Below are 72089 nucleotides of genomic sequence, written 5' to 3'. Positions count from 1 at the left end.
ACGCCGTCCTTATATCGGGTTGGGTTAGGTTATCGTCGGGTTAGAAATCAAAAATGTACTATTGCCAAAATACTGATTTTTCAGGAGAAGCAATTTTCTGCATCTTAACATTTCCAACAAAAACAAAGCATTAATAAGCAGACAAATAATTTTGAATTAAAAACTATTTTATAATTTATTATTAAACGATTCAAACGTGTTAAATATTCTAGAGTAATATTTTTATATTTAATTTAAACTTTATTAAAATGTTAAAAATTAAATTTTAGTACGTTTTGTATTACAAACGGGTACAACTACAACATGGGTAAAAGAACTTTTTGGAAATAGTTCGTTTTGCTATAGTTAATGATTGGTGCCTATTTTTTTAATACGGGCAATAGTAAGTTTTGGGTTAAAACGTGAAAAATGTATGGAATAGGTTCGTTTTGGACTAACCACTCATTTTGAATGGCAGATTTTACCAGGAAATAGTACGTTTTTATCTATTCTGACGACGCCAATCGATGTATCGTTGTTTTTTCCATAAGAATCGATATCTAACTCGATTTCGTCAATTTTGGCAATAGAACGTTTTGGAATGCCCCCCTCAATTATGTATAACTGTATTAGCCATTAGGTGTACAATTGCTTTTTAGATTCTGAGCGGAGCGATGAATGTATTGATTTTACAATGATGTGTTTTATTTTTTTATTTTTGTGTCTGTCACTACCTTTTATACACGCCATAACATTTTGAAAATATTTTGACTCTTTTTGAGTTGTTTACGGACATTGTCCGTTCTCAATTTGTTTAGTTTTTTTTTCTATAATTGTCAATAAAATTTTATTTGTTGGGTAAAAATGCGTGACAATTTAATGCAAGGCTCCTGATATATTGTTACAATAGCAAATGTAAAATTTTAAAATTGAGGGGGATGACGGCCTTGTTCTCCGGACACCGTGACTTGCCCGAAGAAAAATTCCGCCCGTGACCAAGGAATCGTGCAGGCTTCAGCTGCGTCGCAACCGACGCATTAGTCCGCTCGGCCACTCCGTCCCCCAATAAGGAATATTATAAATTATTGTACCTCATTATTGAGTAATACACTAATACAGTACCTACAGTTGTGTTGAGATTTTTTAAACATCTAAATTAATCAAACATGTGACAATAAATTAATTTTTATTGTAATAATTTTGCTTAATTAAATTACCAACAGAAGTATACATTTATACAGTTAATTATAATTAATTGAACACTCAATTTCCTGAGAAGATTTACCTTACTTTTAATTGTTTGTACTTAGAGAAGGACGAAGATTATATAAAAATCTGATTCTATTTTTAGCAAAAAAGCCCCTTTATGACCGGCAGGGCGCAGGCACAGCGATTGTTCCGGTCATCGTTATTCATTAATCGTAATCACCATTAATTAATAATCGTACGTCTTTTACGACTATTTTTGTGTTTAGTTTATTGACAACTTCTAAGTAGTATTTATGTATTAAAAATTCACGACATGATCATTCCTAAGGCTAGGATTTATATGCATTTGCATGTTTTTTTTTCCTAAGTCCAAATTGTTTGGTAGTCAATTTGTCCTCGATTTGGTTTATTCTCGTTTAAATAGAACCAATTTTTTTTTGCATATTTTTGCATATTTTTGCATATTTTGAACATATAATGCATATAATTGCATATTCATAGATTATTGAGAATTTGATTTTTTTAACTTTAATTTTTTAATTTTTATAAGTTATTGTTAATTTTAAATGGTGTTTATTTCACGAAATCGATAGTTTTTGGTATCCGTTGAATTGTCGTAAATATATAGTATAAATACTAACTATCTAATCTTGGTCGCCGATAGAATTACTTACACATTGTTATACAGAGAGACAGTATAGAATTATTTCATTAGTACCTACGTCGTGTGATGCGTAAATGTGCGGATATTTTAACTTAATAATTCGAGCGGATCATCGACTTAATTCTATTTCTCTACCATATCTCTTATAAACCGTACCCCGTAAAACTATACTTTGCTATATTTTTATTCTACTACTGCAGTAAGCAGTTAAGTTAAACAGATCCCGATTTTATAAAAACAATTTTAAATATAAATTATTTTTAACTAACATAATTTTTTCGTAAGAACGATAATATTATGTATCTTACTGTATCACCCGTGCTCCTGATATTCTTGATGCAACAATGTCGGACCAAGATTTAAATTAATATATTTTCTGAATAAAAATCTATTTGTGTGTATATAGTACGTGCATATTATTAACATAATCATTCGTGTGGATTCAAGACATTTATATATTATGTAAAAAATTTATAAAAATTTGTTTTTGCATATTTTTGCATACTTTGGTAAATAAAATGCATATTTTATTACATATAAATCCTAGCCGTAGTCATTACATACATTAACATAGTATGATAACCAAAACAAATACATTTTTTCCAAGATATTAATAAAAAAATAAAACAATATTCTAAATTCAAGTTTAAAAAAGTGGAATTTTGACAGGGGGCTAAAATACATGTTGGGGGGCTTCGCCACCACAAGCCCAGCACTAGTTACGCCTATGTCGACGAGTTAGGTTAGGCTTACGTAATAAAACATATAATATATTATTATGGATGAACATAATGTGTTTACTCGTTCTGGTTTTATTTATTATATGTACATAATATATATATATATATTAATACATATCTTATAATTTATAAGTATGTATATTTACAATTTATATAATATTATGAAATATTATAACTCATTTACTTGAGCTCAAGTAGTTACATTCGTGTATACGGGGTTGAGTTCAATGCTCGAAGTCACTGCGGCGTAAATACGTATATATTAGGTGTTTTGATTTGTATATTTTTTAACACTTGGTATATTAAGAGATAATTTTCTCCTTAGTTGTATGTATGATATCCATGTGATTCAAACACAAATATTATATGAATTTGTTATCTATGATTTTGGACGTGACTAAATTATCGTTTGCTCTCAAAATTCCTACATTCCCGTAGCAAGAGTACATATTATAGTCAATATTTGAAAACGAATGTAATCTACGTTAATGAGCATTTATTATTACACATATATTCTAAATAGACAATTGTATAACTGTGTAATAAGTAATAACACTAATAACTAATAATACTATAACTGGCCTATAATACGATGATAGTAATATAATAGTAGGTATAGAACCTTATATATTGCAAAAAGTGAATAGATTAATAGATAGTGAATGAATAATTAACAAGGTGAATTCGATGATACGAGATAATTAATTTAGACAGTCATACACTCATACGGAATGCTGGAATAACTCAATGTACATACATAATATAGGTATGAACGCACTCGCTTTGAATCACAAAAATATTGTCAAAGTGCATATTATACTGGCATGGACGTTGTGCATCGGATATCCCCTTGTGTAAAAGATAGTCTGACACGACGATTGTGTATGACCTGTCGTATATTGCAGACAGTCGTCAAAACAGTATTATTTAATATATATATGTATTATAGGTGGGAATATTTTAAATTGTATATTATTGACATAGGTCAGGCCAGCGAAGCAATATGTGCTGAGGTGACAATAATAATATTTCCTATATAACACCACCGTACGCGCAGGCACGGGGGCCCCTGTAGTCGCTGAGTGATTCGACGAGGACATAGGTACGAAGTGCGTGTGAAACGCCGATCGTAGAACGGGCTAGGCGATAAGAATTTGCTAACTGTTTTATTTATGTTTATTTTAACACAATAAAAGTATACATTATTATACATTTTATAATAATTTTATATTATAGCAATCGTTTATATTAACGAACGCGGAGAAAAAAAGAATTATTTGTGTGGTCATCAAATTCCGGGGTGTGGCATAGTACGGACAAATGGCGTCGTCACGCACGAGCCGTCACCCGTAACAGAAACTGCTTTTGAATACGTCCTGGCGAGGCTTACACAATAGATTGGACACGAATTAACGCATCGTGCATGCATTTATCAGCTGGTCATCGGCCGTTTAAGTGGGCGTGTTGAATACATATAGATAGGTAATAAAAGAATGGACAGACCACTCATATACATTCCATGTTATACATTCAAGTTATAAAAATTATGGTGTACTATACAATAGAAATCCATTCTTCTTTTACTATTTACAAATAAATCTTTAGGTATTGTGACAACATTTCATTAACTATATAAAATAAAATAGCATCAATCATTTATGCATAAAACAGTGAATTCTAAATATCTCTCATGGGTCGATTTCCACGACTTATATTGGTACGTACAACTCAAAACAGTGTAGATAGATTGTTACTAGTTATATGCACTCCATTATAACTAAAAGTGTTTGTTTTAAATGGTGGTATTCAAACTTTCTTCGATTTGGATCCAATAAGTATAAAAACCAAAGTAAAATTTGCTGAACTAAATTGAAAAATTGCACTTGATTATTACCGACTAATTTGTTATGTTTGTGATTGTTTTAAAAAATATTTAATTATGTTTCAACATACTGCTCTTATAAATACCTACCAAATGTATAACTATAATATTATAGATATAACCGCTCTGCTGAACTAAGAAGGTACCTACTACAGTAGGAGTGGAATGTACCTCCTAATTCAATAAGTAACTGTTATGTATGTATTAATAGTGAATTCAATAGTAAATAATTGCTCAGGAGCAACGATATTGAGCGATTTGTCTGAATGAATTCAAATCACCACCAAATTATTGCAAATTAATTGCAAATAAATAAACAAATAAATAAATCGAGTTCGTTAATATTGCAAATCATCCAGTTTTGAGTAAACTCAAATTCAAAATTGGAGGGGCCCCTCCCTTCCACTTTGTCCCACCAACTTCGAAATACCACTAATCAATTGCAAACTAATTGCAACCAATTGCAAATCGAATTTTGCTGATTGCTGATTTTTTATATTTTTTACACACCATACATTTTCAAAATATTTTGAGTTATGTACGAATATTTTCACTTTCCGTTTTTTTTTAGTTTTTTTTCCTATAAATATTAATCTAATTCTATTTGTTGGTTAAAAAAGCTTGTAAATGTAATAGAAAATTCCTCATAAGTTTGCCTATCGTTAAAAAAAATGTCTACAAGAAAGTCTAATTAAATTTTTATGAGCGTTTGAAATTCATATTTTTACAACATTTGATATTTACTCGATTTCTCATGTAACGATTTTCCTATTTTGTTGTAATTAAAAACGAATTACTGTAGATACTTGAAAATTTCACTGAGCGTTTATATTAACATTTTCTATATACGATAAAATTTTCAAAATATTTTGATTTGTTTTGAACTGTTTAGGAACATTTTCAGTTTCCAATTTTATTAGTCTTTTTTTCTATGAATGACAATTAAACTTTATTAATTGCGTAAAAATGCTTGAAAATTAAATAGAAGGCTCCTAGGTTATTGTTTCAAAGGCAGATGAAAAATATTAAAATTCCTTATTTACAGTTTTTTTATAAGCATATAAATTTTGAATTTTGACAAAATTGATCAAGCCTATAATTTAATAATCATTTTGTAGTTAAAAATTTATAAAATATTCAAATTTTATAGCTAAGAATTCAAAATTTAAAACAAGGTTCTACGTAAATAGGTTATATATAAATAACTTTATTCACAATAATATCATCAAATATATTTAGTAAAATCATAGGCGCACTAAGTGACTGAATGTCATCGCTCAGAATCGTTTTTTTATACAATGATATTATAATAAGATAGTTTGAATACGACCATTTAAAACAAACGCTTTTAGTCCAATTCAATCACGTTTCAGGTAGGAAGTACTCAGTATAGTAATTACTAATTACTAATTAGTAGTTTTCAGATTGTTATATAACTTGTAAAATTTTTATTTATTTTCTATTTCTAATTAGGTAAACAAATTATTAGTAACTATGTAATATAATGAGTATGTATAGTTATTTACCAAAATATTTTATATCATTTAGATTTTTCTAAATTTAAATACTTTAAGTTACAACTAATTATTAATTAACTATTCGTTAGAAATTCAATTTACGTAACTAACTTTTTTCAAATGAATAGTAGGTAATGATGTGATATAAATGTAATTCAATAATTAATCATTGCAACTTTCATGTCTTTACGAATAAAACTCAGTAGGTGCCATATAAATAATAATAATAATACAAAAAAACTAATAATAATATTATGTTATAAGTTATAATAGCTAGGTACTATATAAATCTTATATTATTTACACAATAACATTTTAAAAATATTTACGTTGAATCAATTTATTCCGAAAATATTGTATTTATAATATTATGTTATATAATATATTATAATATGGTTATTCATTTTAATAGTAAATATTTATATCATGTACCTACTTACCTAATGACCGTAGTATTTTAGATTCTGAGTGGATGTACATGTACCTATTGATTTTACAATGATGTGTGTTTATTTTATTTTATTTCATTTTTTTTTTGTGTGTCTGTCATCACCTTTTAGGACAGTAAAAGTGCTTAGATTTTCTTCAACGGTATCTTTTCTGATAGGGAAGCGAATCTAGCAGTACTTTTAGGGTACTCAACGGTTCCCAGTAGTTTTCAAAAGTGCCGTGAAAAACAAAAGAAAAATTAAGGAAAAACGGGAATTTTTACACAAAATCAATTTTCGACTTAATCGACTTTGGTTCTTGGTGTAACTCTAAAACAAATGGCCGTAGACACATCCAACTTTGACTGAACATTTATATTAGTATTTTCTATACACCATGACATTTTAAAAATATTTTTTTTTGTTTTTATTCTATAAATATCAATAACATTTTATTTGTTGGGTAAAAAAGCTTGAAAATATAATAGAATGCACCTCATATATTGTTTCTAAGACAGATAAAAAATATTAAAAATCCAGGGTCACAATTTTTTTTATAAGCATTTATAGTTCATACATTGACAAAATACATAAAATTCTCGATAATATGTAAATAATTTTGGGTTAGAAATTCCTAAAAACTTTTCTTTTTAAATCTCAGATTTGAAAATTTAATACAAGCTTTCTTATCAGTTAGTTTACCTTTATAAATAAAAAAATCCATTCTATAAGTGACACTTTCATAATAAACGACAAAAGTTATATAGTATAGTGGAAGAGTGGAGGACGCTCTATTGAGTCAATACTTAGTATTAATTTTCTAATGCCATTATTTTATAACACATTATCTGCAATGAACACACTCAGTGCTGTAAATGATAGTTTTTCAGCTGTTTCCACATTCACAGTTGTAAAAATTACGTATACCTGATATATTATAGTTGTCCAATAATATTTGAAAAATATTAAAAATTCATCGTCACATTTTTTTTTATAAGCATTTAATGTTCAAATCTTGACAAAACTCGTAAAATTCACAATAATGTGCAAATTATATTAAGTTACAAATTCATAACAATTTTTTTTTTGAAATCTAAGATTTAATATTGAATACAAGATTTCATATAAGTTTGTTCAACATTTATCAAAAAAAAAAAATCCCTATCAAAAAGTCAAAGTAAATTTTTATGAGCGTTTGAATTTCATATATCGGTTTTGTTATTTTATTGTTATTCAAAAACGAATAACTGTAAATACATGATAATTTTACTGAATGTTTATATTTTCATTTTTTATATACCATAAGATATTTACGTACATTGAGATAAATTGCGTGAAAATTTAATATAAGGCTCCTAATTTATTATTAGAATAGCAGATGAAAAATATTAAAAATACAAAGACACAATTTTTTTATAAGCATTTAAAGTTCGAATTTTGACAACATTTATTAAAATTAAAATTTAATAATTATTTAATAGTTAAAAATGTATAAAATGTTCAAATTTTATAGCTAAGGTTTGAAAATTTAAAACAAGGCTCTTAGACTCCATGTAAATAGGTTATATATAAATTACTTTATTCTCAATAATGTTTTAAACTAGCAATTGGGTTAATTGCTTAGCTTATAATTTGCAGGTATTGATACCGTCGGTAAAGGATTTCTTGGTAGGTTGACAAAATAATTAGACTTGTTGAAAAGTTAAGTTGTATATTTAGGCCGTTTCTTCGCTAATCTTTATGTTAACTAATATATCCTAAGGCAAAACGATCACAATAATATACTATGCGTATTATTGAGTTTGTTACAATAATATCATCAAATATACTTGGTAATATCATAGGCTGACTGACCGTTTCGCTCAGAATCGTTTTTCTTATACAATGATATTATTTCATTGAATTCGAATTTAACACCAACCATTACAGTGACCCACTTATCACTTACTGTACAGCAGAACAACATCTACTTACTCACCTTATTTATAAATATATATAAAATTGTATTTGTTGGGCCAAAAAACGTGAAAAATTAATACAATATTCCTGATATATAAACACAATAACAGTTGAAAAATATTAAAAATACATAGGCACAATTTTTTTTGTAAGCATTTAAAGTGGGAATTTTAACAAAATACGTCAATCTTAAAATTTAATAATTATTTTGAAGTTAAAAATTTATAAAATATTCAACTTTTATATCTAAGGATTGATAATTTAAAACAAGCTTCCACGTACATGTTATATTATATAAATTACTTTATTCACAATAATATCATAATTTGTTATATCATAGTCTTCGCTCAGAATCTTTTTTTTATACAATTATAATGTATCATTGAATTCAAATTTAACACAATCCATAGCAGTGACCCACTTGTAATCTACTGTATAGCAGATTAATACCCACTTGACCACTGTTTTAAGATTGCTAGTTGTTAACTTTACTCATTTATGCGTTTATGACAGTTAAATTCAAAAGTAGATTACTAATTGATTCAGCCTGTTAATTTGTAAGTATAAACATTAAATAGGATTTGATTTAGCTTCAATAGAGTGTTCCTTTTAGCTATTTTTGGTAAACGACATCAATAATAAATGTTTTCAGAACAACACGTAAATATAAAATAATGTTAGAAAAACAGTAAACAGCTAAAAAGATCATTAAAAATAATATTCTTTATTTAAAACGAAATCTAGTGTTGTTTTAACTCCAATAAGAGATTACATTAAAATTACAATGTGAACGATATGATAATGTTTATAATATATAAACCAACTGCCAAACCGCAGTAAGCGAAAATCGACATGATAAATGTGTCTGGCATTGAGAATATTTGAAGTTAATACAACTCCAAATTTCTATGTGCGATAGTGTACCTATAATTCTTTCACCGTATATTTTGAAAAGATTGAATATACCTAATATTTCTATACTGTTTTATGACGTGTTATATGTGTATAGATTATATAATGGCTATTTATTTCCAATAGTTACCTATTACTAAGTAATATTGTGCCTGTGAATTTTTATTAAATACCTACCTATTATCGTATTATATTTTATATTTTTATTTTTATTTTTTGACCAAAATCGATTTCTCATTGTTTTCCGTTGATATTATGTAAGAAATTACCACATCAATATTATTATTATTATTATTGTTTTTGTTGTTGTTTATTTTTAATTTCGACTAGTGTCAGAGGAGCTGCCCATGGAAGTCCACCAACAACAATAAATGTTGTGCGAGTGGTCGCCAAGGCCTTCGAGTCATGTTGCTTTGCCATTTGGCGTTATTATAACATTTTGTGGTTTTTATGTAAAAATACAGTGACTGCTTCCAACTTAACCTAACCTAACCTAACCTGGGCCCTGGGGTCTTGGAAGTTCCAAGACCCCAGGGCCCAGGGTCTACACAAAACCAAACATCATCTAAGCTGCACCCGAGTTCTTGTCAAGTGAAAAAAGAATATTTGTAAACTGCGCCCGTGTAAAATTTTAAAACCAATATTTAACAAATGGATTTTCCCCAAGTTAAATCATAGTAGTGACTAAAATTAATATTTATTTCACTAAGGTAAAAGTAGTGTTCCACATTTTTTAAGATTTAACCATTATTTATAAGTACTTTAATTTATGACACCCGTAGAGGAAAATTGGTTTTTCCCGGGGAAATCTTTTGATACAAATTATGAAATTAGTGGTAACAATCGGTACAAATTATGGTACAATTAATGGTGTAGGAAAAATGTGGATTTCTAAACATTGTGGTACCAGGGAAACTCACCTCATTTAATTTCATTCACCCTAATAATCATTTACAATTAACACATAGATCCTGAGTGGCTATGACAAAATAAGAAATTGCCTAAATTTTGTCCCTTAAATAATGACCATATCGAGGCCCCTTAAAATTGGTTTGTATCGGCTTAAAGAGCGTTTCACGTCAACCGAGGTTAATTTCAGCTCGTTATTTTGTATAATATCTTTTGCTTTTCCATAGAAATTGCATTATCCGAATCAAGATTTGAAATTACGTCTTAAGATATTTTGAACATGATACTGTGGTGAATGGTGAATGGTGATAGCGTATATTCCGTTATAAGCATGTGCTATTATAGATAGTAGGTACCTACCTATTTATCTATAATATAAACATATTATTATATGTTATGCCATATACTATTGCAGCGATCCATAATATTATTAGTTATTACCTATCTTCAATTCAGGGTTTTCATAGATATCGCATTTAGTTGTCATATTTTGTCACAGATTTTTTTCATTTAGACAAAACGCGTTTACGCACTTTGAGTATAACAAGCTCAATATTTCGGTGTTATAATAAAATTAAAATATGACAAATTTAAATTTTGAAAAGTCAAAGGTATTTTAAAAATGTTGAAATTTTTTCTTTTTCTTAACGATATAATGAACGTTATATTAGGTAAAATGGAAAAAAATTAACGATTCGCCCTCAGAAATATTGTCACAATTTAATTTTATTATAGGTATTTTCACTCTATTTTACAACTCGTCATGCGGGTGTGACGTCCTCTTGAGATAAATGAAATATGTTTTAATTTAGAAACACTTGCTAAAGAAGGTGATATATCAGGTATCTATATTATGGTATATTATAATGATTTATCAGGCAATTTATGAGGATTTTTTTTCGGATTAACATAATTACGAGTAAGAATAAAATAATAATTGAAAAAAAATAACGTAATGGTATGTGTTAGGGCCGAGAGCATACAATTTTAGTATGCGCGCTCGGACATCAAGTTCTTTGCAAGCACCACTAACACCTTAAGAACTTAAAAAAATAGTATAGAACAGTTGGATATGTAATGGTGTAGACTAATAGGCCAAAATTGGGGATGCTTGAGGGGCTAAGCCCCCCCCCTCCCCAGAAGTTCAAAGTACAGGTCTTATCCCCATGGCCATCAAAATTTCAAAGTGACTAAATATACAATAATATTGTTATAAATTATAATATTGTAAAATGCATTTTTGATAACTGAAATAAAAAATTAATTATAAAAAAATATTCTGTGATAAAAATTAAGTAAATTAAACTCGTAAGCTTTTACAAACTTACTATCATAACTTGGAACGATCGTGATTAATGTAATGTCAACAATAAAAACAGTATATTAACAGTAAAAAAAACACTGACGATTCTCGCCTGATATTTATAATAAAAACACTGTTTACACCGGTTGTACACTACACTAATATGTATATAACACAGTCAGAAACAGAAAAATAACGATTGCGTATCAAAGATATCGAATGTGGGGCAAAGCATAAATGTAGGTTAAATTAATAGAATATCGAAGGAACATGACATTGACAATGATTTAAACGAATTTGGAAACATAAAAAATAACAACAATGACATTAACCGCGTGAAAAAAATAAAAAGTTAGATTAAGAGGAGCATTTAGACATCGAAGAAAATAAATCGATATTACAAATTGTATTTTAAAAACAATTGATGACAATCCAGGGTAAATTAGAAAAAAAAGTATATACATGTAATATAATATGTGTAAGGTGAAGAGTAGTAATATTTACAACGATAATAATATTAAATGGTATAACAAAGTATTAGGTATAATTAGTAAAATAAATACATATGAAAAAAAAAATGTTTAACATTTTGTGATACATTTTACTAGATAAAACTATAACAGAATAAAACTCGTGGATAAATAAATAATACTATAATTAATGGAATTAAATAAATGAAAATAAAAAAATAGATATATATGATTGAAGATCACATACATAGAAATAAGTTAAGTCCAATTGGAAGGGACCATACAAATTTTGGAGGTATTAAATTCAAAAAACGTAGTGATATCCCGAAATCGAAAAAAAGAAACGATGCATAACAATGACGTGAAAGAATATTACGACAACGGAGTAGATAAGATAATTATAAATAATTGTAAGATAAGGTATGCAGGGTGATACAGTTTCCTTATAGATTAATAGCATACTAATATAGCATATCGGTTAATTACTCCTAAAATCGACTCTTTCGTAAAATTATTACTTTCAACGTTTGAACTATCTGAATCCTTATTCAAAGATAACTCTCTTTGATTAATATCATAAAAAACAAATACTTTTCTGTTTCTGACTGTGTTAAATACATATTAGTGTAGTGTACAACCGGTGATAACTCCTGCCTGTTTAAAATATTTTTATTATATATATTGCCTTATATGCAATGTCAATGTGATTATTGTTTCCGTGCATGGTTTCCTAAAGCATATATTATTTTAGTTTGTAATTTGTAATTTTTATTTACTCTTAATTTACTATTTGCAATATCAATAACCGCGTGACTAATCAATTAATATTTAATTCCTAATATAAGAAAATCCCTATAATATCCCTATTATAATAAAACGTTCGCATTCGATTTTTCGTTTTCACGTGTAGACTTAATTTCTCAGTTGTATTATCGTCTATATTATTGTCTGTAGAACTATTTCCTTCAACTTGTGAGTCCTTTGATGCTTTATTCATCAATAAAATACTTTTTACTTTTTATCATACACGTTTTCAAAATAAAATTTAAAATTGTTATTAGGTATCTTTGTTTATTTAACTTTATTGTATTTATCTATTCTTTAAAAAGAAAAATGTTTTTACTTCCTCTATCACGTATTTTTATAAATTCATTTGTATCTTAATATTTACAAAAAAAAATTTTATTTTGGTATTTACGTATTTATGTATGCTGACGAACAACGCGGCTTATACTAGCGTACAGCGTGTATATTTACGTAATTTTAAGACTGCGTCAATTATTACGCTATTGAATATTACTAGGTATTTATTATTTTCGGTTAATGACTCCTAAAATCGACTCTTTCGTAAAATTATTACTTTCAACGTTTGAACTATCTGAATCCTTATTCAAAAATAACTCTCTTTAATTAATATAATAAAAAACAAATATTTTTCCCTATTTCCATTCACTTTAATTTATCTATCTATTTTTTTTCAAGACTAAATGTACTCACTTATTCTGTATTCCTATAATTACATACTTCAATATTTAAATAATCAAATTTTTACACTTCTATATTATTATATATATTTATTTACGTACGTCGCGGCGTATGCACGTAGTTTTACGTAATTTCCAAGTATGCGTAATTATTATCACTATGTCATGAAATAACACGCTTTTTAATATTATTATTTATCATTATTGGGTAGCTACTCCAAACAATCATTTATAATCAATATTCAATATCAATTTTTTTTCTGTTTATTTTTATCCAACTTATAGTACCTATTATCATTCTATCAATTAATTTATTTTATACGCTATCAGTAGTATACTTTTTTTTCTATATTTTAAATTTAATATTTAAATTAAAAATGTATCACTAATTATTTTATTCTAATTTACAAACATACACTTATTCTAGGCACCCTTAAATTATTTTCATTACTATTATTCCTACTGTCAATACGACTACTGCCTACTATTACTTCAATTCCGGAATATCAAATTCTTTAAACAAATTAAATCACTTTTAAGACTTCTTTAAATATTTTATTTTCATACAACTCAAATAATTTAAAATCACTTTTAAGATTTTCCCAAACATTTTCATCTTCATATATCCCTTATAACATTTATTTAATCAACACGTAAGGACTTATTCTTTGCCTACACCAAAATTTACTTATTACTCAATTTTTTCATTTAATATAATATATTATATAAGGTCATATACTGCCTTTTAAACACAAAATTATCTTTATAATTTATTCAATATTCGACTTATTTCTCTTTATAATTCAACAAATGTTCATCTTTAATTTAATATTTCTTTATTCAAAATTATTCATCAATTCATTTCATTTCCTCAATTGCTACGTGTGCATTAATATATATTCTTTTCTATTTATTTTTCACAATTAATATAATATTTTCTTACTATGTATTTCATTTGTTGATTTCTATTTAATTCAACTACTTATTTCAACACAGATCAGTCTACTGCTGTCTATTTTACTACAATTTCTATATATATTTATTTTTCAACAACCTATATACTTTGTCCAATTTAACTTATAATAAAACAAATATTATACGCACCTTCACCAAAAATAAAATGTATTTATCGATGGATTTATATAATCAAAACGGAGATGTGATTCCCTAAGCTTACAATTTTCGTACTCAATAAAATCAACTTAATATTACTTAATTAATCCAACTTACATAACACCAGTACTTTCTGCTTGATTCATTCTTTTGCCTGACTTCAAATGTTCGTTGTCTTGGAGTTGTTGAAAAGTGAATTACCCTCCAACGATGATTCGTATTGAACTGCCTCCGTGGAGTTCATAAGGTCGAATGGAACCGCTGTCTCCCAAACCAATTTCCTAGTTTGCTTTTGATTAACTTGCCTATTTGACTCGCCTTGAACTCCAATAGCCTCCGTACTCGCCTGCGCCAGTGTTATAAACTAGCAATTGGGTTAATTGCTTAGCTTATAATATGCAGATAGCAAGACCGTTGGTAAAGGATTTATTGGTAGGTTGACAAAATAATTAGACTTGTTGAAAAGTTAAGTTGTATATTTTAAAATTCTTCTTCATAAAATACTCTAAGTCCAAATTGACAAAATTGTTATACTGTCTCTCCCGAAGGTGCTCGCATGTACGATGGTAAATCACGTCTAATCTACAGGCCGTTTCGGGTCTGGTTTTAAAGGGCCTCCTGCTCTCCTACTTCCCCCTAGTCTTTCGACATATCCGTGGACTTCACAGGACGTTGTTTAATTTATTATCGATACATTCCCACGCCTGGTTATTCCAAGAATTGTATCCTGTTATCGTATTTTCAATATATGCTATACTCCATCCGTTAGTATTTGATACTGTGCATTATATATAAATATATATGTTACGGGCAAAGTATACAATTTGGTCATTTTATTATTCGGCCATTATTATTTATTATGAACTGTGAAACAGCAAAGGAAATGTGGGACAAATTGCTCAGCATATATGAACAGAAGTCTGCAACAAGCATTTCTTTGTTACAAGAAAAATTCTATAGTTATGTTAAGGACCCCGTAGAGAGTATGGCTGGTCACATATCAAAACTAGAAAATTTAAGTTAGCAATTGGCACAATCAGGAGAATTTATACAGGTGTAGCGTCCTCTTAACGTTTTAACTTAATTTTAAATTTTATCGCCTAGCCTATCATAGGATATATAAAAATATGGCTCACACGCGATCAACCGGTGGTTGTGTTAAAAGTCACGCACCTGCAAGCCGATAAGTGATAACACGTCGTTCATAATCTTCCTTATAAAAGTAATAATTAATATAGCTGTATACAACCATATTATTGTTATATAATTCAAATGACACGAACTAAAACTACGAGAATATAAAAATAACAATAATAAATTGTCGTCGTGTTTATGTGAACAGTTGTTCCATCAAATATAGTATTATAATTATATTATATGATTTGAGGTAATGAAACACAAAAAAAAATAAAACGAAAAATCGAACAGATTTATTACTTTTATTTATGAGAAATAATGTCTTCTCATAAATAATAAAGTCTGATAGCAGTAAATGGGTTTTGGAAAATACGGCATTGTCAATAAATCTAAACGCGTGTATACGACCATACTAATATCTTTTAAATATAATACATACAAATATATACAGTAAACATACATTTTTATCTTAGATTTGTATCCTCATAATTAGGTGTAACGAGGTCGGGGGAACGACCAGTTAAATATAAGATATCCAGGGAGAATCATAGGATCCTATAGCCATAAATACCGTAGCCAGGTATTGATGTACCTGATATGTAGATATCAGGATCTTAAATATATTTAAGTTACTATGATTCCTTTTCAGTTATAATTATGTTTTATTGTCTACTAAACACTTACAAATATTAATACTCACAAATATATCAACTATGTTCTATTATACTATGTAACTGTATCGTAGTCATACGGAGTCTGGTAATCGTATAGTGTATTGAGGTCTAAGGTGCACAGCGAACTAACTTACTAATACATTGTGTGTGTTAGCCTATGGCCTTACAATTATGTGTGTGTTTTAATATTATTGTATTGGTCAGCAGTTAATCGTTCATACGGTAGAGTTTGTATTATACCCATAGATGACATGATAAGTCATTTTGTACAAGAAAAAACAAATTGCTGGAATCAATACTTAAATACGTACTTTTCGGATATAACACATCGGTCAATGAAACTACGAATCAGTCTCCATTTTATTTATCGCACGGTTATCATCCAAAATCAATTTTTGATTATAATATAATTAGCACAGATACAGCACCAGAAATTTTAAACGAATTGGATAAATTAAATAACATAAGAGCTGACGGGTTACCAAAATTACAGGAAGAAAAGTTTCTAAAAAATAAAAAACATTATGATTTACTCAAAACACAAATCCGATTTGTAGTAGGAGAAAAAGTATTAGTAAAGATAGAAAATAAAGGGTCAAAATTTGCATACAGATATGGGGGGCCATTCTAAATTGTACGACAAATATCAGATGTTACATATATAGTGGAAATAACTAAGAATGGACAGTTAATTAACGACTATAAACACGTTAGGCAACTAAAAAAACTTTTAAAAATCGAGAAAATAAATAAATAATAGGTAAGAAAACGGTTAAGCGCATTATATTTCTATTTCAATTTGTATTTATTGCATGTTTATATAAATATAAATTTTATATGTGTAGTAACTAATATAAGATATATAATATATAACCACACGAGTAAATATAAGGAGATTGCACTTATTACATAAATGATATTTTTTTTTTAGTATTTTTTTTTGTTACCTGAAATTTATTAATAATAATATGAAAACTTTTTTCTATAAATATTAATAAAATTCTATTTTTTTTTTTTTTTTTTTTTATTGATCTTAAAAACAACTCGGCAGCAAAGGCCATTAGTTCACAATTTTTAATAACAATTTAGATAATGTATAGATACAGGGTTCATAGATACAATTATATTTTGTTAATTAAATTAGTTAGCTTAAGAAATTTAAGCGTTTTTTTGTTCTGATCAGGTTGTGGTCCGAGAGTTGAGTCGAGGGTTTCGGTTAAGTTGAGGTCCATTCGCTCCTGGTCGTAAACATGACATTCAGTCAAGATGTGTTTTACGGTGAGATGTTGGCCGCAGGCTTCACAGAAGGGGGGTTCGTCATTGGACATGAGATATCCATGGGTAAGTCTAGTATGTCCTATTCTTAAACGATTTAAGGCGGTTTCTTCTTTTCGATTGAGGTTGGCATTATCCCATCTGAAAGTTGTTGACTTGATCTGTTTTAATTTAGTATTCTGGCTATTCCAGGATATGTGCCATTTTTTTCTAATATATGTTTTCAGTGAGTTTTTAAAGTCGTCATATGTTATGACGTCTAGTAATGGCGTGTTCATGTCGGAGATGGCCATATTAGCATATGTATCCGCAGTTTCGTTACCTGAGATACCAGTATGCCCTGGAATCCATGTTAGTATAATTTGTTTTTTTTTTTGTTTAGCTTCGTCAATTTTATTTTGGATGAGGATGGCAATGTCACCAGGGTGGGTTTTGTTTTTAACACTGTTTATGGCGCTGAGGGAATCACTGAGAATTAAAAAATTGGAGTGTGGTGAGGTGTTTATTACTTCTATGGCTTTTAGACAGTGGGTCACTGTAATGGATGGTGTTAAATTCGAATTCAATGATATAATATCATTGTATAAGAAAAACGATTCTGAGCGAAAACGGTCAGTCAGCCTATGATATTACCAAGTATAGTTGATGATATTATTGTAACGAACCCAATAATACGCATACTATATTATTGTGATCGTTTCGCCTTAGGATATATTAGGCAACATAAAGATTAGCACATAGTATAATTCGACTAGATAAATCAAAGTCATAAATCCTATTAGAATACCTGTGGGAATATAACGAGAGGGCGATCTTGAACCCGCATTTCAATAGGTCCTACAACCTTGCCTGAATCATAAATCATAAATATATGAATATGATATATAGATATTACTTATAACACATATATATATATATAATGCACAGTATCTAAATATTAACGGATGGCGTATAGCACATATTGAAAATACAATAACAGGATACGATTCTTGGAATAACCAGGCGTGGGAATGTATAGATAATAAATTAAACAACGTCCTGTGAAGTCCATGGATAGTCTAGGGGGAAGTAGGAGAGCAGGAGGCCCTATAAAACCAGATCCAAAACGTCCTGTAGATTAGACGTGATTTACCATCGTACATGCGAGCACCTTCGGGAGAGAAAATATACAACTTAACTTTTCAACAAGTCTAATTATTTTGTCGACCTACCAAGAAATTGTTACGGAACAAACCAAACAGCAATAAATGTAAAAGGTTTTTCTCAAGACCAACAAAAAACGATTGGGAAAAGTAATCAGTTTGACAGATGAAAACGACACCGAGTAAAGGCAAACAGCGAGACAACGGTGTGATGTTCATCGGTCATAACAGGATACACGGAACAATCAGCGATGGACTAGGTTGTCGAAAAGGGTATAAATACCGGACACTTTCGACAACCTAGTCAGTCATCAGTCCAAGCCAAGCCAACAGTTATCCTGTTAAGACGTCCTCTGCCAACTATACTCTGCAGCCAGCCGTTCTCACTGCTTCAACAGGGCAACAGCGCCCACGGTTCACACCACGAACCTACAACCTCAAAACAGCCGTTCTCACTGCTTCAACAGGGCACCAGCGCCCACAAATAAGCCGCCGCGAAAGCGACGTGTCCCTCCGCAACCAGCTGTCGTGGGGCCGCGCCCTCACATAGCCACAGCATCCCCTCCCTAAACACACCCACGCCCATCACACATGGGCAAAAAACGCAAAGGTGGTAACCCCCCTACCAACCACCTACTCAACGTTCTGCCCCTCCCTCTCCAACACCATCAAAAACTTCTGACTCCGAAACATTAGACTCCTTCTCTGACTCAAGCGCCTCGACACAACACTCTCGATACTCACTAACTTCCGTACAATCTACAGATACATTAACTTCCGTACCTAAACCAAACCAAACAAATAGCTCCGCACAAAATCAGACCACCTCCGTACAAAACCAAACCTTCTCCACACTAAACCAAATAACCTCAACACTAAATCAAACCACCTCCGCATCTAAACAATCTACTTCCGCACCAAACACACCAAAAACTCCGACTAAACCTACATCGCCAGACCACCACCAATCATGCTAAGCTCCGGCTCCTGGTGGAAGATCGCTCCCGTGATCTACGCCCTCCCAAACCTTGCCCCTACCTCTCTAACCGCCAAATCGTCCTCCAACAACCAAGTCATCATCTAAACTTCTGATTCGTCCCAATTCCGTCTGATCCAAAACACGATAATGTCCAAAGGAACGGAATTCCACACATTTTCGCTCCCCGAAGAACGTTCCCTCAAAGTCGTGGTGAAGGGCATCCCAAATGATATCCCGGTCGACGAAATCCAAGGGGAGCTGGAAACCCTTGGATTCTCCGTTAAATTCATCCGCCGTTTCGGCACCCCGGAAAAACCGATGCCAATTTGTGTGGTACACATCGCATCAAATCCAAATTCCAAAGACATTTTCCTGTTAAACAATCTTTTCTATACACAAATTTCCGTCGAACCCCTTAAATCCACCGGCCCTGCCCAATGCTTTTCGTGCCAACGTTTCGGCCACGGTTCACGCAACTGCGGTCACTCACCTAGATGTGTGAAATGTGCAGGTAACCACTTGGCTAGTGACTGCCAAAAAACCCGCGAACAAGCCCCAACATGCTGCAACTGCGGCGGATCGCATACCGCAAATTTCCGAGGTTGCCCCCACCTACTGGCTCAAAACCAAACAAAACCCTTCCTATTCAAAAAACACCACCTCCCCCACCTGCACCTAGGCCCACCCTGTCCTACGCTACTGCAACTGCCGGAGCAGCTCCCCCACTCCCCAAGCACCACAAATCAACCTGTCCCTGATTCTAAACCTCCTGACCAACCTACTGACTGCCCTTAAAATTGTTCTATTAAGTATGATATTTGTTACTATTGTATAATTATTTTTAAGGTATAACTTAAAAATATGTTCAATTTATAAAGCTAAGGATTGGAAAATCAAAACAAGATTTCTCATAAGTAGTTTATACTGTTACCAACAAATTAAAAAATTATACATAAACACAGTTTATTTGTAGATATTTTAAATTCAAATTTGGATAAAATGATATAATTAAATGAAAATAACAATTTTGGTTATTTTGTTGTAAATAATTCTTTTTTATTCACACAAATATACACAATGACATTTTAAAAATTAATTCAACCGTCTGTGTTACTAATAAGTAATAGAAGTAATAGGGATAGTAGAATAAATTACTTTTATAGTATTATATCACAAAATACAGGTACTTGATTATGGCTGATAGACCGTCCACGCTCTGAACCTTTTTTCATAATTATCATTGAACTCATATTTGACATATTCATTACAGTGACCCACTGGCTACCGCCCACACAACACCAGTTATAAGTAGATTGGTACCCACTTATTCATGTTTTTAATTATAAATTAACCAAGTAAATATAAATATAAAAGGTTGACAAGTACTCAAGTGGATACCTTTCTGCTGTATAGTAGTTATAATTGTTGTGTTAGATTTAAAACCAAATTGTATTGTTTACAAAAATAATTCTGAACAGAGACTGTGTTCCTAGCATACTTGTATAAATAACTAAATTTAAGAGTTTACCTACTAAAAATCTAAATGATTTCATAGCTATAAATTGTGTTTCTTTCCGGTTAGTTTTTTTTTGTTTAACATAGAAAAACTTATGAGGAATCTTCTATTACAATTTTAAATGTTAGCTATAAAAATAAAATTGTTTATTTACTTATTCTTAACTGAAAAATAATTTGCAAATTTTTGTAATTTTGACGAATTCCATTAAAATTATAATTTCAACCAATCATAACAATTTATTGTGGATTTAATCTCAATTTTTTTTTATATTACAGTATATAAACAACTTATAAGGAACTTAGGATCACAATTTCAAGTTTTATGATCGAGTGAAAAATTATTTATCGACAATAATTGAAAAAAAACTTTAAAAAAAGGATAATGTCTCATGGCTCTAAATAGTTTTAAAAGTGTCAAATGTTATTAAGTATAGAAAATAGTCATATTAACATCTGAGGGAAATTTAAAGTATCTACGGTCATTGGTTTTTACGTTACACCAATAAAACAAAATCGATTTTGTCAAAAATTGGTATTGCATAAAAATTCCCATTTTTTCTAAATTTTTTTTTATTTTTTCTGACGTTTTTGAAAACTATTGGGAGTTTTAAATGTTGACCTCCTGAATGCACCAACTAGATTCTCTTTTCTATCAGGAAATATGTTTCTTATTTCCTAAGAAGAAAATTGAACCATTTTTACTAGGTAACTACACAAAATTGGCAAATGTTGATGACAGACAAAAAAAAACACACATCATTGTAAAATTAAATTAATTTCTTTCGTTGCTCTCAGAATCTAAAATAGCAAGAATCGAAGTCCACTCATGCTGTAGGTATTTGTTTGGTTATAATTTACTAAATATAAATAACATTATAAATGCTACATTTTCTTCTGAAAATTATATATATTTCAAAACTTGTATTTAGTATTGTTTTGTTTTTTAATAATTAAAAACATCGATGGCTTAGTTCAAAAATGTTATAAGTAAATTTTTTAACGAAATGAGTCAAGTGCATAATAGTATAAGAATAGTAATAATTGTATGTTTGCAAATATGTGGTAAGTGATATTGTACATATTATGTAAGTCAATAGATAGCGGACTATTACGTGATAAGTACTATAAATAAATATTGTTATTTCTAAGATGTGTTAAGTTTTATAATTGTGTACTAATAACAGTTTCGCAATAATGTGTTAAGTGAGCACTTACAATATTTCTACCGTCCACAAAATTTTTCACGCCATATTGAGTGTGTGTTAAATAAATGTGGTAAGTACAGTTTTAATTTATTTATCTTTAAAATGTCTTCTACTCATAAATAGTTCTCATATACTATTGATAGGGTAAATAAGCAGTGCATCATAACTATTCAATTTGGTTTAATTATTGCATAATCTCTTCAGTGATACATACAAAATTAAAAATATGAATTGGCTCTACTGTAAAATTCATTATTTTTTACATACAACATTTTTGAATTAAGCCATCGAGTCATGTTATGTTACACTAATTAGTCATAGTATAATAAATAATCACCTAACATCTAACCACCCATTCAGGTACCCACCAAGTTACATTTTTATTATTTTCCTATTTAACACAAATTCTTGAAGTTTTCAAAATTTAGACTTTTTTTATTTCAATTACCATACTTACTTGATTAAAAACCAAGAAAGTAATATATTATCAATTCACAAAGAGAGTGGTCTACTCATTATAAACTCAATTAGTAATGGTTAATTTATATCAAATAATTATAATAGATGTTAAGTACATTAAATATATAATTATTAATTGTTATTTTTTTAGGCAGCATCTAATGGCCAAGTCAGAAGCATCACAAACGGTGTCGTATGTTACACATGATTCTATACAGTATCTCTGTGGGATTGAATACATTTCTGATATGCCAGCTAAACAATATTACAGAATTATTGCTGAAAAATTTGCAAAAGAATATGAGTATGAAACTAGATAAGTCTTCAATATTAAATTCCATTAATGATTTGGTTGTGGACGATTTGTTTATATTTATTTTTATTTATAATATGATTGATTAAGTATACAGAAATCATACTGTTATGTGTTAATAACTAAAGTATTAAAGGTATTTTCTGTCAATTGTATATATAATTTTTAAATGCGAACTAATAATTAATACATTTTACTATTTGAAAAAATACAAATTCGCAATATAACAAAATCATTAGAAATGAGTTTACCTGTGTACAAACACACGGTGCAGTGGCGTAGCCACAATACTGAAATGGGGTGGGAAGGAGGGATGAAACTCACATACCCCCTAGCTACACCATTGAGTTTTAAATTTAGCTTTTAAATCCTTTTTAACAAATTTAGGTGGTCGTTTACATCTCTATCTGTTTGGCAATATCGTCATATTAACGTTATTCAATTTTTCTTGTACATAATTAGCCAGAACAAATTGTTTAGCTTCTTTTACATTTAAAAATATGATATTTGAATAATAGTGAATTACTTGACATTATGAGTACATATAATATAATATAAAGTTATCTCCTTATTTTTTTTTTTTTTATTGGGTAACCCGCGGCAACATAGGCCATTGTGTGTGGGGGAGGGCACTGTAGGTTTTTAAATTGAGTAGGTTGGTATAAGTGTATGTTGTGTTTTGGCAGAATTTCTAATGGGGCACCCGTAGGTTTCTGCCATGCCCTAGGTGGGGGAATGGCGGCACTTGTTCTCCGGACACCGTGACTTTCCCGAAGAAAAATGCCACCCACGGCCAAGGTATCGAACTCGAGTCAGCTGCGTCGCAGCCAACGCCTTAGTCCGCTCGGCCACTACATCCCCCCTATCTCCTTATTATAAAGTCCTTAAATATGTATTTTTTTCAAATTACAAAATGTATGACACAAATTGTTTAACTATTAAAGATTCAAATATTGTTTGCCCTTTTAATGATATTTATTGGGGATTTAAGTTTCATGCTTCCATTGAGGATAGCAATCATATCACCAATGTATTTTAGAAAAAGGAATTATTTGAACTTAAGACATGTGCCTCAACAAAATAATTCATGAAGGAAATAATATTCTGCTTTTATAACATGAAAATATTAAGATGAATATTATAATATAAATTAACAAAAGTTGTTCTGTCGTGTGAATTTTTTTAGATTATAATGTGGAGAAGGGCTCCAAATATATACAGTAAATATAAACTCAATTCCCATTTATATTTTGAAAATATTTTTCAATGATCATTTAATTAATTTAATTGTTAATGAAACTAATGTTTATGATAATCAAGTAATCCAAAAAATTTAATTATTTGACTATTGAAAGAATTGAAAAAAAAATATATGATGATCAGTCAAAAATAACTGACTTGGCCTCAATCTGAATTTCCATGTCAGTCACAAATGACTGACAAGGCGCGAGGGGACAAATCAGAAAAATATATGAAAACCTGAAAGTAATAACTAAGAGTCAGTCCTATATGATTGACATGGTAGTTAGAGTGTTCACTTTCTCAATTTGTGTTTTTTTCATTTTCTTACGACAAATTACTATCAGTGAAGCTGCTTGAATTTCATTATAATCATCAACCAATGGAAGGGATATGTTGGTCAAGGATTCTTAGAGGAATACAAAGATTTGGCTTGTCTGTAATTTTTTTTTGTTATTATAGTTGGAAGTTTAATAGAAATAGGTTATATAGGTGAACCCAAAGGCAGCTGATTTAAAGATCAGGTAGATCCTATTGTTGAATGTACATGATGTCTCTCAGTAGCTATAGTAACTAAAAATAAATTTAATTGTAGATAAATTAATAATAATAAAATTAATAAATTATCAGTTGATATTGATAAAGTTTGTATAACTATTATTTTTTGTGGCCACTTGCCACTCTAAGTAACATATTCTGTGAAATAAATATGAAAAAAAATAAATGATGGAAAACCTAAAATCCATTTCTTCTGGTGATATATACTATATAGGTACATCAAATACCAAATATGATAATTAAGTACGAAAAATAAATATCAAACATAATTATTGAACTATTTCGAGTTCTAACTGATACAAGTAAATGGAATCAAGAAAAAACAAGCTATAATAAATTGTTTTACTGTAAATAGTACAAATAAAAAAAAACACTTCATTTTAAAACCAATACATTTATCGCTCCGCTCAGAATCTAAAACACAACCTAAAAGTATATAACAAGTACAGTATACTTTGTTAAAATATTATAATGTTATATTATTCCAACGTAATTGTGTATCAATAACGATGGTCTTTGGGTTATAGGTATATGCAAAGCTGGGCATTAACGAGTTAAAAAATTAAAGGTAAGTTAAAAAGTTAATTTAATTTAAATTGTTTAACTTAACTAGTTACTTTTGGCTTTTCATTAACTTAAATGTTCACTTACTACATTTCTTTCTTAATTAACGTGAAATTAACGAGTTAATTTTTCATTTTAAGAAGTAAGTTAAGTTAATTTTATGATATTTCACTATTTCAGTCAATTTCGTTTTCAAGTCAAAAAATATGTATCGTAAATTGTTTAAAGTTAAAAATATATATCATTTGAATCTAACTTATATACACTGTATGAAGTATAAACACTATAATATCCTATAATTTAGTTTTGAGTTGGGAAAAAATTAAGTACCCTATTGTTGTTTAAACAAATTAACTTTTTTTTAACTAATAGAAAGTTAACAAAAAGTGTGTATTAACTTTTAACTTATTTGAATTAACCTATAGTTAAATTAACTTTTAACTTTTTGTTATTGGTGCATATTAACTTAACTTAAATGAGTTAAAAAAATCATTAATTTGCCCAGCATTGGGTATATGTGATATAATATACAGTTTAATTCCCCATCCACCACAGTGGATAACCTCTTACCGGTGGTGATGAAGTACTAATGCAATGATTGAATTCGATAAAAAACAATTCTGAGCGGACGAAAGAAAATTTATGAATCATAAATATGTACTAATAAGTAACCGTTAATTGTATATAATGTACCTAGGCAGAATTTTGTAATTTTTAAATTTTATTCTTTTCTATGTTGATAAACAAAGCATTAGAAAATTATAGGTTAGAAAAATAAACTTTGGTCGTTTTTCCCGTGGTGTTAAAAAACTATTGAGAAAATCAAAAAATGACTTCTTTAAAGTACCATCTTCATCCAACTGTCTAAAAGATAAGATATTTAAAGTACTATACTATGTTGAGATCAAAACACTCCAGATAGAAATTTTGTTTACATGATAAAAAAATAATAAACATTGTAAAACCACTAGCTTCTTTGCTCCGCTTGGAATATAAAATAGTAATAATAATTATATTATTATAGTGAAATCTGAAAAGTATTAGGTTTCAATGTAAATAAATAAATAGATAATATAAATTAAGTAATGATTAAAATGACTAGGTGCGTCCATGGACCAAAGTGAGGTAGAGCAATAACTAGTCAATTTAATTTTTTCATTAGCTTCTAGTGCAAAACAATAATTGTTAATTATTATAGCTCAGCTCAGGGGCGGACTTAGAAGGGCCGGGCTTACTATTCTAAGTTGATTAGCTATATATATAAAGGGGTATTTATTCCTATATTTTTTCTCTAAATAATTATGCTTATTGACCTATACAAAGTGAATAATAGAAACACCAGACAAATTAAATAACTTCTGTTATAATCATTTAAATATTTATTTAATTTATTTTTTAACAATATATAGATCTTTGTACAATATAATATTCCTTTGACACCAATCATAAAAAATTTTATTAAATTTTTTATTGGAAAAATTCAAAAAAGCCAATTTATAAATCTAATTTTTAGACATATTTTGATGATAAAAACGTTTATTTAATTCAAGTAATTTATTTTTTAGTATTTAAAGTTTTGTTTTGGGAATTTCCTGACAAGTATATTTTGAGTGTTTTATGGCCGACATAATATATTAAATTAAAATTATTTTGAAATATAAAATAATACTAAAATAATTATTAGAAATACTACATTGGCTAACGAACAGTATACTCTTAAGTCATAATGTATTATTTTATTATTTTCCGGCAGTGTTGCCGTGGTATACAAATAATAATCACCTTACAAAATTTAGTATTTATAACAATAATACGATTATGGAATATAATAAAAAATATTTTATACATATAGGATTATAGGCATAATATGTAAATTGTATTTAATTTCTTTATATAATCCCTCCCATTGAAAATAGCTGTGTACACCTCTATCAATATTGTATAATATCAATATAAAAAAATCAAGAACTTAGAAACCAATTGATATTATAATATTTAATATTTAATTATAATTAAAACTGTTATTTATCTTTACAACTATACTGTACGATAGTGGTATATAGAAAAAATAACCAAATTCTGTATAGTTCATTTTTCATTCTATTTGATATTAATAAATAATAATTAAGTAAAATTAAATGTAGTTTTATATTATGATTCTTACAAAGGTTATGTTACTTTTCAATAATTTATTTTGTATTGTATTCCAAAACAAAATAGGTAATAATTCCTTAGTCAATTTATGTGTCACATAAGACTTGTTAAAAAACATGTTAAGACATGTCTTATGTGACACACAAATTGAATATGCATACGGACATTACTGTGGTCAAAATTGTGACTAAATGTATATATATACTTTCTATCAAAAACAACCAATATAATGCACCAGGAATTAAATTAGCTCATAAAAATAAAATTTGAAACTCTTCTATTTAAATACTTTATTAAGTACTATGTAAATTATAATAATCAGTCGTTATATATAATTCATAAGTCAAATGTATAAAATAAAACTACCTAAATTAATACCAAACACTGTTTACCTGTTTGTCATTGCATATCTTTGCGAAGTTAAATTTAACAAAATTCTAAAAAAGTATACATAATTATTAGTGTTTATAGTACTTGGTAAATAGTAAACTAGCATCCAAATTTAAAGCCACTGGTCAATTGTGAATTTATAATACTGTTGGGGTATTGGTATTTATTAAATACAAATTATTAATGGATTTTTTAAGTAGAATTTTGTATACAATACATACATATTGACCATGTGAATTGATTATCTTTATAGTGTATAGGATAAACTTTATACTAATAAAAAATATTGACAAAATAATATAAAATTTGAACATATTATGTAAAAGTGAATTTTATTCACTTGATTGTTTATTGTTTTAAGTTCTAGATGACCAGATTTTAAATTTAAATGAATAACAATAAAATAATTCATAAATTAAAATCATGAAGTAAACCTCAAAACTGTAGTTACAACAAACTGTCAAACAGGAATATTGACAAACACAACAAACTCTAAACGTAGCATATATCATCACAAAGTGAGGCACAAACCATAGAATATAATTGATTTCTTATTATCTATAGCAATATTTTTGTGTATACCACAGTTCCATAATCTGTATTTAAATTTGAACAGAATGGATGTCTATTAACTATGTCTAAGCCTATCATTGGTAATAAGGCAATGATAAAAAAATCCAATATGAGTTAATTACAAAAATTATTCCATGTAAATATTTTATTATCTGTAAGACTCGTAAACACCTTATACAACTAGAATATTCCAAGCAAAGTGTACATTGAATATTAAATGATTATACAAATCTACCAGATTTAAATAAATTGCCATGTAGTAGTTAATTTTGAAAAAAAATTGAAATACAATGTAAAAAAAAAATGGGCAAACCAGTCTCAAAAAAATTTTTAAATAGAAAAAATAAAAAATGGTTTTAAAAATAAATTTACTTTGTAATAATTTAATCAATCTCTTCCATAAGAGAAGAATATTCAGCATCAGTTTCGAAACCTGGTTCGGAGGCTTCAACTTCAGCATATTTTTCTTCGGCTACTGGCAAGTCCTCGTCAATGTCCAAACCTAATTTGATCATTCTGTGGATTCTCGAAGCATGAACTTGTGGGTCGTCAAGTCCAAAACCAGATGACATCAAGCTTGTATCAAACAAAAGGATGACCAAGTCTCTGACAGTTTTGTCATTAGGATCAGCTTCAGCCATTTGTCTGAGTGTCTCAATTATTGGGTGATCTGGGTTAATTTCCAAATGTTTTTTGGCAGACAAATAACCCATGGTAGATGAATCTTTGAGTGCTTGTGCCTTCATGATACGTTCCATGTTTGCAGTCCAACCATATTGTGATGTGACAACACAACAAGGAGACTCAACAAGTCTGTTACTGATGATAACATTTTGAACCTTCTTTTCCAAAATATCCTTAATAACTTTGCATAACTTTTCTAATCTGGATTGATCATCCTCGCGTTTCTTCTTTTCTACAACAGTTTCGGGCAAGTCTAAACCTTCTTTTGTGACAGATACCAATTTCATACCATCATATTCTTTCAACGGTTGGACGACATATTCATCAATGGGTTCTGTCATGTAAATAACCTCAAAACCCCGTTTCTTAACACGTTCAACGAATGATGAGTTGGATACTTGTTCGTGGCTTTCACCTGTGATGTAGTAAATGTGTTTTTGATTTTGCTTCATACGTGCAACATATTCCTTTAGGGAGCATGATTCGTCATGACTGGCTGAGGAATGGAATCTCAACAAGTCTGAGAGTTTCTTTTTATTTTGGCTATCTTCGTGGATTCCAAGTTTCAAGTTCTTGCCGAACTGTTCATACCATTTCTTGTAATTGTCCTTGTCTTCTGCCAATTCTTCAAACAATTCCAAACATTTCTTAACCAAGTTCTTCCTGATAACCTTTAAGATCTTGTTTTGTTGTAGCATTTCACGGGATATGTTCAACGGTAAATCTTCACTATCAACAACACCCTTGATGAATTTTAAGTATTCTGGCATGAGGTCTTCACAGTTATCCATAATGAAGACACGACGAACGTACAATTTAATGTTGTTCTTCTTCTTCTTGTTCTCAAACATATCATAAGGCGCACGCTTGGGAATGAATAACAATGCTCTGAACTCAAGTTGCCCCTCCACAGAAAAGTGTTTGACAGCTAAATGATCTTCCCAGTCATTGGTCAAGGATTTGTAGAATTCACTATATTCATCTTGGCTGATATCATCTGGGTTGCGTGTCCAGATTGGTTTTGTCTTGTTTAAGACCTCTTCATCAAAGTACTTTTCTTTAATAGTCTTCTTCTTTTTCTTGTCATTGTCCTTATCTTTTTTGTCTTCATTTTCATCTTTACCCATATCCTCAATTTTTGTTTTTTTGTTTTCTTCTGTTTCACCATTAACCTCTTCCTCATTATCTTCTTCAGCGTCATCTTCACTGACTTCCTTGGTACGTTCATTTTCAATGATTAATTTTATCGGATAGCCTATGAATTGGGAGTGCTTCTTGATGATGCTGGTAATTTTTTCTTGTTGAAGGAACTCAGCTTGGTCTTCTTTGACCTGAAGGACAATCTTGGTACCACGGCCCAATGGTTCTCCAGGATCGGTACGGATGATGAATGAACCTCCGGCAGAAGATTCCCACAAGAATTGTTCATCATCATTGTGTTTGGAAACAACAGTAACCTTGTCAGCTACCAAATAGGAAGAATAGAAACCCACACCAAATTGACCAATCATGGAAATGTCAGCTCCGACTTGTAAGGCTTCCATGAAAGCCTTGGTACCAGATTTTGCAATGGTTCCCAAGTTGTTGACTAGATCAGCTTTGGTCATACCGATACCACTAAAATAACAATATTATGGTCAGGAAAGTTATTTATATTTAAACCTATTCATTTATATAGATAATAAAAATACTTACGTGTCAATAATGGTCAAAGTTTTTTCTTCTGCATTGGGGATAATTTTAATGTGTAAGTCTTTGCCAGATTCCAATTTGGATGGATCAGTCAACGACTCATAACGAATTTTGTCCAATGCATCAGAAGAGTTGGATACTAATTCTCTCAAAAAGATTTCTTTGTTGGAGTAGAATGTGTTGATGATGAGAGACATAAGCTGAGCAATCTCGGCTTGGAAAGCGAAGGTTTCAACATTTTCAGTTGTAGTCATGGTAACGTCTTCAGGCATCTAAAATTAGTAATATAAAATTAAACACTATCAATATTAGAAAACACTTTTAACCAGGTAGGTAAATCTAATATGAATCTAACAATGCGTATGCATTTTTTGTTGATTAATTATTGTAGACTCCTAAGTATTGTAGATAATGTAGATGAAAATATGTTATGTACATAATTAAATTAATATGAAAATAAATAGGTACCTAATAAATATAATATATTTGTTACCTAAGAGTTAAAAGTGCAAATTTAAAATCTTAATTAAATACTTGATTCAATAAACTACGTTCCACTAAATTAAAAATGAATTACGTAGATTAATGATATAAAACTAAACACTATCAATATTAGAAAACACTTTTAACCAGGTAGGTAAATCTAATATGAATCTAACAATGCGTATACATTTTTTGTTGATTAATTATTGTAGACTCCTAAGTATTGTAGATAATGTAGATGAAAATATGTTATGTACATAATTAAATTAATCTGAAAATAAATAGGTACCTAATAAATATAATATATTTGTTACCTAAGAGTTAAAAGTGTAAATTTAAAATCTTAATTAAATACTTGATTCAATAAACTACGTTCCAATAAATTAAAAATGAATTGTGTAGATTAATGATATAAAACTAAACACTATCAATATTATAAAACACTTTTTAACCAGGTATATGAATCTAACAATGCGTATGCAATTTTTGTTAATTAATAAGGGTTAATTCCAAAGAACTGTAAATAATGGAGATGGAAATATGTTATGTACAAAATTAAGTTAAGTTGAAAATAAATAGGTACCTAATAAATATAGTAAGTTAATAATCTATGAGTTAAGTATCAATTTAAAATCATAATTAAATACTTTATTAAACTTAATTCAATAAAATACCTTCCTATGAATTAAAAATGAATTAAGTACCTAGTTTAATAATATAAAATAAATAGTGATGGCAATTTTCATTCCTTTTGTGGATTTATTCCAATCAGTAAAGTTACACAATAAAGTAACGATTCCAAAAAACTTGTTACATAAGTACAATATTTTTTAGTAACACAATATGTAATCGGATTAGTCAAACACTACTTGTAAAGCACAGAACGATCGATTGATCAAGACGTGTAGGTTCTCGTTTCTCCAATCTCCATTAGAACAAATACATTGCGCCTAACATTTTAGCAGTACAGTGTACACGGACTTCACAAACCAAACTATTTGCACCGTTTAAGTAACTGCAGGTCACACTAATTTTACAATTTATTACAATATAAAATGATTAATAATTTTATTTTCAGCAGAAATAATTATAAAAATATAAATGTAAAAAAATCACTTTACTTTAGCTTTAAAAAAAATAATAATTATTATTATAAAATAAATAAACTGAAACTTCCAACACTAACTTAGGTACTTTCCTAAGTCTTAAATAGGTAGTTATAAAATATTATATATTTATATTATTAAGTATTTGTACCGTCTACTGATGGAACATAGGAACGAATCATGAACTTCACCCATTTTTCTATGGTAGGGGACCATTTTGTACTTTGATGATAATGTACCGATGGAATGTTCAGATGTATTCGTTCCTACTCGTTACACCAGTGTACTCGTTACTCTGGAACGAACACTGAAGTATCAACCCATCACTAATATAAAATTAAACACTGTAAATATTAGAAAACTCTTTTTAAGCAGGTAGGTATATAAATCTAACAATGCGTATGCAGTTTTCGTTAATTAATGAGTGACATTAAGTGTAGACACTGAGTATTGTGGTTAATGGAATGTTAGGTACATAATTAAATGAAGTTTAAAATAAATACCTAATGATTAATATACTAAGTTAAGGTATTATCTAATAGGTAAAAATGAATTAAGTAGTTTAGCAAACGAATTAATAATTGGAAAAAATGTAATGAACAGGCGCAGTGTGTAGCGCGAACACGTAATTAATTAATTCGAACGCAAGAAAAAATAGAATGAATTCCCATAATTTGTATTGTTAAAATCAAGAGCTGAACAGTACTTACGATTTATTGATGATCGCAAATGAAATGACGCGAAAAAATCAGCAAGCAACAATCGGAAAACAGCGCAATTAGAAGCGCAGGCGTCAGGCGTACGTGCTCAAAGAGTCAATGGTGACGATCCACAAACGACGGCGTCGGGTACTCCGTAATTAATACTTCCCCTAACGTTCTATGGGCTAGATGGAGAGCGTTGGTCAAGACCGGCGACCGGTCTGATGGTGTATGCGTTACGGCAAACGGCGAACGGCGCCGGGCCGTATTCGGACACTGGCCGCCCGGTGCGAAACGACCAAGCGATGCGCAGCGGACGCCCCCAAACAATGGCGCAGCTGTCGCAAGAATACGGTTTGACCAACGTCACATTTACTTTCGTTTTTCGTCGGGTGGAGGACGTCGAGAATCTTCTAGAACATTCGATGAGCCGCCAGCCGTATACAGAGTGATGCGGTGACCGATCATTTTCCCTCGTACGTGGCTGATTTGTTTTACGCGTTAAATTTTCGGAACTCTTTCCTCCACCATTCCCGACGGATCTTTCGACAGTTTCAGCGATTTTAAGTCGGGGATCGTAGCGATAAACTCAAACCGTCAACTTATAGATATTTATTTATTATTTCCAGGCCACATCGTCTGCAGTATGCACATGTCATATTTACGGAAGTGGTTTCCGAATGGGTTTTTTTTTATCGTTTAACAACATTTTCAAATGTTTTGATCGACTAAATATTTAAGCGCATCCCCCTGGCTTGCTGATAAATATTTCAAACGACATAATATAATAATTTTGTACTTAGTACTAATTTTTCGCCGGGACGTGGCGTTCTCCTGGCTTATCGTATAAAATGTCTACTATTTCAAATCGAATTTTATGAATTTTTTTTTCGATCAGAGACGTGAAAAATCCTCCGCAAAACTCGAATCTAGGAAAAAAATCACCAAAATCCTCTAACCCAAATGTTGGATATAACTGCTGTCAAAAATAATAATTAATAATAATAATAATAATAATAGTTAAATTATAATATTTGAATGATAATTTATAATTATTATTATATAAACTTGGCAAACAGGTTTGCTTGCGAATAAAATAAAAATTATAATAATAAATATAATATATTTTATGTATAGTTTTTAGTCAGTCAGTTTATTATAAAAAAAAGTTTCTCAGCCCTCGGTTCGCTTGAGCATTAAATAAAATAATTTTAATAGGATATAATTATAAAATAAAAATGTTCTTAATTTTATATCACGAAACATTCCTCAATGATTAAAATTTATAAATATAAAATTGATGAACCTACTAATAATTATTGATAAGTGATAACAATATGATTAAGTTTATAAAATGGGAGTTGTGATTTATATTTATTTTACACAGATAACATTTAATTGATATGAGATACATATTTATGTTATACAGAGATAATAATATATTACATATTGTAAAAATTAATTTCCTCCACTGAGAGTTGAGACTACAATATTATGCGATTGGAATTTATTATATTGTTAAATTTGGTACCTGTATTGTGATTTACGTTATATGTATTAGTTTTTGTATTAAAATTAAAATTTTTTTCTATATTTTAATTGTGATTTCCGAATAGATATACGATACCATTTATTTATGCATATAATTGTATAGTAGGGTACTCCAAGAACCTATATAGAATTAATAAGACTAAAAATATGCATCATAACTTGGACATGCAAAATATGAGATAAGCAACTTATTTTCTTATAGTGAACGTTATTATGATGTTCAAATGTCTAGGAAATATAATATTTTGGTATTCAAGGATCAATTGCTTGAACTGTAGTACCACCTATTGTATATGTGGGTACTATTAATATTAGGACTAAATTATGAAAGTCAAATAAGATATTGAGAAAAAAACTATTTCCTAAAATAATTAATAATTTGGGAATGAGGTCCAAACATAATAATCAATGATTCAAGATATTTAAAATTTAGATTTTACCTATTATCAGACGGTAGTTTAATAAAGATGATAATATGAGAAACACGGTTTCTTATTAAACCCAAACAACGAGTAATTTACCAATACATTGTCTTTAAACATACGACCAACTACCCTGCAAACACTATTTCCTAAATCATTGCTGTCATTTAAAACAAATAATTTCATTATATGTAAAAGAAAAACATCTGCTATTAATATAGTAAAATAATAAACAAAACTACATTTAATAATTATACAGTTGACAAAATAAGATTTTTTTTCATTTTAATTTGTGAATAAGCTGAAAAAACACTGACTTCCCGGACATTTACAGAAGTCTTTCATTGGGAAAAATATGCCATTATGCAAAATATAGTTTTTGAAAGATATAAATGCTATATTATTTACCAAGGATTCTCTAAAACCATTATCCAATTTTATTTTGTTTTCAACATTCTATAAATTTTCATCTTTTTCAATAGGAAACATATTGCATTCAATGTTTGAAAGATCTATGGATAGATATTTGTAAGAATTCACAAGGAGACAATCAATGTTTAAATGGTTGGACTGAACAACATTTGATACATTATTGATTTCATACTTTAAATTTATAAGTGTGTTGACAATAAAAGTCAGTAAAGCTAAATTATCACAAAAAATTAAAATAATTATATTTCTCATCATGTTAGTTGACTGTTTTGAATTCTGTAATATTATTTTCAGTAATTAAACAGTCGACCAATCTACATTCTAATTTATAGTGGATCTTTTTCTAGAAAATAATATGAGTGATGGATCCGCTCCGTTACGGCGTCGCGGCGGTCTGTATGAAAATCAGTTCTGCCAAATACGTCGAATGATTGGTAACACTGACACGCTTGTTCACCGATAAATCAGTTTGACGGGCAGACAGATTGTTTGATAGACGAGAAGAGCGGAAAAAAAAACCAAAAACCGCAAAAACCAAACTCGATGTTTCCTCTTCCACATCCCGTTCATTTTCGATTTACGTTTGTAAACAACAATATTAATCACTGTTTTCGATTTTGCGCTATGATTTATTTTTCACGTCCGTCGTACAGTTTTTGATCTGAACGCGTCCAGTGATGTCGCTCGAGTTCGAGGTTTTCCAGCCCGTGACAGCCGGCCTCCAACGTGACCACCACCGCAATACGTTTTCCGCCGTTTTCGTGTGAGCTGCCGTTCACCACCGGACGACGGTCAACGGGGGTTCCAGTCAACCGACTGAATTTGAAACGTAATATTTTCACGTTTGGTTATTCTATCTATTTAAAACTCACTTGCCCATCGACGAGATTTCGCCCGATGAAAGAACTAAGTGTTGTCAAGTATATTAGATTCATTAGCCATTCTCAGTACCTGCCATTCGTACTTAAACTCACTCTTGTAAGAACTTGGAGAGATTGACTAGACACAAACTAATTGGCTTATAGAACTAATAGTTCTTCGTAGTTCTTTTATAAGACTTATCACTTATATAAACGTAATCGTAATAGGTACCTGTAACATTTTAATATACATTATTAAGAATTAATCACAGCATAAAATCAAAGAGTCTTTATATTCCGTTACATATTGATTGTTACCTAATTAGGAAGTTAGTTCTTGGGAAAAGATGCTAATCAGTTGGCACCAGTCAAAAGTTGACTCAAATAATATATGTCACTCTTGACACCTTACGAAAATAAGTTTTAGCGGTATTTCTATGGAATGGATAAAACTTTGACTATATATATATAAATATCATTAAGCACAAATATAATCTACTCAGTATACCTTAATATTTATTTTTAAATTTAAAATTACTTATTTCAAACAAATTGTCACCAATTGATTTTATAATATATAAAAAACTTTTATTCTTAAAAATATTTTATCTTTACATCAGCTATTTCATTATCATACTTACCTACCTATTAGATATATTCTAATATTTTCTTATTTGATATTTTTGATTGTACATCTATATTTATAAGAATTTCTATGCTTAGTCTTGGCAACTTCTTGCGTACCACCTTTGAATGTTGCATTATATTTATAATTTTATGAAGTGATTAAATGTGTAATGTATAAGCATAATAATAAATAAAATTAGCTTGCATATATCCTAATAAATTCATAATAATTGTAGGTATATTAATTCCCTAATATCAAATCAAATATAGTTATATAGATACCTACTTATAAATTACAATGTTATATTCCTATTAAATAATTAATTTTAATGTTATAAAATGTAAAACAACGCCAAATTATAAATAGGTTATTGCTTGGTTTATTATAAATAGGGCATGGTTTTTAGCTTATATAAAATATAATAACTGAGCATAACTTATGCAGTTTTATAACATTAAAAATGTGAAAGATTCGTTCAACCCAAAGTTTAAACAAAAAAGTCTTGAGAATATTTAAGAGGTTAGGGAATATTTTGTAAATTGTGGGAAAAAAATACTTACATAATTGACAAACTTTTTGTTGTAATTTACCAATAAGCTAACATAATAACTTTTTTGTATGGTGCATTGAATTTCTGTTCTATATTTATAATTATTATTGGTTTTCCATCTTATATACTTTTACTTAAAAGAACTCCAAAAACTAGTCTTCTAAAAGATACCATAATCTAGTGTTTACAGTTTATATTTTTATATTTTTTTTCACTTTTTAAAGAATTTAAGGAGAATATTTGTATGCGATTTTAAAAAATATAAGGATTATATTTAAATATATTTTTTGATCTTAAAAGCCTATTCCTAGTTATAAATATTTGATTATTGGGTAGGTACATACTGTTAAGAATATTTAAATAAACTAAAGAGTAAGCTTAAGCTATGTGTTAACACAAATAATAATAGCTAAATATATACTTGAAACATATTTAGTTTATTGGAAAGTAGAGTTGCTTTTTAAATATTAATTAATTTTGTTTTGCTTTCAGATTGGGTTTTTTTTGGATTTGTATTTAGGAGCAATCATTGTTCTATTAGAACAATAGTTACAAATTTGACAAGTGTTGCTTAACTGGCATCATTTTAAAGTGAATAAAACTTATACACATTTTTTCTTTGTCAATAACTGGTGTACTAATTGACATGGGTGATAAATTATTTATGGCAATAAGCCGCCGCCGTGTATCATGGCCATTGGCAGTTCAACACCTGTGGGATGCGGTGAAAGTGATACGTTTTCAAAGGCAGGTACCAGATATTGATCGCATCACAAAATATATGACTAAAGTCCACAATATGTCATCAGGTAAAACATTAAAGTTTAATTATAAATACCTTCTCCAAAACTAATTATTTTGTGTTCAACAGAGGAAGTTGAAAGACAATTAAATTATTGTGTTCGAGATGGTCTTTTGATTTTAACCAAAAAAGTTGGTATTAAAGGTTCAAAAGCGGGAGTTGAAACCAAAGGATATAAACTTCCAGAAGAAAAAGTTTGTGACTTATCCTATTTAAATATATTAACATGTTTTACTAAGCTGTAATGTTTTTCTATAGGCTGAAAAAGATAGTCATGATTGGTATTGTTTTCAATGTCACAGTGCTGGAGATGTGATAAGTTGTACATCTTGTTATCGAGTTTTCCATCTTTCGTGTATTGAAAAAAACGACTTGCCAGAAAACGATGTTAAGCATAAGTTCATTTGTAATATATGCAAAGTAAATAGTATTATAAGCGTTAAAATTATTATTTTTTAATTATATTAAATAACTACATTTTTTTTAGAATTGTGCCTCTACTAAAGAAGCTTTTAAAAAGATTAAAAAAAGCCAGCTTAACAGGCTTCTTTATCATACTACTGGTAGATTAAGAGAAAAAGTAATTATCCTTAATACATTTTAAACTAATTTTTTGGCATTTGATATTAGTAATATGTATATTTTTATTAATTAGATACCTTTACCATGGTCAGAACGCAAAATTACTACTACTGCTCCATCAACATATGTTTCAGACAGACTTCAATTTCAGAGTCACCTAAAAGGTAGTGATTTGCATTTTAACAAGTATTGTGCATTAAAAGACAAAGATCCTCGGAGAATAGATTTTCTTATTTTCAAGTAAATTGATTTGGTACTCTCTGGCTAAAAAATATATTTTGAACGTTTCTCTTTAAATTTTAGAATTATAGACCTTCAAATGATTGAAGATAAAGCTAAAGATAATGAATATAAAAATGTTGAAGAGTTCCGAGCAGATATATTAACCTTTGTTCACAATATTATTATTTTTCATGGCGGTAAATTATAACAATTTAAACTCTATTCTTTCCTTCATAAAACTAAACAAATTAAACACATATAAACATAACAATATAGTCTGTATTAAAAATTAATAAACTATAACAATTTATAATTATATGATAAAATGTTTATTTATATTATAGTTCATAGCAGTCTAGCTGATTATGGCCGTTTAATGTTGAGGGATTGCAACCGAGATTTGGATGAGATAATGAGGTGCCGTTATTGTTACAAATATTCTATACAAAAAAATACAAAATTTTGGTTCTGTAAACCGTGTAAGCCCCCACATGAACTAGTGTATGCAAAACAAGAAGATTTTCCATATTGGCCAGCAAAAGTATTTATAGTTAAATTAAGACTTAATTGTTTATAATATTTTATTTTAAAATAATATTTTAGGTTTTAAAAATTGAAGCTGATATGTATGAAGTCAGATTTTTCGGTAGTGAACACCAACTTGGAATTATTGACAAAACTCAAATACGACCTATATCAGTGAACATTCATACCTTGCAGGTTAATATCTAAAAATGTTAAAAATGTATTATATTTTAAAAAATATGTTACCTACATTTTTTACTGATATATAAACGAAAAACATTTATATATCTTTAAAGACTAATGTAAGGGTTGTACAAATCAACTTTTCAATTGCATTAAATAAACAATTATTTTTTTAGTCTCAAGGTCGAACATCTCAATGGAACAAAGCATGTGAGGAATTGCGTCGCCATCAACTGCAATTGGACAAAGTTATATTTGGTCTTGCTACACAATCATCATCATCTTCCTCTAGTCCGTCTTCAGAAGAAGAAGAAGAAGACCCACTTAAACTTAAACTGAAGGTTTCACCTATTCTAAAACGTTATGAAAGAAGAAATGATAAAGAACAGAAAATATCAATAAAAACTGGGGCAAAAGTGGAGACAGATACCGAGGAATCAAAATCAAAAGACAAACTAAAACGTGTAAAAAAAAAACGAGGTAGACCATTGTCTCTAGACAAAAAAATAAGTCCACCAAAAAAAGTTGTAAAGAAATCTTTAATAATTAAAAAAACCAGTACTCAAAAAACTTTAGAAAAAAGAGCTAGAGGTAGACCCTTAAAAGTTATTGAACCTATAATTGAAGACAGTACTCCAGTCAAACATTTGAAAACAAAAGTTAAAATTACAAATGAAAATACTAATGCATCTGAAGGAATTAATTCATCAAAAAATGCTTTACCACTGAAAACAAATTCTTCAGTTAAAGAAAATATAACATCTACAACTGAAAGATTAAAAGACCCTGATGTCGTGGAAAATGAGACAGTTATTTCTTCATGTCAAGATTTAGTACAATGTAATATGAACAAGGTAAGTTTTGTAATTAGATATATTTTATGCATTATGTTCTAGAGCGAAATATTTTGTTTTAGATTCGAGCTGAAATGGAAAGTGAAAAACATAATGCTATTGAACAACTAATTGAACAACATAAAAAGGAGATTGCTTTATTGCAAGTAAACCACAGTATTGCACTGTCCGAAGTAAAGAAAAAGCAATGGGTAATTTTATTTATATTTTAAACTTGAGAGAGACATTTTTTTAAATCATACAACATATTAGGTAGAAATCATATAACAAATAATAATGAAAATAATTTTTATGTTTATTTAAAATTTATTTCAGTATATATTATTATACCTTACAAAGGGTTGACTGTCTATATATTTAACATTTTAAGAGCTGCTAAATGTTGGTATTAAAACACCAAGACTATTAGTTATATAGTTGTACAGTGTAGTCAATACATAACAGTTTTTATTCCATATTTTTTATAATATATAATAAATATGAAATATACTTTAACTGATGGAAATTTAACATAGTAAAATGGATTTTGTAACAGTAATTAGTAAATAAAAAAATTGTTAGATATGATACCATCACATAACAATAGTCATTATTGATTCTCAACATTCAAATATTTCTTTTAGTTATACCACTACTATATAATTTGATTTTTTTTTTCAATATCCTGTTTAACCAAGTATACTGTAGTCCCTTAATATAAGAATTACTAATTTACGTTTATAAAATTTATATTTTTAGTGTGTGAATTGTGAACTTGAAGCTACTTACCATTGTTGTTGGAATACAGCGTATTGTAGTGCTGAATGTCAACTAATTCATTGGAGTAGTAAACATAAATGGCAGTGTCGTCAAAGAATATAATCTTAAGCTATTTATGGGAGTATTTTAACTAAAGAAATAATTTTCTTTTAGTTAAAAAACTACTAGGTACATACACACATACTGACATTACAATTATATTTAAACATTATTAAATGTATTACTAGTTTATACTAACTAACTCAATATTTTATTGAATTTGAGTAAATTTATTTTATGTGTTGTATCTTATAAAAAATATTAACAAGAACAATATTACTTAAAAGTAACACGATTATTCAAAAACATACAAATATTATTAATCTTACAATTTTTATATTGATTCATGTATTTTTTTTTGATTGACTTTGTACCATTATTATATATTAATTGATTGACTAATCTACAGAGTGTACAGTAGAGAGTTGTTCTAATATTAATCAAATATCTCAAATATAATGTAAATGTATTGCAACATCCAAGCAGTTACATTTTTTTATTATATTTTTATTATATGAATTATTTAAATTTGGTCAAGTTTTTTTTTGAAACCCTATACCCACAACTGTATGTTTTAATATTTTTTTTTAAGCTAATCTGCGTTAAATGATTTTTATACAAATATTAATATACAAAAGCTGGTTATTGGACTTGGTTACTTGACTCATCTGCCTATTAGACTCATTCTGGCTGACCAGTTTACTAATTATATTCTGTGTGCTGATCGATAGTACTGAACTCAACCTCGCATTTAAATAATAGCACAACTGCACGAGGTTAGGTTATCTCTCCCACTTAGCTGGATGTCACAGCATGGGGGACATGCAGACTACAACCTATTTCGGTTGTTGATGACTTTCACTCTCTTGGTGCGCAGAGTATACTAAACCATAGAGACAAATATTATATTTATTCATCAAATTGTATAATCCTTTGAATGCAGTGTAGTGAAGATTAATTTGTTATAATTGCCATATTCATTATAGTTGTTTGAAAAAATATATTAACATTTTTTTGAAGCAAGGAATGTATTGTTTTATTGTCTTTTTTGAAAGTTTATGATTAAATAGTTTTTTAACTTGTTAAACATAGACTTTATTATTTTTTTGTTTAATTATTAGAAATTAGATTTAATTTATTCTAAAACTGTTCTTTAAAGTTAATTATTTAATAATTATAAGAGTAAAGGGGTGATTCTATTTTAGCAAGTACAATTCACTAAATTGTATAATGTCATATAATATTATTGATATTCAAACCGTAAATTATGGTTGGTTGAATTTGTATTGTAGATCCCAATTTTATATTGTAAATCAGTTTCATTATATCTTATAATATTATAGGTAAGTATTTTGGGTTCAACTGATCGGTGAATGTTGTTGATTTAAGATCAATGTAATCAAATAATTTAATTTCAAATACTTGGAAATTATTATACCTAATATTAGGCACGTATATTTAATATGAAGGTTTTGCTTACTTAATACTATATACACTCATATATATATTTTGTATATATAATATTTTATTGTTTATTAAAATATTTATAAAATTGAATGAGCCCAATTTTTCTACAATAATCCTCCGAACTTCATCATTTCTAAATAATATTTAATATATTTTATCATTTCCTCCACAAGAAATTTTCTCTAATACTCATCAAGTGGTTCTGAAACAATAAATCATGATTTAAATTCTGAGCAGAGCGATGAATATATTTATTTTACGATGTGTTTTTTATATTTTAATTTTTTTATTCGTGCCTGTATTTACTTACTTACCTATCATAAGTAGGTAGTCGAAATAATGCTTCGATTTTCAACTACAGTATCTTGTTCAATTGGAAAGTGCATTCCCAATAGTTTTCAAAAGTGCCTGGAAAACAAAAAAAAAAAGGTGGGTAAAGAAGGTGGCCCACAGGATATGTACCATTACATAAAAAAAATATTCAAAATTTTTTTTTATTAATAATATTTAGATACATTAAAAATAATTTGATTATAAAAAATACGAAAAAAAATTGTACAGGGACGGCGTATAATCATACGTCAACGGTTCTTCAAATGGGTGGCTAAATAAACAACCGTGGCTTATCGCTTAATATTATTTGCTCGATGATATTAGATAAAATTGAATGGGCTTCGCGGTAATAATAGCAACACCACGACGACTACGAACTGCTGTCCGCCTGTCTGGCAGTACGAATTGCAGCATTCTTAGTATTTTATAATCAATGATTATAATCGAGTTATATTTAGTATTACTACTTGCCGAAAATTTTGATCATGGTTGAATACATTATTGTTTCTTTGCGTCTTGAGTGCTGCGTGCATGTTATTATTTGTCATAATGACTATGCAGCATATATATTTGTTGGCCTTTACTTAAATTTTTAATCAGTATAATAATCAGAAAAACTATATAACAATTAATTTAGGATACCGCTTTGGATAGGAGTGCTGATCACTGTCATTGATACTTTATCTTTTTTGATGATGGACAAGTATGGACTTCGAAAATTGGAACTAGTATTTGGTCTGTTCATTGTTATAATGGCATTGTCATTTGGATATGAGGTATTAAAAATGCCATAAAATTATTTTTGTAATTGTTATTTTTAACTCTTAAAGTTATGTATGTATTATTTATATTATATATATTCAAGTTGACTATTCTTTCTAGTTTGCAATTGTTCAATCTGATATAAAAGATATGGCTAAAGGAGTGGTTACTCGTTGGTGTTCAAACTGTCAAGAATCTTCTCTTCTTCAGGCTGTTGGTATTATTGGAGCAATCATAATGCCACATAATCTATACTTGCATTCAGGCTTATTCAAGGTAAATACAATAATAATAATCATTCATTATTTAAATTCTCAAATGCAATATGGTTTCATGAAATAATCCATATTATGTAATTAATGTTTTATTTGTAATTAATCAAATAATAAATTAATGCAAATAATTTACTCCAAAACAGTTAAATCCTTAAATAGAAGAAAACCTGCTAGTATTAGACCTACAATTAATAAAACATTTGAAACTATATTAGTCTTTGATAGTAGTTTTCAAAAATTAAGTTGTTAAAACATATATTATATACCATCTTTTACATATTACTTAGTTAAAATCAAATCTCCATCAAATTTGTTTACATTTGATTATTTTCATTATGTGGTAAAAAATTATATAATTTTAATCTAAAATTTGTATTTATTATTTAGTCTAGGAAAGTTGACAGAACAAAAAAAGACAAATTACAAGAAGCCAATTATTATTTTTTTATCGAATCTTGTGTTGCCTTATTTTTAACATTTGCGATCAATGTGTGTGTTGTATCAGTTTTTGCTCACGGATTATACAATAAAACTAACAGTGATGTGGTAAGTAGTTGTATATTTTATTTTTGTGTCTAAATGTTAATTCTTTAATTATTTGTATATACTTGGAGATCTATACCAAGAAAAATAATACATATTCGGACATTTTCCAAGTGAGATTAAAATCAATTAAATTAAAATATGATTATTGTTAATTTATTAATAATTACAATTTTATTAGAATGATATTGAATTAGTAGAAGTTGATATTTATAAAGGTGGAGTATTCCTTGGTTGTCAATTTGGAATAGGTGCTATGTATATTTGGGCAATTGGTATCTTAGCTGCCGGTCAAAGTAGTACAATGACTGGATGTTATGCTGAACAATTTGTAATGGAAGTATGTAGTGGTAATTAATATATTAATATTCATAATTCACATATTGTATACATTTTAGGGCTTTTTAAATATTCAATGGAGCCGATGGAAAAGAGTTGGGTTTACTCGACTAGTTGCTATAGCACCCACATTTTATGTGGCATTTTTTAGTAATATTAATGACTTGACTGGTATGAATGACCTATTGAATGCGGTAATGAGCTTACAACTACCATTTGCTACACTTCCAGTAATTGCATTCACTAGTAATCCTCGCATTATGTGAGAGTTCACTAATGAATTATAAATATAATTTAAATGAATACACACTATGTAAGTAATTTTAAATTTCAACTGGGAAATTTTCAGGGGAAATGTTTTAATAACAATTATTTTGGCTGGTATTATAATAAGTATAAATTTATACTTTGTAATCCATCACACAATCACAAATTTCACTTACAATTTGACTTTATTAATTGGAGTTATAACGTATAGTACAATTTATTTATTAATGTGTGCTTATCTTACACTACACCTCGTTGTCACTATGCTGGATGATTGCAGTGTTTTACGTAGAAATCTAGTAAGTATTATTATTATAGTATTCATACATTTAACATATTTTAGTTGACAACCATGCATATAGTTTAATAATTAATTAAACAATATATTTCAGTTTGTTATTAGATTTATTGGTCCACAAATTGGGAACACTTTTACTCAACATAAACATCAAATTACTCTCCTCCAAAGTAATAAGTTTAAGTATTTATAAAATGTGTAAAATATTAATTTAAATATTTATTTTTGTTCAATATACATTATCAACCGCTATTTTGTTCTTAAGAGGATTTCGTTCCCTCGTGTGTTGAACTCTGCTTACAAACGCAAACAATTGTATGATGAACATGACATAATTATTATACATAAGCAATATTCTTGCTTTTAAATATTATAGAATGTAGTAGGTAAAATCATTTAATATTAAATAAAACAGGGTTTAATGGATTCTTCTGAACGTAAAATTTGTTATTTATGCACTTATAAGATAGAGTCAACAGTCAACATATTTGACTTATATGTTTCTTTAATTTCATTTATTAAAATACTCTAACCAGTTTATGGTTGACCATAACATAAATTATACTTCAATATTTTTTTAACAGATATTTGATGATAAATTTAAAATATTATAGATTATCAATTATACATTTATTATTTAATAATACTGTTATTTTTGTAGTATACTTTTTTCCCCATAAGTTCAATTATTAGTTAATTTGTCTTTGATTGTTAATCTATTGATGTGTAATACATATTTTATCAAAAATAATAATTTAACAATTATGTATTTAAAAATTTAAAAATTTTGAAAGTAATTTTAAGTTTATTAATTTGAAATTAAAATGTTGTGATATGAAAAAATAAATATAATACAAAATTGTACAATACTGTAAATTAAGAGTTAAGTTAAAACTTTTAAAATCTTATTGAAAATGATCTACCTGTTATAACTAACTGTTGTCTCTTATATGTTTACATGAAGTTTGGGATTTAATATAAATATTATACTGTATGTTTGGTTATTTTTTTAAGAATTTGTTGAGTAATTCAGTCATTACCTTAAATGACAGCAAAATATTTTGCGTTAAATATATTTTATTTTTTGATTAAAATAATAACAGTCAAGATGACATAACAAATATCAAGCTTCAAGGCTGGGTATTAAAGAGTTAAAAAGTTAAAGTTAAGTTAAAGTTAAGTTAAAAAGTTAATTTAATTTAAACTTTTTAACTTACCTTGTTACTTTTGGATATTCATTAACTTACTAGATTTTTTTTTAATTAACGTGTTGATTTTTCATTTTAAGAAGTAAGTTAAGTTAATTTATTTTGTTTTGAATTGAATTATATTTCACTATTTCAATCTATTTCGTTTTCATGTCAAAAAATATGTATCGTAAATTATTTAAAGTTAAAAATTTATATCATTTAAATCTAACTTATATGGAATTACTGTATAAAGTATAAACATTATTGTCTATAATTTAATTTTGGGTTGCAAAAAAATTAAGTAGGCTAGCGTTGTATAAACAAATTAACTTTTTTTAACTTAATAAAAAGTTAACAAAAAGTGTGTATGAACTTTTAACTTAACTGAGTTAACCTATAGTTAAATTAACTATTAACTTTTAACTTTTTGTTATTGGTGCATATTAACTTAACTTAACTGAGTTAAAAAAAAAATCATTAATTTGCCCAGCCTTGTCAAGCTTTAATATTGAATAATGATGGAATATTGTTGCACGTGTCCAAAAGATAGTACTTAACACCATGCGACTAGCAAGTATAATATTATATAACTAATATAATTAATGTATAAATACTTATTTGCAAATCTAAATGTTTGATACATATGTCTTTTTTTTTTTTGTGTGTGGCCCAATAATATGTTATTTTAATTAGGATGAAAATAGACAAAATCATAGTCGTTAAAAATGTTAAAAAAGGTCTGACCCACCCCCTAGATCATGCTTGGTTAGATGTGTGTAATCATAATTTCCAATGTGAATGATGGTGTTACCAAAAAAAATTAACTACCTAATATAAACTATATTTTCTATTATATGTCTAAAAAGTAGACAGGATACAAAAAAGTTATTTTTAAGTATCAAGAGTAAGAGGACCAGTGAATGAACACCTAAGGATTTTTAAACCTTTTAACTACATAACGTCTATGTAACAGAGAATTTCAAATTTCAAATATAAAATATATTTTTATTATGTATACATCAAAATGTTATGCAACATAAAAGTCACATATTTATTATGTTAAAACAAATTGTCCATTAAATGAATATCAACACTTCTGTAAATGAACACTGATTTCTACTATATTATATTATATTCTTGTTTTACCTACTTTACTATTTTACTTTTTTTTATTAGACAAGATATACTATAGTTTTGTAAAAAAACTAATAACCGATTTTTTTTCCAAAATGTCAAGTGTTCATTCCAGGACTAAAGATTTAAAATATGAGTAAACCCAGTAAATAAAGTTGTTCATTTATTGGATACAACAAATAAAACCAGTTAATGAACACAAATAGTGGATTTTCGGAATATAATTTACTTTATTTTTAACCAATTGAGAAAATTATTGATGATTACTGAACTTTATTATTAAATAGTATAATAAGCACCTAAATATTTATTCCGTAAATAAAAAATTCTGCTTAGAAAGCAGCCTATAATATAATTAATATAGTTATTTAATTGAAGTAATAGTCTAAAATTCTTTAAGTTATCAAAAATCCTAAAACTAATATAATATACACAAAATTATTAAATTTAGCTTTAAAATTCTGCGCAATATAGTAACTATACAATATTATAATATTATATCTTGCATACATTTTATTTAGCTACCCATGGTTTTTTTTGAACTTTTTTTTTTAAAACATACGTATTTCATCGAGTTAAGGACGATGCTGCAAAAAATTTTCCAAGGTGGGCTAACATTATTAACATCGTGAGCGGAGGGTTTCGATCCTACCAAACTAAAAAATGATGGGGATTCACGGACTATTGGGGGGGGGGGGGGGCTAAGCACCATAAATCCCCCCTCCCCGATTTCCGCCAATGATATATTGATCCTGCATAGGTACTACTCGCGGTGTATTTTCCAAATCCAAAAAGTGTAAAAAACGTTTTATTTTTGCAAAATTGAAGACTACCTAGGGTTTTGCCCTGCCAAAATAACGTATATCCGATAACTAATAATAAAAAATGACATATTTCAATTCTTATGACGAATTATGAAATAGGTTTGCAGAGTAAAAATATAACTCACAAATTTTGAAAGTGGACCAGGTAGTAAATTGTCGCAATTAACAAGCTATTGTATGATACCAATTTCAAAGTTATAGGACAACATGGGTGGCCCAACTCACGGTCTAAAAGTTGGGTTTGGTAGGTAGTTAGCCGTGTTTAGCCCGGCTAAAGTTTGAAAGTTGACCGTGAAAGAACGGCAGATACATTTTTATGAATGCCTGCAGTTAGATTTTTACGGATTAGTTCGATGAAATTCCGAAAATGTTCAAATTATTTTTCAGTTAGAATTTCATGAAAATTTATAATTAATATTACAAAATGTAATAGAAGATTTCCTACAAGTTTTTACCTTTAAAGAAAAAATTAGTTTAAGTACCGAAAAATAATATATATTTTTATGGGCGTTTGAATTAAACATTTTTACGTTATTGGATATTTTCAAGTAAATTAACGATAATTCCCATTAATCGGTATTTGTTATTTTGTTGTAAGTAATTCAAAAATGAATAACCGTAGACACTTGAAATTTGCACCAAAAGTTTATATTAGCAATATGCATAAAATTATAAAATTATTTTGTTTATTTTTGAGCTATTTATGTTTTTATAGCTTTTAAATTATTAAATTAGGTTATTTATACAAGTATGTTAGTCTGACACACCGTATCCGCTCAAAATCGTTTTTATATTCAATGATATATCATTGAATTCAAATATAATACATCCATTATAATGACATTCACGAAAACTACATTATAGCAGAGAATCCATTTGCCCACCTTTATTAATTATTGATTTAAAATAATTTTATAATATACGGTTGCGAATAAATGTATACCTAGCCTAAACTTTTGCTTAAACCGACACTTTAAGATTCTTATCGAAGGGATCAGAATCGTTTTTCGTAGACAATTATTTTGTATCATTGAATTCAAATTTAACACATCAATTACATTAACACTCTATAGACACCTAATGTACAGCAGAACGTTATCAAATTAACCGTTTTTTTGAAATTCACATTACATGAATATACCTCTATACCTACTTAACCAGTTTGGTAAGGTTACATAATATTTAACGGACTGACAACTTATGTCCCCTCACCATTATAATAATATAGATTTAGCGAAGAACATATTATTATAGACAATATTTCGTAACATGGTATACCTATTGTCCATTGTCGATAAATGTGTCGATTTGTACAAGTAGGGTCGAAAATCAAAATCGATAAACGAATATACGAACGAATGTTTACAAATAAAATATACAAACTTTTCGTGCATATATTTTATACTCTCATATATACCTATCGTGCCGACTGCCGATCCAAAACTTGTTTAATACTCATCTTTACTCATAAAAGTCGAATAATATTTTCTATTAAACCTATTTTGTGATTTTATAAAACATGTCTTATATTTTCGGGTTTGTTTTTTTTAAAAACAATAACCATGGAAACCGTTTAATATACTTAGTGTATAATATAATATACGTATAACATCGTTAAGTGTAAACATTTGACATTCAATGATACATTTTATGTGAATCTTATTGATAATAGTATACGAATATTTTAAACGCTCCGGCTAGACTATTTCAGATTAACAATAAATATTGTTTTTTATTATGGCTGGAGATAATCCTGATGACCTACATGTACGTACCTATACAATAAACTATTTTATCTTAGCTATTAAAGTTTGGAAGGGTGAGGAGGAGGGTAAAAATGGTATAACTATCGATTCATAAAAAAAAATCAGGATAGCAGAATTATAACTTTGCTAACCCAATTATATACATTTTCCTAACCTTGCGTTTTGTTCAAAAAATATATATTTTTTTTTATGAACATAATTTAATAGGTATCTAAATCAATAATTACGAAATAACACCGTCGAATTCTTTAAAAATATAGAATCAAATTAATGAAACAATGTATTAAATTAAGTATATTTACAAAAATAAATAAATAATAGTAATTAATATTATTATATTTAATTGCCTATATTTTTGACAAAAAAAAATGGTGAATATGTTAACATTAATTTTATATATTTTATGACTTAATACTTTTTAGAATTTACGTGTTATATCTGTTCTACACTAGACGAAACATTACCTAATAACTACAAATATTTTCTACTTTAAAATATCCCTAATGGGACATTGAATTATTAAGTTGGTACCAATTTTACCGATTTATTTAATTTTTTCCCCAAGTCTCAAATACAAAAAAACTGTTACCCAATCAATAGAATGACTGAAGAAATTACAAGTTATTTGGAAAAAACTGGTGTTATTGCTCAAATAACTGATGTTTTAAGGCTGTTGTACGAAATGGATGAAAAACCAGTTGATCCTCTCGAGTATTTATAAAACATTTTCTCATTAAATATATTTACCAAAATTATTTTGTTTAATGTTTCTATACTTATAATATTTAATTAAAATTATTATCATAATATAGTACGTGTATTTAATATACTACATATATACTACCATAGTTTATAGTTTTTCAATTGTTTTACTTAACTTTAAATTAAGTATTGTTCTAGTTAATTTGTATGGGATAAAAACTAAAAATACATAATATAACATATTACATTATATAACTGACTGTGCTTTCAATTAACTACATTTATAAATATTTATTAATTCAATTTTATTCTACAATTTTTCAAACTTCAAATCATGAAAACTTTAGTCATCAGTACTTATTTAATACTTGTTAGTTGCTATGACTTTTGAAGTATGCAAACTTTTGAAGGTTAATCGTAAAACCTTTCATAGCTTGGCCGTTTAAACAATGATGCAACTAAAGTTTATAAAATATTTTACATTGGCGTATTGATATTTTTAACTAATAGGTATTTTAACTATTTAAATAATGTCTATATCAACAATATACATAGGTACAAAGTTACATTGTTATAACTATTTTACTCATTAAGAATTTTACTAGTATATAATAACATATTATAATTTCTACCTTCTGTGTTAAAAATCCGTTAATAGAATTTTATGATTTTTTATTGCAATCTAAATTATAGGGAACCAACTGTATTATATATTCTTAGGCAATAATATATTATGGTACGATTTTTCAAGTTATAACATTTTTAGATTCTGAGTGGAACAATAAATGTATTGATTTTACAATGATGTGTTTTTTTTTTTAATATTTAATTTATTTTTATTTTTGTGTCTGTCATCATGGTTTGGGGCAGTAAAACTGCTTTGATTTTCTTCAACAGTAACTTGTTCAATGGGAAAGTTAATTTGGTTGGTACATTCGGGAGGTCAAATTTTAAAATTCCCAATAGTTTTCAAAAGTGCCGGGAAATACAACATACAACATTTACTTAAATTTGACTTAAATGAAGTATTTTCTTTTAGTATTACAGTTGAGTTCGTAAATAAAACTTTTGTAACTTATTCATAGTTCACAAATTCATACTAGTTTTACCATTCACAAAAGTATCACGTGAAAGAGTTTTTTTTCAAAATAAAATAAGATACGATTAACTATGAAGATAGAAAATTTAGTTAATGATAATGGATGCCGAAAATTATGATATCGAAAATTACTTACCGAGGGGCGAGTAAAATGTATTGACAATATAGCCAACTCGTCAATTTTTTTAAAAGGGTTAATTATATAAAAAAATTTTGTTTAATTTAACAATAATTTACTTCTCTTAATTTCATATGTATACATATATTTTACCTAAATATCGTATAAAATGTAAAATAAAAAATACTTTTTTATTATTTACAAGTTTTCCTGGCAACGATAATCTAAACTTAGTGTTAGGTACAGTATTTTATTATTTTTATTTTTGTCATTTTTACAAAATATATAAAATAATATAATGCAAAATTATTTACAAAAATTTATAAATAGTACCTAGATAATGATACAATCAAATTAATTAGTTATAACTATTAATATAGTTGTATATACTATTATATTTTATTACTCCTAAATAAACATACTGTGATTATTTTTTTTTTCATTACAAAACAACTTGTGACAGCAAAAGTTATTGGGATTCAAAGTTTGTAATTATTGTTCGCACAAAAGTTTAAAAAAATTGTAAACGAGTATTTTTGCGAGGCCCTTAGACCTCAACCGACATTGATGGTATTTCGTGAAGAGCAAAAATATTCCCCTCTATACCTATTTTTTGTGAGACTGTGTATTTCGCTATAGCGATATAATATAGGTATAATATGTATATACGTAATAATAATAACTTATTATTAATAAGTAATAATATGTAATAAGCTTTTTAATTCATACATTTATTTTTACATACATACAAACGTCATCACCATTTATTCTAAGGTTCTCAATTTCTCCATATTCCTAACCTCCTTACCTACGGTAAAATTTTATCATCCATTTATCATCCATAGTTAAGAATAATTTATATACCAACTTAAAATGTACATTTTATAACTCAAAATATGTGATGTGTAATGACATTAAACATAGCCACTTTTTTCAAAAATAGATTTATGCGTACGAACATGGCTGAAGTTGTCCCAGAAAAGGTGGAATTAACAAAGTTAGAAGAAGAGTATGATACCATAATGCAAGAGATAGCTATACTTCAACAAGAGAACATAAGTATGACGAACAGGCTAAAGGAATTAGAAACAAATCAAAGTGATAATATCGCAGAAATGAATTCCAACGAAAATACTGTTATTGGTTTTAGCGATAATGATATGAAAATGCAAGGAAGTGCTGAAAAAAATAATGAAAAATAGACTTTAATTTTTATTATTTTTGTATCGTTTGTAATTACCGAATGTCTTTTAAATAAGAAATACAATAAAATATAGGTATGCGCATTAAAATATTTTAAAGATTATATCATTTACTTTTTACATCGTACGCCGATTATCTGAGCGGCTCATTATGATGGTATACACGCGACGGTTGTATAATTATATTATAATTTAAAATTATATATTATATCTCCGATTTAGGTGTTCGGTGGAATACCCTCTGATAAAATTATCATGTGGCAATAGGCTATTATCCTTACTATATTATTATTCCAGATATCAAAACCATATAGGTACAGTATCGTCTGTTACAATACATACAAGCTACAGTCATTAGTTAAGTACCATCTCTTAAAGACAAATACAATTATGCCTTACAGACGCGGAGTCGCGATAAATTTACATTGCTCACAAACAATTAAGCACTATACACAATGCCCGAATATTGGATTACAATGATTGAATTATACACTGACTGTAATAAATACATTATGGTGGATTTAAGGGGGTCAGAGGGGCCCATCCCCCCACGGCCAGTGAAATGTGTTAGCATATTATGGTGTGACGTAATAACTTGTGAGTAATAAAATAACATAATAAAAACATGTTTGCATACCACTATGCACCATGATATGTGACATATTCTTAAGGTTCATAACGATTTTATTCTTACCGCATATTAACCATTATCTTTGGCAGAGTTATTATAGGTTACAGGATAGTGTTATGCACTCACAAAACGCACCTCTAGAACAAGGCTGCTACGTCTGCTACCACTCAAAATTCATCAATTGAGCGTTATGATTACTTTCGAATAGTGAAAAAATAGCTCTATAAAATGCAAGAACGCCACGTCCCAATATCATTTTTCATTTAGCCTCTAAAAAAATATGTCAATATTGAATTATTACATTTTTAGCCAACTTTCAAAGCAAAAAAGCCATATTTACTTTATAGCATAATACTTATTTTAATTTATCCAATTTATCACCGAAGTCGAAATTCAAGACTGCCTTATTTGGAATTATGGTGTTCTTACAATAAATAAAATCTAATTATCGTGTGATATGTTAAGTGCAACACGGCAATATTTAGAGCTATGACGATATTGAGTTTAATAGTTTGTTATATCGCAGCCACAATATGAAACGCAATACTGCCATATTTTTATTATGGCTGTCTTAAAATCAATTTCTATATGTGATACAGCACACTGGTAGATTTATGGGGTGGGAGAGGGGGAACATATAACAAGGGCATGGAAGTTATAGCAATACAAAAGATACTATTTAACACTTAATAATATATACCTACCTACTTAAAAACGTTAAAATATGGGCTATAATATATAACATATTATATAATAAATTAAAAGATGGACAAGTGGGTGTCGCTCTGCTGTAGAGTAGGTTACAAGTGGGTCACTGAAATGGATGGTAAATGGCTTAGGAAAAATGTAAAGGAGCTGGCCACACTTTGGACACTCCTGATTCTTATGTTTCGAAGTACTTTAACAAATATTCTGCTTTGGAATATAAAATTAAAACCCTATATGTTATCGTTCAAATAAGTAAAAAACTTAAAAAATATAAAATATGTATAAATAAAGTTTTTTGATAAAAACGTTGTTTTGCAAACGACTTAAAACTACGAGTAGGTATGTAAAATAATATTTTCAATAACGCTTACACTTCTTGAAATAATGGGTGTTCAATTATAAAATAATCACCCAGTATAGCAAAGGCGGTCAGTGATAAAGAGTGACAAGCTACTCAAAATAATGAAAAATAATATGAAATGCAGGAAACGCGAATAGTACTTATTATCAAATTAGGAAAAATGTAAAGGAGCTGGCCACACTTTGGACACCCCTGGTACAAAATATATACCTATTAGCTATATAATAATATGCTGCACGAATACCAACCAATGCCTCAGTGCCTTAGTGTTTTGTACGCAGGTTAGTCGTTTATATCGATGGTCACCGGAGATAAACAGGTGTATATAATAATTTGTAGACACATGTCGAGGGAAGGGGGAGGTGTGTCGGGCAGCCGATGACTGCCGGCCGACTGTATTACTAAACCGCATTTTATAGTCTGTACACTTCACACAGTCAGACGTCCGACGCTCGCTTCTCCTCAGCTAACAATATAGTCGTCATCGTCGTCAACGTTGGAGGTATTTATTACTTAAATATGGACAAGTTGAAGACAGGATGGTTCAGCGAGCTCACGGACCTGTTGCCGGGCAGAAGTTTTTCTATGGAAGTCGAACAAGTCCTGCACAAGGAACAGTCCAAATTCCAGGAGATATTAGTATTGAAAACGTAAGTTTTTACACGCCTATTAGGAGGACGCTGCACCCGCATGTGTTGTCTCCGTCTTACATATGCACAACATAGCAAAACCTGGTTTGCACGGGAAAGAACCGAGAAGGCTACAGTCATAACTAAGAAATGAGATTTTCATCACATAAAAAAGAGAACTTTGGCTCTGCAACGTTGTTTTTATTTCTCTGATATCACTTATATTGAAAAAGTTCTTGCTGTTTCAAAAACCATTATTGTTTGTGTTTTTCAAAATTGAAAAACTTTGTTTATATAAATTATATAAAAAAAATGAAAACAACGTTGCACAGCCAAAGTTCTCTTTTTATGTGGTGAAAATCTTGTTTCTTAATTATGATTGTAGCCTTCTCGGTTATTTCCCGCCCAAAACAGTTTTTGTTTTGTTGTGCATTTGTAAGACAAAGACAACACATGCGGGTGTAGCGTCCTCTTAGGAAGACGCCGTACTACGGCTCTTAAAATTGTATGATTACCTATTTCATTAAATGTATATACAGGGTCTAACAAGAAGACCTGATAGATGAAATAACTTTTGTTCTAATCAATATTTTTAAATATTTTTTTTCGTATAATTGATAGTCGTCTTCGTTATAAGTACAATATTATTTTGGTTTTTTAGTAGTGAAAATAAAATTCAAAATAACCAATTTGTAAATGTGATTATAAGAACAATTTTGATGGCAAGGAAATTTATCTTAGTCAAGTAGTTTATTTTTTAGAATTTTTTTAAAATATCAATATTTTTTTGAGTGCTTTATTAAATTAATTTAGAATGTAATAACTTTTTACAAAATATTACTTTTGGGAATTTCCTGACATGAGTATATTTCTTAAATTTTTTATTAATTTTATACATTTCACAAGTGTTGTCATACGTTTAAGCAGCATAATTTTATTTTTATTTTTTCAGGTCTTCCTGTTACACCCTGTATACATAGTAAAATCCGTTCAATTGATTGACGCACTGAGCGGTGATCAGTTTTTCCCTATTATCTAACTGTCCCGATTAACCAAATACATTTATATACAATACATTTGTTAGGGACTGTCTCAAATCCCAATTAAATGGATTCTATTATATAATATATTGAAAAGCGACATATATTTCAATATATATATATAATAACCAATAGTATACATATACGTACTTTATTAATTTTAATTTCCAGCGATTATATTATATCTATTAACTGATAATAGATAATGCCAAAAAATTTGTCAACAATTTCTATGATAATTATATGTTGTGTTATCATATTTCATAAATAAAAGCAGTTAAAAAATGATGATTTTCAACTTGTAAGTGGGCACTATATATATTTACATGTTAGCATTGAATATATATTGTAATTTTATTTATACAATATAATATTATATACTCAATGATATTAGGTAGGTCATTTTTAATAAACTATACGCAGTCGATCTTTGATTGTGAAATGTAAATAACTATTGCAGTACCTTGTACATTGTACCTTTATGATATATATTATTTATATAAGATTTTAAGTATATATTTATATTAAACATAGTCTATTTTTACACATTATATTTACAAATCTTTGGATAAAAGTTATAATGTTATAATATTTGTCTTCTCCGTTTTACAAATGGACATGTCAATTAAAATTGACAGTTCCAAATGTGTGTTCTAAAAAACTGCCCTTCAAGCATTTTTTTGCGTCATAATATAGTCATAGGATGCCTACATGACTTTCATTTAAGTCTAATCTATCTCTGTGCCAAATTTCACCAAATTTCACCAAATTCAGTTCATTGTTTTAGGGTTGAAAGCGTTATATACAGACAGAGTTACTTTGACATTTATAATAATATTAGTAGGGATTACTAAAGACGTTAAAATAATATATATTATATCGCTATATGCCTATATACCTATAATATATCGATGGGTAAGAGGCCAACAGTTGTACGTCACAAACACTAAATTTTACAAGAGAGGATTTTTAAGATTTTAAATTATTCAATGCCAAATAATTTGTGTTGTAAAATTTTGTTTTTCGGTGTTGCAATTTATTTATTTGTGTAAAGTAGGTATTCTGTAGATTACATAAATTATTACTTTTAGGTCTTAAAATTGTTTTTTTTTTAAATGTGACTTGTTATAAGTGGTAACTATAATATATTTTTTCTGTGGACATACAAGATTTTTATGGACATAGTAAAAGTTATTAATTTAATACAAACTCTTAATTTAAAATTAAAATATAATATTTATAACATATTATAATTCTTGTAAAAAGGTTAAAAAAAGAAAAAATATTGTAATTGTTTATTCAATGTGAAATATAAGAATGTAGCGTTTTTCACGCTAAAATGAAAATTATTTTATATTATCAATTCTTCAGTACATATTATGTAATAATAACAAATACAAATTAAAAATTAAAGAAAAAGTATAATTTACTTATCAAAATATAAAACAAAAACTTAATATTGTTGGCAAATAAAAATTTAAAATATGTACAAATAAAAACTCATATAACAATATTCATTTTACTAATAAAAAATGTTTATTAAAAAAAAAAATGATAATACTATAAGGTACCAAACGAAAGTTGAAATGTTTACTAATTGTATTGAATATTAATTTTATCAATCAATTAAAATAAAATAAGAAACTCGCAAGACTGTAGATATAACTACAACACAACATGACACAATTGTCACACAAATGATAATAATATTATGATGTATCGTAAATGGGTGATTAAAAATGTCAATTTAAAATGGTTTTTAGAAAAAATAATACATCCGGACCTATTAATTTTTTTATAAATAGGGTAACAAATTCAATATTATCTTAAACTTTACAAGTCCCAAATGGAATGAATTGTTTTTGACAAAAGTAACAAGTCCGGGCTTGTAATACCTATTTGCCCGCCTAATATTTAGATCATGTTAAAATATTTTTGTACCTATGTCTCATTAATTTAGGACTTATGTGCACTAAAAAAACCTATCTTGCGCTAAAACAATAAAAATGAAAGTATAAATAAAACATGTTTTAATTATGTTATTGACTTATAATGATTTACCGAATCAAAAAGATTAGCCAGATGGCCATATTAACCCAATATACATATAAAATGATTTTGATGGCCTCTTAGGTACAAAGTACAAGGAACAAAGTAGTAGGTAGTAGGACTGTTATAATTATTGAGGTACATTTCACACACAATTATCGACTTCGTACATAATATAGTTCATTCAAAATTAGTCATATTATGTACCTAAATATATCCGCTATACTACCAGATTTTTTTTAAATTGCTTTTATTTATGTAATATTATGACACAACAATAATATTAAAATAGAATATAATCATATAAATGGTTGAAATATGTTTTAGCATTATGTATATAATCTGTATATATTATCATCCATAGATTGTAATATAATATCTACATAATATTAAAATATATAACGGTACTTACCATGATTTTGTTTCTTAATACTAATTAAAATAATTGATTCGTCAATAGCAAATCACACGGCGTCGTATTGGTACTCGATGGAATGATTCAGTGCACGGAATTTGATGAGTATTCTTATCAAGAAATGATTTCCTTTTTGCCACTCTTCAGTCACCCAAAACCGCAAAGGGTTGGTATCGTTACAATAAATTTATTATGTATACATTTACATACCATCTATTTGTCGATTGTCCTAACCTTAATTGATTTTAATTAACAGGTGCTCATCGTTGGTGGTGGTGATGGAGGGGTAGCCAGGGAAGTAGCCAAATACCCATTGGTCGAAATCATTGACCAAGTGGAAATTGATGAACGCGTAATCGAATTGTCGAAGAAATATTTACCGTTCATGGCTCAAGGATTCGACAGCCCTAAAGTCAACCTGCACGTAGCTGACGGTTTCAAATTCATGGAAGAACACTTTCAATACTACGACGTCATCATAACCGATTCTTCTGATCCCATAGGTATACTTTAAACTAGCATCGATCGACCTTCGTTTATTAATTGGCAGGGGACGGTGGTAAACTCTCCCGATTGTATGGTAAGGTCTCCCGATTTTTAAAACTAGTTAACTCTCACGATGGTACGCTCTACTGGGTCAATATTATGTTTACCTGAACAAAATATGTGAATTCTCCCGGGTCAACATGATGTTTACCTGAAGGAAATGAGTAAACTCTCCAGAGTCGTTTTAAATATTATTGCTACACTGTGAGTTGGCTATTTATCCAGTACCTACTCATCCATCTATATTTATGTTAATAATTAATGCTCTAACAGATTTTCAAACTTAAGTGTACATAAAAATTAAAAATTACAATAAACCAAATAAAAAAAGTAAAACTATAATATTAAAAATATCACAAAAAATAATAGACTATAAATACCAATAAATAAATACCTATCTTAAGTTTTTGAAATTTGTCTGTTCGTACTACCATAAAAATGAAATTGAAATGCTTAGTATTAAGTATACTGTATACTTTAGCTCACAGCAGCTAAAACATTGATTTTTATTATTATACAATTTACTTTTTTTTTAATTACACTTAAATGTATACCTATTTGATTTATTTTATTTGTATTATGACTATAATTATAACCCATAGCAGCTAAATGCATTGATTTTTATTACTCAATAATTTACTTTTTTTGAATGAAAATTAGCAATACTTACCTATCGAAGTAGACCTGTGAGAGATTACATTTACCCGACAGGTGGTACTGGAGCGGCCCCCGCGGAGATTACATGTTCCTGTTAGGTAGTAAATTACTATTGGAGTACACCCGGAGAATTTACCATCTAGAGAGTTTACAGGTCATTAAAATCGGGATAGTTTACAATCGCCCCCGCAGGTCCCTATAGTAATAATAGACAGTAGACACACATCTGCAATGCACATAAAGTCATGACTCATAAGATTTCACGTAACTGATTTAATATGATCATACATTTTACCGATTTCTTATAATGTAAGCTCTACCGAATGTAACTATATATTGGTATATCGAAACACAGGTGGCCTACAGATTTCACCGACCTATTGTTATATTGAATTTTATTTAAAACCTTTTATTGAATAGGTACTTACATTTAAAAAAACCATTTTGTTTATATTTCTCAAGATGAGTCGATCAAAGACAAAGACGATTGACTCCATAAATAGACTTAATTAATTTACAATTTTCAAATTATTTAAAAAAAAAGTATATTAATATTATAATTATTTGTAATTAGGTACCTACGTACATATTATTATTATTATTATTATTATTATGTATACGTACTACCTATATTATAATGTTATATTATGATAACAATGAATAGCGGACGTTTCGTCGTTGTTTGTTATTGAGATAGGAAGTTTGGTCCTCCGGTATCTTAAATTATCTACTAAATTTAAAACGCTTTTTTTCATTTAAAATTTCTTTTTATAAAACTTAAAATGTTAGAATAATTTTTATATTTATACCAAAATATAAATTTTAAAATATTATTAAATATTATATTACCTGCGATACAGTTTTATCAGTCAAATTAATTTTTTAAATAATATAAGAAAACTATATAAAAATATGATACATTTAGGTACAATACAAATATATTTACATAATTATTTATGTTTTGATATTTCAGTCACTATTTAATATTTATTTAAAATGTAAAATGTCAATACCATTATATTATTAAAATTATTTACGTGTTATAACTCGAGGCGGCCAAATGTCTTACCTCATCTCTTATTAATAATATTGACTGTGACTTAGCCTATTTATTTACCAATAACAACATATCAACACTCATTAAACTAGTTTTGGAGAACTATATCGGTGGAATATATTTACGGGCCCATAATTTTGTTTATGTGATACAAATCGTTAATTATTTATTTAGATAATACTAATAAATATTACGTCGTATTACTACAGTATTATATTAACATTTAACTAATTTTTGTAAATCGAAAAGTACCTACATACTTATGGCTGTCACATGTTTTTTTTTTCAATCAAATAGGTCCGGCTGCTTCACTATTCCAAAAATCTTACTTTGAACTAATGAAACGAGCACTGCGTCCCGGTGGCATCGTTTGTTCGCAGGCCGATACTTTTTGGGGACATTTGAAAAACGCGGCGGCAATGCACAACCATTGCAAAGGAGTATTCGCCAAAGCGGCGTACGCGACGTCTTATGTCTCCACCTATCCGGCGGGTCAGATCGGTTTCGCACTCGGCAGTCTTGACGAGGTACACCTGTTATAATAATAATAAGTCATCGAAACACCATGTTTACTGCCGTGCTTACTATCAGGGGCGTAGTAAAGGTGAGGCGATAGAAGCATTTGCCTCAGGCGCCAATGCATCGTGGGCCCTAAACCTAGACAAACTTTAAATTCTAATGCGATGAATGTATTGATTTTACAATGATGTGCATGTTGTTTTTTGTGTCGGTCGTTACCTTTTAGGATAGTAAAAATGCTTAGATTTTCTTTAACAGTATATTTTTTGATGGGAAAATGAATCTAGTCAGTACTTTGGGTGGTCAAAATTCCCAGTAGTTTTCAAAAGCGCCGGGGAAAAAAAATTAAAGAAAAACTGAATTTTTATGCAAAATCGGTTTTTGACAAATTCGATTTCGGTTTTCGGTGTAATTCTAAAACAAATGATTGTAATGATACATGACATTTTCACTGAATGTTTGTATTAGAATTTTCTATACACCATACAATTTTAAAATATACTGACTTGTTTTGAGCTGTTTACAGACATTTTCAGTTGCCATTTTGTTTAGTTTATTTTCTATAAATGTCTATAAAATGTTATTCGTTGGGTCTAAAATCTTGAAAATGTAATCCAAGGCTCATAATATATTGTTACAGTGGCAGTTGAAAATATTTAAAATACATTGTCATAATTTTTTTATAAGAATTAAATGAGATGAGAGTTAATGAGAATTTTTTGGACGCCTACACTCAAACTTGCCTCAGGCGTCAGAAGAGCTTCTTACGGCTCTGCTTCCTATGGTTGTACGATAGCATACCTATATTCAAACACAGCGTTGAACGGCGCCGAATGTTCATATAAAATCTGAGAAAACACCACTAACTAGCCTATACCTGGCCAACATGGAACGCTGGTCTGACGCGACTTTTTTTGTATGTTTACTACCATTGTCTATATATGTTTATAACTTGTATTTATGTATTTATGTATTGATGCATGTACACATGTATGTATGTATGTAACTTGATAAGAACATTTGGCGCTGATGCATTATTGCGTGTTGTGCAACTACACTATACCTACTTTCATAATTTCAAAAAGATTTAACTTTTTTGAAAATATTATTTTTATGTTATTTCAAAACAACATTTATGAAACAAAAATTTTATTTTCTATTTTTATCATTATCATTTTTTTAATTTTTGAATGACACCATATATTTTGTATTTCAAATTCCGGAGCAGAAAATTATTCGGAGTAGGTACCTATTTAAATGTATAAAAATCAAATTTCGGAGTTTTATAAAATAAAACTTATTACTCACTAAAGTATTTAATGTTTAGGTTAGCGGAATAGTGTTCAACATTTTTCGGGGAATTTTTTTTTGTTTATAGGGCATATTTTTTCGATTTTATAATTTTGGAGAAATATTTTAATTTAATTAATAATTTTATAATTTTTTTCTCCACTTCCGTTTTATTTTAAATAAAACAACCAAATCATAATTTTTTAGATTCTGAGTGAAACGATGAATGTATTGATTTTACAATGATGTGTGTTTTTTTTTTTATTTTTTTTTTTTTTTATTTTTTTATTTTTGTGTCTGTGTACACGATAAGTAGTCGAAATAATGCTTCGATTTTCGACTTCAGTATCTTGTTCGATGGGAAAGTGAATATCGTTGGTGCATTGGGGAGGTCAAAATTTTAATTTCCCAGTAGTTTTCAAAAGCGATGTGAAAAACAAAAGAAAAATTAAGGAAAAACGGGAATTTTTACGCAAAATCGATTTTTAACAAAATCGATTTTGGTTATTGGTGTAACTCTAAAACAAATGACCGTAGATGCATGAAATTTTCACTGGTTGTTTATATTAGCATTTTCTATACACCATAAAATTTTCCAAATATTTTGACTCTTTTTGAGCTGTTTACAGCCATTGTCAGTTTTCAATTTTTTTAGTTTTTTTTTCTATAAATATCAATAAAATTTTATCTATTGAGTAAAAAAGCTTGAAAATTTAATAGAAGGCTCCTAGTTTATTGTTTCAAAGGCAGATGAAAAAAATTAAAAATCCTTAGTCACAGTTTTTAATTATAAGCATTTAAAGTTCAAATTTTGACAAAATACGGAAAAATCACGAAAAATAGCAAATTATTTTGATGAGAATTCATAAAAATTTTTCTTTTTAAATCTAAGATTTGAAAATGTAATATAAGATTACTCATAAGTTTGTCTACCTTTATCAAAAAAAAAATGTCTAGAAGAAACTTAAATTAAATTTTTATGAGCGTCTGAAATTTATATTTTTACAACATTTGATATTTACTCGATTTCTCATGTAACGATTTTTTTATTTTATTGTAATTAAAAAACGAATGACTGTAGATACTTGAAAATTTCACTGAATGTTTATATTAGCATTTTCTATACACCATACAATTTTGAAAATATTTTGACTCTATTTGAGCTGTTTACGGACATTGTCAGTTTTCAATTTTTTTAGTTTTTTTTTCTATAAATATCAATAAATTTTTATTTGTTGGGTAAAAAAGCGTGAAAATTTAATATTAGACTCCTGATATATCGTTTTAATAGCAGTTGAAAAATATTAAAAATACATTTGCACAATTTTTTTTTATAAGCATTTAAAGTTCAAATTTTGACAACATTTATCAAATTTATAATTTATTAATTATTTTGTGGTTAAAAATTTATAAAATGTTTAACTTTTATGGCTAAGGATTGAAAATTTAAAACAAGGCTCCACGTTAATAGGTTATATATAAATTACTTTATTCACAATAATATCATCAAATATACTTGGTAATATCATAGGGTGACTGACCGTTTTCGCTCAGAATCGTTTTTCTTATACAATGATATTATATCATTGAATTCAAATTTAACACCATCCATTACAGTGACCCACTTGTAACCTACCGTACAGCAGAGCGACATCCACTTATCCACCTTTTTTTAAATTATGGTCGTATAATATGGTTTTTAACTGCCCCTAGCGCACGTTTTTCCTAAAGCGATCGCCTATAAAACGATGAGATTAATTGTATTAATAGATAGATAGTAGTTTACGCTGTGATGTCGTATTACCGGCATTAAATTTCATTTTTAAAATTCATATTAAGATATATATACACTAGATTCTGAGCTGAGCGATGAATGTATTGATTTTACAATGATGTGTGACTTATTATCATTTTTATTTTTATTTTTACTTATTGGTGCTTGGTGAGATAAAAATATTAAATTCCCAGAGGTTTGCAAACGCAAAAAAAAATTAAGCAAAGCTGGAATTTTTACGCAAAATTGGTTTTTGACAAGATCGATCTTGGTTTTTGGTGTAACTCTAAAACAAATAACCGTTGATGTATGAAATGGTCACTGGTTGTTTATATTTGCATTTTCTATACACGATAAAATTTCAAAAATATTTTGATTTGTTTTGAACTGTTTAGGAACATTTTCAGTATCAAATTTTACTAGTATTTTTTCTATGGATGTCAATTAAACTTTATTTGTTGGGTAAAAAAGCTTGAAAATTTTATACGAGGCTCCTACTATATTGTTACAATGATATTTGAAAAACATTAAAAATCCTTAGTCACAGTTTTTATTTATAAGCATTTAAAGTTCAAACCTTGACAAAATACGGAAAAATCTCAAAATTTAGCAAATTATTTTGAGTGGAGAATTCATATAAATTTTTTTTTTAAATCCAAGATTTGATAATGTAATACAAGATTATCCATAAGTTTGTCTATCTTAATCAAAAAAAAAATGGTGTACAAGAAAGTCAAATTAAATTTTTATGGGCGTTTGAAATTCACTAAAATTTTATTTGTTGGAAAAAAAGCGTGAACATTTAATGCAAGGCTCCTGATATATTGTTATAAAAGCAGTTGAAAAATATTAAAAATACATGGACTCATTTTTTTTTTATAAGCATTTAAAGACCAAATTTCGACAAAATTTAACAAATTTGATAGTTATTTTGTAGTTAAAAATGTATAAAATGTTCAACTTTTATAGCTAAGGATTGAAAATTGAAAACAAGGCTCCACGTAAATAGGTTATAAATAAATTACTTTATTCACAATAATATCATCAAATATACTTAGTAATATCATAGGCTGACAGACCATTTTCGCTCAGAATCGTTTTTCTTATACAATGATATTTTATCATTAAATTCAAATTTAACACCATTACAGTGACCTACCTGTAACCTACTGTACAGCAGAGCAACATCTACTTACCCACCTTTTTTTTTTAAATCTACTGTATTTAAAATTTTTTTTGTACCTACTTGCATTATTTATACAATTATTATTGTACATAATTAGATAGGTACTCTATTTAAATTAATGATTTACTAACCATATGCGTGTCCTCAACTCGGCGTATTTTGTCTCGTGTTTTTGTACGATATAATATGACGTATAATATTGTGTTTAATTTGATTTTTTTTTGTCTCACAGAATACAGACTTTTTAAATCCGGTGCACCAATTGACTAACCAACAGCGAAAGGATATGAAGCTTCGTTACTACACTACCGAGATTCACAAATCGGCGTTTGCATTGCCGGCGTTTGTCATCGACGCTCTCGACGACGACGAAAACAATTTGTAATAAAAATATTACCTATGCGACTTGCGTCTTTTGTGTATCATCAGTACCTATCACATAAAGATCATATTAATTTTCATTTCAATATACGATAATACGATACCTATATCATATAATGTAACACACGATTATAATATTATATATGATTTAAATAAAATATCTATTTTGGTCGTTAATTGCTTCTGTACGATATTACATTACAGCTAAGCACATTATACCCATATACTTAATGATGTTGAACCCGCATGTGTTGGTCTTACACATAGAAAATTGTCATTCGCTAGTTTCAATATGGGACTGTCAGTTTTGACATTAAAATGAATTGACCTATTATCAAACTTCTGAGTAACAACATTATCTGTATTCTCTCGTTGGTTTTTTACGATATTTAAATTTTTAAGTGAGTCATTAGTATGTAAAACATTAATGTTTGAACATTTTCATAATTCACTTAAAAATTAAAATATCGTAAAAAAATCAACGAGAGAACACAAATAATGTTATTACCTAAAAGTTTGATAACAGGTCAGTTCACTCTAAAACTAACACCACACTATTGAAACTGGCGAACAAAATTTGATATGGCGTCTGTGCGAAAGACGGAGACAACGCGTCATGCGTGTGAGACGCACTCTAAACCTTGCAGACACGGTCGGACTGGCGGCCTAATATATTAGCGTAGACATACGAAGGAGTCCCACGACCGCATTGGCATTTTGCCTTTTTCTTGTAAATAATACAAATGTTTTATAACAAATGTACTTATTTTTAACCACATGAAACGCTGCACTGTACGTATAGCTCCCAATGGCCGACTTAAACTTGCGGGAAGGTCACCAGCAGAGAACTTGTGAGGCCGGAGTATCGTGGATTTGTTATGGAGGAGAGAGAAAAAAAAGGAATAAATAATTACTTGCATTAGTTAAACGGAATATAATTTTACTGCCTAAAATTCGAACTTTAAATGCTTATAAAAAAATTGTGCCTATTTGTTTTTAATATTTTTCAGGAGTATATATCAGGAGTCTTGCATTAAATTTTCACGCTTTTTTACCCAACATTTTGTATTTATAGAGAAAAAAAACTAAAAAAGGTGGATAAGTGGATGTCGCTCTGCTGTACAGTAGGTTACAAGTGGGTCACTGTAATGGATGGTGTTAAATTTGAATTCAATGATATAATATCATTGTTTAAGAAAAACGATTCTGAGCGAAAATGGTCAGTCAGCCTATGATGTTACCAAGTATATTTGATGATATTATTGTGAATAAAGTAATTTATATGTAACCTATTTACGTGGAGCCTTTTTTACCCAACAAATAAAATTTTATTGATATTTATAGAAAAAAAAACTAAAAAAATTGAAAACTGACAATGTCCGTAAACAGCTCAAAAAGAGTCAAAATATTTTCAAAATGTTATGGTGTATAGAAAAAGCTATTATAAACATTCAGTGAAATTTCACGTCCCTACGGTCATTTGTTTTAGAGTTACACCAAAAACCAAAATCGATTTTCTCGAAAACAGCTTTTGCGTAAAAATTCCCGTTTTTCCTTAATTTTTCTTTTGTTTTTCACGTCGCTTTTGAAAACTACTGTGCAATTTTTACTTTTGACCCCCCCCCCCCCCCCCCCCCAAAGTACCAACTAGATTCATTTTCCTATCAGAATAGTTACTGTTGAAGAAAATCCAAGCACTTTTACTGTCCTAAAAGGTGATGACAGACACAAAAATAAAAAAAAAAACACATATCATTGTAAAATCAATACATTCATCGTTTCCTTAGATTTAACCTAACCTTAGATTTAATTAATATGTACATTCTTGATCATTTGTACACGCACTTCTTTTTATGATTAGCCATAGTGTAAAAGGAACAATGTTAATGTCATTAAAAATATAATACCACGATATTGTTGTTGATATATGGCCTATCTAGCTCGCCGTTTAAGAGGACGTTATACCCGCATGTGTTGTTTCCGTCTTACAAGTGCGTAACATAGCAAATTGTACGCTCAGCAAAACACGTGTAGCTCCGTAAATTTAAAAATTAGAGTGAATTGACCTCTTATAAAATCTAAAGGTAAGATTATTATCTAGGCAACCTCATGGGCTTTTTATTATATTTTAATTTTAACGCGAGTTATGAGTATTTTAAGATGTATAAAAAATTACAATATTAAAATACTCATAACTCGCGTTTAAATTAAAATATAATAAAAAGCCCATGAGGTTGCCGAGATAATAATCTTACCTTTAGATTTTATAAGAGGTCAATTCGCTCTAATTTTTATACTAACGGAGCTACACGTGTTCTGCTAAGCGTAAAATTTGCTATGTTACGCACTTGTAAGACGGAGACAACATATGCGTGTATAACGTCCTCTTAATCATTACAATAATATAGAAATTCATAAAAAAAGGTATTTCTATATATATCACTTTAAATTCTTGCCACAATATTTTTGTAACTAAAATCATGAACTGTTACCTTTATATTTTAATATACCTATAGTAGTCAACATAGTACACAAATTATAATAACTAAGAAAGTATACAATTTAAATTGTTACATTGTGGTTACTGACGCCCGGTACCTAATGTAGCGTAGGTCGCCAACGTTAGATGACCAAAAAATCATCACAGTTGGATTTGTATAGTATACAAATAAATGTAAAAGGGAATTGAATAAAAACAATCTTGTAAGTAAAAAAAAGACTGGAACAATTTTATCGTTTGTGGAGAAAGTCAGATGTTTTAAAACTCAAACAGGGAGAACAATTAACACCAAAATATGGAACATTTTTACGGGAAACAAGTAACATATATAATATACATACTCAAGAATTTCATGAGGGGCCATTGGTCTTATGGACACGATTGGACAACTAGATACCGTGAAAACAATATGTACACATTAATTATTAAAATAATGAGTATAATATTTTTTTATAAGCATTTAAAGTTCAAATTTTTACAAAATGTATCAAATTTAAAATGTAATAATTATTTTGTAGTTAAACATTTATAAGATGTTTAACTTTTGTAGTTAAGGATTGAAAATTTAAAACAAGGTTCCCCGTAAATAGGTTAATATATAAATTACTTTATTCACAATAATATCATCAAATATACTTAGTAATATCATAGGCTGACTGACCGTTTTTGCTCAGAATCGTTTTTCTTATACAATGATATTATATCATTGAATTCAAATTTAACACCATCCATTACAGTAACAGACTTGTAACCTACTGTACAGCAGAGCAACATCCACTTACCCACCTTTTTTTTTTTATGAATTTTGACGTATCATTCATAATTTTGGGTTGTTAATTAAAGAAGCTATTTATATTCGAGTTTTGTATTTAATTTGTAAAAATGCCATCAAAGAATAATAATAATAATAATATACTTTATGCTGTTTTTGAGAAAATCGATTTTGGTTTTTGGTGCAACTCTAAAGCAAATCACCGTAGGTACATGAAATTTTGACTGAATGTTTATATTTGCATTTCCTATACACCATAACATTTTCCAAATATTTTGACTTATTTTGATCTGTTTACGGACATTTTCAGTTATTTTTTCCTATAAATATCAATAAAATTTTATTTGTTGGTTAAAAAAGCTTGAAAATTTAACAGAAGGCTCCTAGGTTATTGTTTCAAAAGCAGATGAAAAAAATTAAAAATCTTTAGTCACAGTTTTTTATTTACAAGCATTTACAGTTCAAATTTAGACAAAATACGGAAAAATCACGAAAATTAGCAAATTATTGCGAGTTGAGAATTCATAAAAAATTTTCTCTTTAAATCTAAGATTTAAAAATGCAATACAAGATTATCAATAAGTTTGTCTGCCTTTATCAAAAAAAAAAATGTCTACAAGAAAGGTAAATTAAATTTTTATGAGCGTTTGAAATTTATATTTTTACAACATTTGATATTCACTATATTTTTACAACTCGATTTCTCATGTAACGATTTTCTTATTTTGTTGTAATTAAAAAACGTATTACTGTTAGATACTTGAGAATTTCACTGAATGTTTATATTAGCATTTTCTATACACGATAAAATTTTGAAAATAATTTGACTCTTTTTGAGCTGTTTATGGACATTGTCAGTTTTCAATTTTTTTAGTTTTTTTTTCTATAAATATCAATAAAATGTTATTTGTTTTGTAGAAAAGCGTGAAAATGTAATGCAAGGCTCCTAATATTATATTGTTCCAATAGCAGTTAAAAAATATTAAAAATACATATTTTTATGGGCGTTTGAAATTCACTAAAATTTTATTTGTTGGAAAAAAAGCGTGAACATTTAATAAGGGCCGAGAATCCCGAACGAAATATAACTCGGATTAAAATAATAATAGGTAAAAATCAGGGATTTCATTTAAAAAAAATTCCGTTTTATGTTATTTGCAATTAAAACGTTACACAAAATCATTTTTAAATTTGATAAATGTTATCAAAAATAAAACTTTAAATGCTTATAAAAAAATTTGTCTTAAAGTATTTTTAATATTTTTCAACTACTAATATTATAAAATATATCAGGAGCCTTGTATTAATTTTTCATACTTTTTGACCCAACAAATAAAATTGTATTGACATTCTTTGAAAAAAAATCCGAAAAAATTGGAAATATTAAAATGTACCTAAACAGCTCGAAAGAGTCAAAATATTTTGAACCTT

At 28.4% G+C, this 72089-nt stretch overlaps 3 protein-coding genes and 2 pseudogenes across 3 annotated transcripts; 4 read left to right on the top strand and 1 right to left on the bottom strand.

Moving 5' to 3' along the window:
* Positions 1–28887: 28887 nt before the first annotated feature.
* LOC132935649 (heat shock protein 83-like) lies at positions 28888–33612 on the bottom strand. The gene is made up of 3 exons (XM_061002245.1): positions 33425–33612; positions 31129–31397; positions 28888–31050 (listed from the first exon to the last, which is right to left on the bottom strand). Exons 2-3 carry the CDS (start codon positions 31395–31397, stop codon positions 29133–29135), a joined length of 2187 nt encoding a protein of 728 aa, XP_060858228.1. The 5' UTR covers positions 33425–33612; the 3' UTR covers positions 28888–29132.
* Positions 33613–38504: 4892 nt separating this feature from the next.
* On the top strand, positions 38505–41887 carry LOC132934656 (zinc finger MYND domain-containing protein 11-like). The gene is made up of 11 exons (XM_061000986.1): positions 38505–38667; positions 38730–38854; positions 38919–39080; positions 39148–39240; positions 39316–39482; positions 39546–39661; positions 39809–40005; positions 40068–40184; positions 40349–41026; positions 41089–41217; positions 41765–41887. Exons 1-11 carry the CDS (start codon positions 38505–38507, stop codon positions 41885–41887), a joined length of 2070 nt encoding a protein of 689 aa, XP_060856969.1.
* A 2051-nt stretch (positions 41888–43938) lies between these two features.
* On the top strand, positions 43939–47263 carry LOC132934645 (protein Malvolio-like; annotated as a pseudogene).
* A 3730-nt stretch (positions 47264–50993) lies between these two features.
* On the top strand, positions 50994–54143 carry LOC132933562 (c-Myc-binding protein homolog). The gene is made up of 3 exons (XM_060999831.1): positions 50994–51023; positions 51588–51733; positions 53885–54143. The coding sequence occupies exons 1-3, from the start codon at positions 50994–50996 to the stop codon at positions 54141–54143; spliced, it is 435 nt and encodes a 144-aa protein (XP_060855814.1).
* Positions 54144–56221: 2078 nt separating this feature from the next.
* Positions 56222–67509, top strand: LOC132935553 (spermidine synthase-like; annotated as a pseudogene).
* The last annotated feature ends 4580 nt before the right edge of the window (positions 67510–72089 follow it).

The sequence above is a fragment of the Metopolophium dirhodum genome, chromosome 1, assembly GCF_019925205.1.
Source record: "Metopolophium dirhodum isolate CAU chromosome 1, ASM1992520v1, whole genome shotgun sequence".
NCBI lineage: Eukaryota > Metazoa > Arthropoda > Insecta > Hemiptera > Aphididae > Metopolophium > Metopolophium dirhodum.
Note: the sequence above shows the minus strand (reverse complement) of the source record. Positions and strands in the feature narration are given on the sequence as shown.

What these genes read in the sequence shown, in the direction of transcription:
- LOC132935649 (XM_061002245.1), bottom strand. Translation starts at nt 31,397, where the DNA reads ATGCCTGAAGACGTTACCATGACTACAACTGAAAATGTTGAAACCTTC. An exon ending in ACTTTGACCATTATTGACAC is followed by an intron (nt 31,051 to 31,128) that starts GTAAGTATTTTT and finishes TTGTTATTTTAG; the next exon opens with TGGTATCGGTATGACCAAAG.
- LOC132934656 (XM_061000986.1), top strand. Translation starts at nt 38,505, where the DNA reads ATGGGTGATAAATTATTTATGGCAATAAGCCGCCGCCGTGTATCATGG. An exon ending in TTCCATATTGGCCAGCAAAA is followed by an intron (nt 40,006 to 40,067) that starts GTATTTATAGTT and finishes ATAATATTTTAG; the next exon opens with GTTTTAAAAATTGAAGCTGA. An exon ending in TACAATGTAATATGAACAAG is followed by an intron (nt 41,027 to 41,088) that starts GTAAGTTTTGTA and finishes ATTTTGTTTTAG; the next exon opens with ATTCGAGCTGAAATGGAAAG.
- LOC132933562 (XM_060999831.1), top strand. Translation starts at nt 50,994, where the DNA reads ATGGCTGGAGATAATCCTGATGACCTACAT. An exon ending in ATAATCCTGATGACCTACAT is followed by an intron (nt 51,024 to 51,587) that starts GTACGTACCTAT and finishes TTTTTCCCCAAG; the next exon opens with TCTCAAATACAAAAAAACTG. An exon ending in AAACCAGTTGATCCTCTCGA is followed by an intron (nt 51,734 to 53,884) that starts GTATTTATAAAA and finishes TTTCAAAAATAG; the next exon opens with ATTTATGCGTACGAACATGG.